Source organism: Chelon labrosus, assembly GCF_963514085.1.
Source record: "Chelon labrosus genome assembly, chromosome: 7".
Taxonomy (NCBI): Eukaryota; Metazoa; Chordata; class Actinopteri; order Mugiliformes; family Mugilidae; genus Chelon; species Chelon labrosus.
Window position 1 is genome coordinate 15,952,969 of NC_140343.1, and position 70,131 is coordinate 16,023,099.

The 70,131-nt window shown below is 43.2% G+C and overlaps 5 protein-coding genes across 7 annotated transcripts; 4 read left to right on the forward strand and 1 right to left on the reverse strand.

Annotated features, from left to right (window-relative positions):
* Positions 1-2,803: 2,803 nt before the first annotated feature.
* On the forward strand, positions 2,804-26,630 carry dot1l (DOT1-like histone H3K79 methyltransferase). Of its 2 annotated transcripts, XM_084549127.1 has the most exons (29): positions 2,804-3,342; positions 8,858-8,901; positions 9,021-9,095; positions 9,371-9,434; positions 10,952-11,180; positions 11,392-11,486; positions 12,450-12,512; positions 12,658-12,713; positions 13,159-13,238; positions 13,962-14,030; positions 14,117-14,223; positions 14,611-14,652; positions 14,751-14,846; positions 15,017-15,239; positions 15,363-15,476; positions 15,793-15,884; positions 15,989-16,090; positions 16,496-16,633; positions 16,810-16,935; positions 17,192-17,625; positions 17,721-17,817; positions 17,912-18,061; positions 18,288-18,330; positions 18,462-19,075; positions 19,392-19,597; positions 19,747-19,820; positions 19,902-20,582; positions 21,300-22,099; positions 22,231-26,630. In XM_084549127.1, the coding sequence occupies exons 1-28, from the start codon at positions 3,262-3,264 to the stop codon at positions 21,938-21,940; spliced, it is 4,836 nt and encodes a 1,611-aa protein (XP_084405253.1). In that variant the 5' UTR covers positions 2,804-3,261; the 3' UTR covers positions 21,941-22,099; positions 22,231-26,630. The 2 variants fall into 2 exon arrangements, with proteins under 2 accessions (XP_084405253.1, XP_084405254.1); XM_084549128.1 differs by lacking the exon at positions 21,300-22,099 and having other exon boundaries at positions 2,808-3,342.
* Positions 26,631-29,164: 2,534 nt separating this feature from the next.
* On the forward strand, positions 29,165-33,692 carry amh (anti-Mullerian hormone). Its single transcript, XM_084547789.1, has 7 exons — positions 29,165-29,291; positions 29,415-29,666; positions 29,746-29,915; positions 30,079-30,190; positions 30,264-30,363; positions 30,447-30,874; positions 32,097-33,692. Exons 1-7 carry the CDS (start codon positions 29,171-29,173, stop codon positions 32,501-32,503), a joined length of 1,590 nt encoding a protein of 529 aa, XP_084403915.1. The 5' UTR covers positions 29,165-29,170; the 3' UTR covers positions 32,504-33,692.
* A 2,474-nt stretch (positions 33,693-36,166) lies between these two features.
* oaz1a (ornithine decarboxylase antizyme 1a) lies at positions 36,167-41,984 on the forward strand. The gene is given in 6 exon segments (XM_084548392.1): positions 36,167-36,361; positions 40,301-40,367; positions 40,369-40,455; positions 40,569-40,744; positions 41,026-41,111; positions 41,381-41,984. Coding segments are annotated over 6 exon segments (666 nt in total). The 5' UTR covers positions 36,167-36,242; the 3' UTR covers positions 41,512-41,984.
* Positions 41,985-42,288: 304 nt separating this feature from the next.
* Positions 42,289-45,842, reverse strand: LOC311490526 (inactive tyrosine-protein kinase PEAK1). Of its 2 annotated transcripts, XM_084548059.1 has the most exons (4): positions 45,674-45,842; positions 45,302-45,435; positions 44,347-44,906; positions 42,289-44,037 (listed from the first exon to the last, which is right to left on the reverse strand). In XM_084548059.1, the coding sequence occupies exons 1-4, from the start codon at positions 45,736-45,738 to the stop codon at positions 42,982-42,984; spliced, it is 1,815 nt and encodes a 604-aa protein (XP_084404185.1). In that variant the 5' UTR covers positions 45,739-45,842; the 3' UTR covers positions 42,289-42,981. The 2 variants fall into 2 exon arrangements, with proteins under 2 accessions (XP_084404185.1, XP_084404184.1); XM_084548058.1 differs by lacking the exon at positions 45,674-45,842 and having other exon boundaries at positions 45,302-45,556.
* A 6,398-nt stretch (positions 45,843-52,240) lies between these two features.
* org (oogenesis-related gene) lies at positions 52,241-54,029 on the forward strand. The gene is made up of 6 exons (XM_084548676.1): positions 52,241-52,315; positions 52,396-52,467; positions 52,560-52,779; positions 53,340-53,494; positions 53,709-53,813; positions 53,905-54,029. Exons 1-6 carry the CDS (start codon positions 52,256-52,258, stop codon positions 53,950-53,952), a joined length of 660 nt encoding a protein of 219 aa, XP_084404802.1. The 5' UTR covers positions 52,241-52,255; the 3' UTR covers positions 53,953-54,029.
* The last annotated feature ends 16,102 nt before the right edge of the window (positions 54,030-70,131 follow it).

Below are 70,131 nucleotides of genomic sequence, written 5' to 3' on the forward strand. Positions count from 1 at the left end.
CAAAGGCCCCCACTAACAAGATTATTTTGCTAGACACCACAGGACACCCTCAGAAAACCCAAGGGAGACACAAGGGAGACCTACACAATATTAGTCATAATGTTATGCCTGATTGGTGTATATATTCCACACAGAGTAAGACTGTTGTATGAAGCATTTACATTCTTATTACTAATATTCATATTTTCCTGTTCAACAGATTATCAGCTGTTTACACCTCTCAATCCTGAGTGGGCCAGTCTGTTCCAGTTGAAGCCCTTTTGCTCTGATTGGTCAATGAATCAGATTATTAGAAGGACCAGTGTCCATATAGATGCAGCTGGCACCTGGGCTATCCCTCCATGTCAGTAGTACAGTATAAAACTGTCAGTCTTCATATTTTTTTTGGACATATTAACGTTTAATTGCAGCCATGACAGTAATCCTGAACAAGAATGTCTCCACAGCAGGGATGTACCACTTTTTGAGACTGCTTCTTTAACTGGCTAAAAGCTCTTTGACATTTTAGTCCGTGACACTCGCCATGTCTTGTCCTTTGAAATGGATCCTGTGTCTCTGTTTGAGGCAGTGGATGATTTGTGAATGGAAGCTCACTCTTTCAGCCTCATATCGACTGGCATGACCTTCAGCATCTCTTCTAACAGGCGGAAAGATTCTCTTCCCTCGGTGCAGATCCGGTTACAGATCCCACATCCTCATTGGGTTTAAACTGATCAGTGAGCAAAACACAAAGGTCTATTTATAGATGGATACAGTTAATTTTATATGAGAGCTTTTGACTGTTTAGGGTGAATTTAGTGAAGTGGATACAATAAACACTTTCATAGTTTAGATACCAAAGCCTGTCAGTAGGTGCTTAGTCTCTGAACCATAAAGATCAGTAAAATTGGGACTGACGTTTGAACTTTGCCGTTTATGGTTGACCTATAATCTCACACAGTTCACTATCATGACTGAACGCTAAACAATGTTGGCTCTGTTACCAAGATGACCGACAACCAGCTTCTGTATGAACCATTTAGTTTCTTGTCCTTGCAACTAAAAGTTTTCCCATAGCCAAACTTGATTCATTTAAACGAATATTAATAACAAAAAGACTTACAGCAGACTGAATTTGCATGTCTTTTTTTGGTGCATCAGATCGCTTTACAACAAACCTCTTGCTGCATTGGAAGACAGAATAGACAGGAAAACAGATTATGGAAATTACATAGTGACTTGACTGCATGGTGACCCACCCCTTCCCTCAACCACACAGTCTGTTATAAAGCATCGCAGGCGTTCAAAGATCCATCTAAGTAATGGCTACATACTGTAATTAGCCTGTGCTGCACCATATGTTTTGAATGAGACCCATGTCATACAGAACACTATTCTACTCGTGCATGTAAGTAGATTTAAATGTGCGTGACATGAAGAGTACATATTAAGTAATTAAACTGATTGTTTCCAGTTTAAAGTTGGTTAAAGTCTCATTTTAAGCCCATTTGTATATTTACTTGTCTGCATACAAATACAAATCACAAACACACATCAGAGACCAAAAGTGAATTGCAGTCTAGGACATGTTAAATTGGCTTCATACATCTTTTGTACTGATCTGCGGGTCTTTAACAAATGTGTATATACAGTAAATAAGTGCACTGGGGGGTAAATACAAACAGCCCAAAGTTTGGAAACCACTGTAAACCATTTTCAAAGGACCCCAGTGAGGCACAGAAATAAAGAAAAGGATAGTTATGCTCTTATGGCTGAATGAAGATGCAAAGAAAACTTCTAAGAATAAGAATAAGAAAAACCTTTATTCGTCCCACAATGGGGAAATTGCAGTTTGCAACAGCACGCACAAATGACACAGATATAGTAAATAATAGATATATTGCACATATTAGAAATGTTTAGGAAGCACGGACGAGTTGCAATGAATGCGTTTCAGGGACTGTTGTGGAACATCCGCAACACTGTGATTGGATGGACTTTCAAAGGTGTGTTAATAACGCTATTGTACATGTATCCGTTTAAACACTGACAATGTTAAATATTAAATATTGTACATCAGGGGTGTCGAACTAATTTTCGTTCGGGGGCCACATACAGCCCAATTTGATCTCAAGCGGGCCGGACCCGTAAGATAACAGAATAATACCTTATAAGTAACAACAACTCCAGATTTTGTCCATTTGTTTTAGTGCAAAGATGAACACGTAAATTAGGAGAATTTGAGAAAATAAGTGCAATTTGTTCACATTGCTGTCTGCTGTTTAGATAGATAGATAGATAGATAGACAACTTTATTTTTATTTTTATCTATCTATCTATCTGTCTATCTATCTAAACAGCAGACAGCAATGTGAACAAATTGCACTTATTTTATTTTTAAATTTAGTCCTGGGTCTCAGTGTTGTGTGCTGTCCACTAAAACAGTAGACAAATAAAGGGATAGCAGTTATTTTCATTAAAATATTTCACGTAATTTTTCGCACTTTTCGCAAATTCATGCTGCGGGCCAGATCAGACTCTCTGGCGGGCCACTTTCGGGCCGCGGGCCGTATGTTTGACACTTGTGTTGTACGTGATCAAAAATGAAACACATACCCAGCTGTGAATGAAAGCTGCTAAAGAAGTCAGCAGTCCCACAATGAACAGTTGTATTATGTCAAAAGATGTTTCTTTGTGTAAATATCGCATTTAATAAAAACTGGTTAGACTTTTTTTTTTTTTATAAACTTTTAACTTTTATAATAAAACGTATAAATATATTCTGTCACGATCCAGCTGTCAAAAGTTCAGCATACACGTCTGTGCGTTTACCTGGAAAATACCCGTGACGTTAACTATTCCCTCAGGCGGTGTGGGACGGGTGCATCGCTCGTGCGCTCTATGCCGCTGCCCCACGCGCAGTGATCACACTCGCGCCGGTGACGTCTGCGTCCCCTCCGCTGCCAGTGGCCTCCTGCCATATTTATTCATGCCGGGCAAGATGGCGGCGATACGGTCGAGGTGTTATTACCAGTGGACGTGAAAAGGCATTTTATTCAAAATACAAGAGCCGAGTCAAACGCGTTTAGACACTTGGCCGCACCGTGTGTGAATTTGCCGCGCAGCGAGCGTCGACGTCTTTTTTATTTCACGCGTTTCACGGTGTTTTTCCTCACAAAATGTTCAGGTTGTAACTCGCCCGCTAACCGACCAGCTGGCTAACAGAGAGCAGTTACTAGCTAGCTCGCTATCTATCACAGCCGAGCCTCCGTGAAGTGTAGGATGGGAGAAAAGCTGGAGCTCAAGCTCAAATCGCCGGTCGGAGCAGAACCTGCTGGCTACCCGTGGCCGCTACCGGTATACGTAAGTGTTACACCTCAAACCCCAGCGCTTACAGTTTTATGTTTCGTCTTTTTGTTTTTGTCTTTGTTAGCTGCATTAGCTCCATGCTAACGCTGGCTAGCAGAAAGAGCCATAGCACGCTCGTCCGGGGAATCAGGTCATACTGGTCTAGATATGTGACAGTTAGGCGTGAAGCATCGGCCAGAGACGATGACTGATCAGATAGTTGGATTGTTTTGTTTTTCTCCTGTAAATATTTACCACAAAAACAGGCGCAAACACGCTCTACGGTACGTTTTATCAAAGCAGTGCATCCAGATAGTGAAACTGGCAGTGGCACCCAGTAGTCTGTGGCTGTTTTGAAACTGGATCAACTTGATTAGACCACTCTTGACATCCATGGCAGTCTCTTGGTGACTTAATGCCAGTGTTTGGATCCTTCCTGTTCATGCTTAACCACAAGGGGTGGTATTCCTTCTTTGCATGCTCATCTAAAACCTAAATTTCTCTGCTTAGATCTGCATTATCATACCTAAACCTTCACAAAGTGGCATATAGGTTGTGTGCAAGATGTACAGCCAGCATGCTGTGTCCGTGTGTGTGTGTGTGTGTGTGTGTATACTCTCTGCATGTGAACGGCAGCACTGCATTCCTCGAGTGCTTTCTGTATTATGTTATCTTATAACATCCTTATAAGTGAGAGCAGCTGAGTTGTGTTTGTTAGTTTAAAGTCTGTACGGTACTGTTGCCCCCCCCCTAATCTGTCTGTTAGTGTTAGTGCAGCGGTGGTCACGTGTGCAAGAGCGAGAGAGGGGTCTTTTCTCTCTCAGAGTTATTTCCATGAAGCTGTCAGCACGTCAGCAGCTCATCAGTTGACTCATTGAATAGAAGCGGAAAGGGAAGCGGTTGCAAGTTCTGTGAGCGTAAAGTTAGTTCAAAGCGTGTTTCTCATTTATAGTAATTGCGGTGAGAGTCACTGTTGACTGAAGAAAGCCGAACTTCTCAGAATGTCTGAGTGGGGTCTTTTCTGCACTTTTCCTCTCCACCTACACTGTCCCGTCTGTCGATCTGGCCTGGTTTTATTTCAGTTTCATCATGTGGCCTGCGTGTCCCATCGTCACTGTGTGATTTGAATGAGTTTCAAGTCACTGAGTCAGAGGTGCTAGTTGACGCAATCAGCCACTCCTCTCCTCTCTGGCTAACAGAGATGACCCTCCCTTGTGCACCAGGACAGTCTGATAACACTTACAGTTCCTCCCTCTCAGCAACTGCCTTGCCCGTTTCCTTATGTCGTGGTCGGCGAGGATGAACACGGGAAGTGGCATGTCAAGAATTTTATTTATTGTTGACCTTCGTGATAGCTATTTATACTGGGACTAGCTGGCGTGTATTGAATTAGAAACAGCTGATGCATGTGGAGTTCTGCAATATGGAGCTTATTCATGCGGCGCTCTCCTCCTGTTTTCAAAGAGGAAAGACTTCCTCTGTCTCCCCCCCTCCCCGCCTCCCCGCCTCCTCCCTTGTCCATATGGTCAGCTCTGCAGGAAGAAAAATATAAGAGGCTGCCCCCGTCCAGCAGTGCTGTATTTATAGAGTTCAAACACATGTGCCAGTATCTGTGCTTTTTTGTTTTTTTCTCCGGTCACGTTTAACCAGCAGGCTTTTGCCTTGTTGAACTTCTTGCTGGTAACAAGAGATCCCACTCCATGTAGATTCATCTTCACTCCCACAGAGCATTAAGATTGCTTATCACACCCACAGAGCATGAGCACAGTGGTGTCTGTGTTTTGACACACACAACATAGCTGTTCTACAGACTGTTGCAGTATAAGGCATGCTGTTAGAGCCAAGCCCATATGCTCTCTTTTGTTTTATTGATCTGAGTTTTTTTTCTTCTTCTTCTTCGTCTCTCCCTAAATCCTCACATCTGTGGATCTGTAAGTGCTTCCATATGAAGAGCACCTCTGCTGTGGTGCAGCTCTTTGTCCATCTGGTTCTGGGTGCAGCGCTCCATGCAACATTTGAAAGACGCACCGCTGTTTAAATACTGCTGAATGTATTTGATGTAGGGATTACTAGGGATTCCTCAAGCCAAAAAAACTGAAGGTCATATTTGCTGTAATTTGCGTATGTTTCTAGTCTGTAAAACAGAGAGGCTAGCTGGTACCTTTGTCTTGTTTTAGATACCCACGCCTGTTAGTCAGTTAGCTCGTGCATCAGCTGTATTTCATGGTGAGTGTAATACACCGCTGCTTTAGTCGTGGGCTGGTTAGGTTCATGTAGTGGAGCAGTATGTGGCGTAAAAACTGCCACACCCACAATGCATCATGCTCATGTGAGGAGAGATTGACCGAAGAGGTGGTGAAGAGAGGAGGAGTTGTACGTGCGTCAGTTGGACCCACTGTGGGGGGAGAGAGAGAGAGAGAGAGGAGGGTCCTCTGTTCTTTTTTGTCTGTCTCGCTTACAGACAGTGTTTATTTTTAGCAGCAGCCCTGTGCTGGTGTTGCTGTGTGCCGTCTTTGTGTGAGCAGGTGACCTCCCCCTGTTGCATCTCATTCGCTCGCTCACACGCTCTCTTTCATACACTCTCACACGTTGTAGAGCTTCTCTATTTAGTGGTTCACAGTGTGTTAAATTTGTCATGTGTGTTCATGAACTATAGCTCATGCTGCTTATTAGCCACACGGCTAGCAGCAGTTAGCTCGATGTATGCTGCTCTAACGGCAGCGCTGTGCAGACAGAAATAGAAGGAGATTTCCTGTTTAACTATGAATATTCGAGTGTGTGCGCATGCATGTTTTAGCTTTGGCGGAAGTTTGCGTAGTAGTGGCGGGCAGTATTGAGCGGGAAGCAGGGAGCTCCAAGCTGTGAGCTGTTAGCTGCGGCGGCTGTGCCAGGCCTCAAATAGCAGGCGTCCCCGTCTCTCTCAGTGCCCCCCCACCCCTCCCTCGCTTTCCCCAGTTATTCGTTTTTTCTCACTTTCGCTTTCTTTGCTTTCTCCCTCCTTTTACATTCTGATTTATTCACAGTTTTTCCACTTTCCCTCTTTTTCTTTCTCTCCACCAGAGGCTCTCCGTAGCAATGCGCTGGAGCTGGAGACAGAAAGTGGGTCAGTGGGTCAGCTCAGGCAACAGGCTTAGACTGGCTGCGCTCTGGGTGAAACTTGAGTCCCGTTTCTCCCCCAGAGCTGCTCCGCACACTCCAGCTAGGAATACTAACTATAGATGACATTCCCTGCATGCAACAAATATGACACTAAACAACAGTGCTTCTCTGAGACATGATTTAAAAGTCTAATTAAGCAGACATCTTGTCTACACAGAGGGCATGGTGTGAGCAGCTCCAGTCCTCCATTTGTTTACACAGCATTGAGCTGTAGCTCATCCCGTCTTTTGATGGCACCCAGTACACATATTACAACACTTTGCGTTCTCTGGAGCTGAATTGATTAAAATTGGTGCCTATCAGACGTACACACGAGAGAGAGAGAGACCAATGAAGCAATAGCTGAAACGCTTTCTATGCAGACACATATTGAATCATTTTAACTGATGTCCTGAAATAAGGTTATAATTATTCCAGATTAAAATAAGATTTATGTCAAACCTACAAGATCCTGTTGATTATTTCGAAATGTATTGCTGCTACAAGACTGTAAACAGACTACGTGGTTAATAAGCAACTAATGCTGATGTAAGATTTGTCTCGTAAAAACAGATTCAACACCAACAAATTTTTAATTCATATCCAGCTCCTCATTTGTAAAAGGGCATGGAGGATTCGGATTAAAACATGACAGGCTCATCAAAGACAAAAAACTCATACTCCCCCCAAAAATGGGATCAATAAAACTGCCCACACGCCTGTCTGCAAGTTTTCCTTATAGATCAACAGTGTGTTGAGGCATAGGAGTTGCTTTGTTTTACGCATCTTTATAGACAGATGCATAGCTACTAATATTGCACACTCAATGTCTACTAAACAAACATCATATTTATCATCAGTGGATGATGAGTGCAGGAGTTGGAAAAGGGTGTCTTGTGATTTTGAGAAGTGCACGGCAGCCCCGCGATGCCCACCGTGTCTCCATCGGCCCCAGGAAGCGTTGAAAGCTAATTAAAATCACAGAAGAATAAATATTCATTATGTTATTTTCTCTCGTTATTAATGTGGTAACGCTCGCTCCTCCAGTTCTTTGCAGAGTTTTGATGTAGTTCATGTGTTTGAGACGCAAATAAATCCTACTACAAAGGACAGGAAAGCCTGACATGGCAGACTCTGCCACCTGATGCATCTGACATTGCAGCCGTGCTGTGGGGAGCTCCGCAAATATTAATTATGAATCACGGATAGCAAACATATTTTGAGTAGGCAAGCATCTTTTCAAATACTCAGGTATTCATGGAATAATTATTATTTTACGAGCATGAGCACAGTTAATACGATTAACCTGAAGGTTTATCTCAATATGGATAGATGTTGTTGCTTTGCTGAGTGGTCAGTTAACCCTGTTTCAAAAATGTTTATTTCATTTAAATGTATCTTGTCACCACACAGCTACTTTAACGAAGAGATTGAAAACTGTGAACGTAGTTTATCAAGTATACTAGTAAAAAGAAATGCGTTCTAATATAATATGACCTTCATGGCTGTTATAGTGTTCAGTTTATGTTGAAATAGTGGTAATTCAACTGCGTGGTCATTTTGAACAGTACAACACAATACAATTCAATAGTACAACAAACCACAGCCTCCAAAATGAAAACACAGTTGAATCAACATCTCTCAGTTGTGTGCAACAATGCTCAGCGCCATAACCTTCATGAGGATAAGATTTAGTGGACTGTTATATTAGAATGCATTTCTTTTCATTAGTGTACCTAATGAACTGGCAAACTGTGTGCGCTTTAATAATGGACCGCCAAGGTTAAGTGTTTATTTATTTAGAGTGTATAGTGTTGTGTCGCAAAGTAATCTAAACAGCATTCAGCCTCACTGGCGCTCACAGTTGTGTCTGAAGTGGCTGTTATCTGATGTAATTGAAACAGGAGAATGAGTCGGGAGTTGTGGTCACTGCACTGTGTAAGCACAAAGCTGTAATTAAGTCTGTGTGTCCTTATGTTTAGTTTATTTCCAAATGTCCACAGCATTAATTACTTGAACCACATAGTTAGCGTCGTCTGTCAGGGAATAGTTATTATATAATATTTATTATGACGTCCTTTAATATGATTGTTACTGTAGTGCTGAAGTTAAAGGGAGTGGTATAATTAAATTATATGTATTTCAAAAAACATCTCTTGAAATTAAAAGCAGATGCAGACAAAACTAGTATTATTCGTGTATGTTTCTACATGGATTGTAGTTTTGTCTCGTTTAAACCAGTGTCGTCTTATAAAACAGCAAAAGAGTTCCCACTGTCATGAAGTCTGTAACGTCCAGGTTTCATCGAGACTGTTTTGATAAACCTTGAATTTGCTATACTGTCGTTACACTTAATGGTTCACGATGTTTTGTCTCCTTTCTGTCTACTAAGGATAAACATCATGATGCTGCTCATGAAATCATCGAGACCATTCGGTAAGTTACCTTCCCCAACTCTGATGCGGCCTGTGAATATGTCCCCAATCACGTCACTGTTATGATTTAGTGATGATCTAATGGTTATGTGTGTGTGTTTTTTTTTTTTTTTTTACTAGGTGGGTGTGTGAGGAAATTCCAGACCTCAAACTGGCAATGGAAAACTATGTACTCATTGACTATGACACCAAGAGGTGAGTGTGCAATCGTGTCACTGTAAAATCTGTCACTGATATTGAAGGAAGACAGCTGACAAGTGGTCACATCATCATCTTTAAAATAAAAGTTTAAGAGACATGTTCAGCACTTTCATCCAGCTAGAGTAACTACTGATCTAGCAGCATGTTTATGCGCCTACATTCAAACATCTAAAGTGATTTAGCCAGGTTTTCTCAGAACAACTATGTCGCTGAGCTCTTATATCGCCGGTAAGGGTGAACTTTGTTTTTGTGTCTGCTTTTTCTCACAGCTTTGAGAGTATGCAGAGACTATGTGACAAGTACAACAGGGCCATAGACAGCATTCACCAGCTGGTGAGTACATACAGTGTGTGAAGTGAAAGTGAAAGTTTTAGTCACAAACGTTAAGTGAAAAACACTGCGTCAAGTGTGTAAGTGTTGACTAATTTCCAGTACATATGTCTGTTGTTTATTTTGATGTTGACATATCAGTCTTCTCTAGACGGTTTTAGTTTTTGCTTCCTACTTTTAAATGAACAATACTTCTTAAACCCAATTAAAATGATTCTTATTAGAGAGTCCAACTCTGTTTACACAGATGCTAAATTAAAACATAAGATTTTATTTTTTGTAGAATTTATATGCATCAAAACATCTGTTGAAAATGTAACGGAAGAAGTTTTTCCTACAACTTCATAGATATCACTGTCATTCAGCTGAAAAAGATGATCAAGACAGACCAGCGTTTTCAACCTCATTGCCCAAATGCAGCCCGGCTTCATCCATCTTCAATTACTTGGAAAAAAAAAAGCGCTGATACTCTTCATGTCACATACATGATGTTTACCTTATGTGTGGCAAAAATGATAGTGACCAACTAGGGCTGGGCGATAAAACGATAACGATATCTATCGTGATAGACACGTGATCGATATCAATAGAAAATACGTTCGATAGAATGTTTAAAAATTTCACTTGAACTCCGTTAGAGAAGAATAGGAAGAAAACCCCGAGCCAGAACTGCAAGTCATTCTGGGGGATGTAGGCAGAGGAAGGGCTTTAGCCTCTCGACCTATCACGGCCCAGCTTAGCCAGGTTGGTGGCATCAACAACAAAAAAGAACGGCGTGGAGTGAAAGGAGAATATGATTGCGACAGCGCGAAGGGAAAGGTCACGTCACCGGTTTGGCAATATTTTGATTATTTTAAGTCGGACAAGAGTCAGACCAATGTTGTCTGCAAACTTGGTGGCGAGTGAGCATATTAATTGGCTCTTGTCTCTCTTGATTAGTAGTGTAAGAGTGGGTTAAGTTTCGTTTCTCTGCCGGCCGAGTGAGTGGCTGCTGACTCTCGGTTAAGCAGGGATCCACAAGCAGCAGTTATGAGTCGGTTAAGTTTCGTTTCTCTGCGTATTGAGTGCCGTAGTTTGCTCGTGGTCTGATCAAGAGGTACACGGCAGCAGTGCCATGAGACAAAACATCAAAGCGATATAAAGAAATAACGGATGCAGTGGCGTATCATTTAGCGAAGGACATGCTCCTGGGTAAAATAGGTTAAAAAAACAAATTAATAATTATCAATATCGACTGATATGAAACACTTATATCGTGATACATTTTTCAGCCGTATCGCCCAGCCCTATGACCAACCAAACAGAAACAATCGGATACGCCACCCGTATCTGTTTGGCCCAGATCAGACTGTGGTTGTTACATGGAGCATTTTAATCTGATCGGGCTGCTCCTATCGTTGGTGTAATACTAGAGTCCACATGAACGTTGCCAATGATTTATAGAGAATACTGTTATGTCTTGCTCAGTAGTGTGTCTTTGAATTGATGTAAATATAATAATTGATGGAAATCCCTTGCAGTGGAAGGGGACCACTCAGCCCATGAAGCTAAACAAGCGTCCTTCCAATGGGCTGCTGAGACATATCCTACAGCAGGTGTACAACCACTCAGTGACTGACCCAGAGAAGCTGAACAACTACGAACCCTTCTCCCCTGAGGTTTACGGAGAAACCTCCTTCGACCTGGTAGCTCAGATCATCGATGAAATGGAAATGATGGAAGAGGACACCTTTGTTGACCTTGGCAGCGGTTAGTTACCTGTGATTTTGGGACGTTTCACAAAGAATTAACCACCACTCGTCTCTGACCTTTAAAACATATGGATTAATATAGTAGTGGAATAGCCAACACAATAATTATAAAGAAGTAACACTGTTTTGGTTTGATGAGATATAAAGTTAAGAGTTGGTTGGTGGTATAAACATGTTTAAGACATGAGTGGCTTGTTTCTTATTTGCAGGGGTAGGGCAGGTGGTGCTGCAGGTCGCAGCAGCAACCAACTGTAAACACTACTACGGTGTGGAGAAGGCAGACATTCCAGCTACCTATGCAGAGGTAAGTAAATTGTATCTCACAGGGGCAGAGGGAGCAGGACTGAAAGCTCTGTGCTTTCTACGTCAGCGAGAGTCCCTGTGATGTAAATTTTGTAACTGGCCCAAGTCCGCAAGGGCCTGTGCAGAAACATTTATGGATGTCTGCGATTTTAGGCTGCACATGGGTATTCATATGGACTGCAAGTGTGCCAGTGTGTCAGGAACACAGCTTGTTGTGAAGAGAGGCTACGTGCGGAGATGGCTTGCGAGTAATTAATCCAAACTCTCAGATAATGCTGTGCTGTGTCTGCCCACTGTGCAGTAAGCCTCACAGTAATACGATAATAATGTGTCAACACAGCAGACCAATGCATACCCTAAACTGTTGTATGGATAAAATCGCACGCATGTAGGTTGTCTGCATCTAAAAACCGTCCAGCACGTGAACACATGAACTCGTGTGCACTAAAGCTCCTTCCTAGTTGGTTCTCTGGAGGAAAAAAAAAATGTCCTTTTGCTGATTCTGCTGCCCTATGGCGAGACACCAGCAGCATGTCAAACTGAGGAGGAGGAGAGGAAGCATTTCAGGCTGTCACTGTGACCCAGATTGTATTTTTTTTATATACTTTTTAAGTTTGTTTTCCTGCTTTTTGTATGCGTAACTGCAGAGATTATGTGTGGAGATTTGAACGCCTCTAACATGTGGGTGAGCCACATTGAGTACAGTGCTCTGTGGAAACAGGTGGTTTAGCTGCTCCATTTTGTGCAGAACTTAGTTTTTCTTTACTTCGGTTAATCTAAAGAAATGCAAGTCCAACTCAAAAGCTCTGTGTTGGCTATGACGTAAAAGACATAGTCAGAAACACGGGTTTTTCTGTGAACGCTGAAAACAGTATCCTTCTCAAACCAACTCTGGTACACGCATACCCTGTGTTGATTATGTATTTCTACTACTACAATTTAAGATTCATATGTTTTCTTTCAGACCATGGATAAAGAGTTTAAAAAATGGATGAAATGGTATGGGAAGAAACATGGGGAGTACACAGTAAGTTGGCTCCTCCTGTGACATTTATTGGGAGTAATACTTTTTATTCCACACACAAAAAAAAATAAATAAAAAAATGTTTTGTGTTTTGCTGACCCACATGTATCCAGGACTTTTTATACTGTAACTATACTATTTTCTTCAGCTGGAGAGAGGTGATTTTCTGTCTGAAGAATGGAAAGAAAGGATCGCCAACACAAGGTGGTGTACCAGACCTGGTAACACACACACAATTTCCGTTTATTGAAAGTAAGACCAAGCTGAATTCATACAAAGTGGGACCAGAAAAGTAGGAGATCCATGCGCGCGACTGAAGGAAGTTTCAGCCCTGTTACAAATATGACCGCTGAGGAAACTTTTTATTTTTAGCTGTTATTCCCACAGTCCTCTGTGAGACGAGGTCATTCAAATATTTGATTTATTTGATTATTATTCAAGATATTATTTAAGAAAGCGACAGATTCTTGAAACGTTAGACGGACACGGTGATGTTTGTGGTCGATCAGGACGAGTCCGAAGGGTTATCCAAATGTAGAGAATCATACATCACACATCTCTCCTCACAACGTTGCTGAAACATGAATGAGGAATATATATTTTACTATGAATAATAGTACTGAAATATCTTTCTTTGTCTGTCTTCCAGTATTATTTTTGTGAATAACTTTGCCTTTGGTCCAGAGGTCGATCACCAGCTGAAGGAGCGCTTTGCTAACATGAAGGAAGGTTAGTACAGTTCACCCACAGGTTCTGTTATATCTTCTGCCCCTTTGTTCTTGAAGGGCTGCAGTATTATTTACTTTTACCTCAACCTTCAGTTCAGAAATACACGCACAGCTGCAGAATATTTAAGGCTGTGTTGTCTAGAGAATAATAAACATAATAATCACATTTGAAATCCAGATGAAACATGGAATAATGCATTTATCTGTATTTATCTTTTGTTAGCAATAATATTTGCCGGCCCTTGACAGCCTTTTATCATAAACGCTGTGGATGCACAAATTTACAAATATGGTGTTAATTTATTTTAAATATCTCGCATCAGTTTATGATCTACAACAAGTGAGACATTTTATGAGGAAACTAATCAAGGCATGACAAATAATAATAATAATAATAATAGCAGGTGTTAATTGACTTTTCCTGTGACAACAGACCTTTGAAGTGTCTATAAAACATCAGTGCCTTGTGTTGGCAGTGCTGGGAGTGATGCTCTGGCTCACTGTTCTTATTATAAAGTAATAATACATGATGTTGTCACTTTGTCAACACCTCGCTTTGCTAATTCACTTGACTCTCTGTTTTAAATGCGAAGCCTGACTTTATTTTTGACGCTTCTATGGATTACTGTATCTGACAGTGGAAGTTAATGTGGTTGCGTTTTGTTGTCAGATGTTGGAGCTGTCATGTGTGTCCACTCATTTGTCGTTTCACTTTTCTTTCCAGGGGGAAAAATTGTCTCCTCCAAACCTTTTGCACCTTTGAATTTTAGAATCAACAGTCGAAACTTGAGTGGTAAGCTGCAGCATCAGTGGAAAAGCAGATTTAAATGTTTACCGCTTCCTGTGACTCCTTTGACATTTCTCCTCTTTGTCCTGCAGACATTGGCACAATAATGCGTGTGGTGGAGCTTTCTCCACTGAGGGGCTCTGTGTCCTGGACTGGGAAGCCAGTTTCCTACTACCTTCATACCATAGACCGCACCATAGTAAGAACGTATGCTTTTCTTCGTCACTGTTGCTGCAGCCATTGATGAGAAAGAGAACACAAGTGCAGACGGTTAAAATGAAACACTGAATGACTCCCGAAGCAGTACAAACTAAATATACATTAGGGACCAAGTGTAGTCTAAACTCAAGAGATAGGATGCCAGAATAACAGCAGGCATCATCCTAATGAGTTGTCAGCCCCAAGTGTAAGCAATCTGAGGACACGGAGGTTTTCACAGGCTGCCCATTATATAACCGTGATACATGCATCATTCCAGTAATTGGTTGAAGTCATCCCTGGTAAACAGCAGTAGTCCCAGTGAGAAAGCTGGCACGCTTTGGAAAGCAAACTAACATCCACATTTTCTTTCTTTCTTGTCTTTCAGCTTGAAAACTATTTTGCTAGTCTCAAAAATCCTAAACTCAGGGTAAGACACATTCGTCCTCTTCCTTCCTTGACGTCTCACTATATATTTGCTATATTTTCTGTATTAAACAATTAAATTGATTCGTTTTATGATAACAGGAGGAGCAAGAGGCAGCTAGACGACGTCAGCAGAAGGATACAAAGGACAGTAAAAGCAATAGCACCACACCCACAAAACCTAAAGAACAAACCAAGGTAGGACATGGACAAATTTACAAGTTAAATGTCAGCTTTAAGTGCCTTACTGTTGCTGTATTACTCCTCTCTTCTCTTACATACACTTTAATTAAAGCGTCATCCTCAAAGTTGTCGCCCCCGTGTTCTTTATATGAATTTATCTGTTTGTTTGTCCGTGTGTATTGCAGCAGGACTCCTGCGGTGAGGAGGAGCGTCCCAGCTTGATGACAGTGGTCAAGCCGTCTGCCAAACCCAGAAGAGCCCGACTCTTGTCCAAAGGTCGCAAGCTGAACAATAAGAAACGTGGTCGACCCAAGAAAGCCACCCCAGCTGCTGAGAAGAAAAACAAGAAGAATCAGAGCGCGTTGGATTTGCTCCACGCCAAGACCCTTTCTGCAGCTCCCCCTCAGGGTCAGAGGACTAAACCACACACAACATGTTGTCTACTTTTCTTCTCCTAAATGGGACCATACCACCGGCCATGACAAACAAACTGTTATTTGACTTTAATGATAAATGTTCTTGTGTGTACAGATGCATACCGGCCACCTCAGAGTCCCTTCTACCAGCTACCTCCCAAGGTCCAGCACTATCCATCTAGTCAACTGCTGCTGAGCCCAACTCCTCCTGGTCTGCAACAACTGCTAGGTGAGCCAGTGGGGACACACTAAATTGTTGCCTAGTTACAAAACCAGATGTTATATACAAAATACAATCGACTGATCTAATCAAGACTGATAGTTATAGAGTAAAGTTTAAGGGTCAGTATGGGTTTTCTGTCATCTGTGTGACAAGACTTTATGTAAGAAGTCAACTTTAAGTGCCTTGCCCATATTTTTATAGCTTTTGAGACTTTGTCTGCATAAAGTTTAAGTGTGTATCTCTCCAAGAAACTAACAAAAAAAATTTACCCCCTGTTATGTCCTCTTTCTCTGTCTTTGTCCCCAACCTACGCTTTTTACAGACAACATCAAAGTTCAATACCTCCAGTTTATGGCCTACATGAAGACTCCTCAGTACCGCTCCAACTTGCAACAACTTTTAGAGCAGGAGAAGGTTAGTGGCGGCGTCGGCAACTTACAGATTTAGCTGTATAACAGTGCATGCGTGTTTCTAGTTGCATTTGAGCATTTAACTACTCTCTCTCTCCCTCTCACCAGCAAAAACACAGAGACCTGTCAGGGCAAGCGGAGCAGCTCCATTCGGTCTGTCAGTCTCACAAGGACAAGATCAAAGGTCTCTTTCAGACCAAACTGGATGAGGTAGGATGTGATGCTTTATTGCCTCAGACAGCCAACGTTGTTACTAGGTGCATAAAAGTGACTCCTATTTGATTATATTTGATTGATATGAATAGCTTGTAGATAACATGGCCTACAAAGATGATTCCCAGCTTATGTATGTAAGAGGGGTTGCTGAAAATTACAGTTCTGCTGCCCACTTGCACCTTGCATCCATATGAGGTGTGATCAGACATATGCTGAAAATTAGGTCAGGTTACAGTGGTCATAGCTTGAATACACTTCTACATCTTTGCAGCAGGCTGAGAATAGCTAGGTGTTAGGAAAGAGTATTTTCACTTAACATTTACTGATCTTTAAGCATTATCTTTGTAGCTAATGTCAAACTGTGTGTGTGGGTGTGTGTGTGTGTGTGTGTGTGTGCAGCTCGGAGTAAAAGCCCTGACTGTGGAGGACCTCCTTCAGGCCAAGAAAGAGATATCAGCACACAATCGGCAGCTGAAAGAGCAGACAAAGCAACTCGAAAGAGATATGGTCTTACTTAGAGACCACAGCCTGCTACTGGTGAGACCTTACTGTTGTTTTTACCTCCAACGTGTCATTACGGCATCAGCCCCAGTGACTCACACCTGCTATAATTTTTTGAAGTCATGAAGGTTTGAGTCACAGGTAGGCAGTATTAAGTGACTGTTCTGAGAAGATGACAACGAGGGTGTATGCTGTGTGTGTGTGTTTTCCAGCTGAAGTCTCGATGTGAGGAGCTGAAACTTGATTGGGGCTCTTTGTGTCTGGAGAGTTTGTTGAAGGAGAAGCAGGCTCTACGCAGACAGATCTCTGAGAAACAGAGGCACTGCTTGGAGTTGCAGGTACACAGTTAACTTCTTCTTTGTAAGATCCCTTTTCAAGTTGCTGGATTTCTCTCCAGCTCCTCTGTAAAACTCCCTCCGCTATGCTCTGGCCTCTTCTTTAATCCTGACACACCCATTTTATTTGTCCCATAGGTTTTACAGAAAGCAAATTCACAAGTCATGTGTAGTTTTCAGGAAGAGTGGATGAACTATTGTCATTGCTGTTGCATGCCTGTTTTCTTGTGTAATGCTTCCCCCTGGTGTCTGTTTTTAGATCAGCATCGTGGAGCTTGAGAAGAGCCAAAGGCAACAGGAGCTGCTTCAACTTAAATCCTACAGCCCCTGTGATGGCTCTCCATATAGAAAGAGCCTGGAGTCGCGTCCTTCCGCAGACATGGACTCCTCTAAGCTTGGCCTGTCTTCAGTCCCAGCTCTCAATGGCATCAGCCCGGAGCTTTCCATCAACGGCACCAGCTCGCCTTGTTTTGACCGGGCTAACACAAAGAACGAGCTTCTTTCCCGCTACCTGCCCATCTCTCCGGACCATGAGATCGTGCCTGCCAACACCGATGTGCGACAGAGGCAACAGTTCTCCTCCCACGCCCTTCCTGACTACACACGCTTTTCCCCCGCCAAGATTGCCTTGCGGAGGCACCTTAACCAGGATCCCTCTGCTCACTTGCGAGGGCCAGGGCTGACCACACACAGGTTGGTTGAGACTATTTCCAAATCTCCTACTTGTTTCCTAAGAAGTCATCAACTAAGATAACGTTTGACTTAAAACCTTGTTTTTCTTTTCTAAGGGAACTGGGTGGTATCAACTCTCCACTTGGAGTCAAACAGAACTGTCCATCTCCCAATGCATCTGATGCTCAGAATAATGCCAAAACCTTCGAAAGGGTAAATTTCTTTCATTTGTCTGTGTATTTTTTTTACCATTCCTACAGTATTTGGCTACTTCACTGTTGTAATCTTCCATTGTTTTCTGATACAGGGCGGCAAAGAGAGGAGTCCAGCTGTTCAGGGTGACAACAGCATTACAAGCCTTCCGATTAGTATCCCTCTGAGCACTGTTCACCCAAGTAAATTGCCCGTCAGCATCCCACTGGCCAGCGTGGTGCTACCCAGTCGTGCTGAAAGACTGGTGAGTATTCTCGTGACAGTTACCGGAGACAGTAACTACATTAAAGTACCTCTACATTAAGACCCTGTCCTACATGTAAAAAAAACAATCACGTGTGAAGTGAAATACAAAGTTTAAGAAGACACCTTTGGTCATGTCATGCTGAAAATGATAGAATTTGTTTTCTAAAATCTGAGATACTTGGAGATTTTACTTTGTGAAATAACCTCTGCATTCATGATTTCAGAGAAGTACTCCAAGTCCTGTGTCTCAGACAGGTCAGACCAATGGTAAGGATGAACCTTCAACCATTGTTCACATGTGACATTTACTGTTACCACCATGAAACAATCTCATTAAATCTGGTTTATATTTGCTGCTGTTCCTGTGTGTCCGTTGTCATGAACTGGTCTACGTGAAGGATATTCATCCAGCTCAGGACTGATGAATGGAGGTCCTCATCCTGAGGACCACAATGGTGCTTCTTCATCACCTCCGCACAGCAACACTCCTGTGGCCGGACCAATGGGCAGAGGAGGTCCCACCCAGAGCCCCCCACTCGGTACTGGTGGGGTGCTCCAGTATGCCGACGGACCCCCAAGGATTCTTCCAGAAGATGGACCAGACCGCCAGGGAGGAGAATCGGACACAGAACATCAGGACAGCGAACTGCGGAGGAGAATCTTCTTCTCTTCTTCCTCCTCGTCATCCTCGTCTTCCTCTTCGTCAGGCAGCGGAGGCAGCATGACCGGAGGATCACGCCTCCACCATCACACCGGCAACTCAGCCAAGCAGGGATACCACAGTAACCATGGAAACCACCACCACCAATCCCCCAGCTCACAGCACACTCACACGCCTACACACACGTCATCTTCACACAGCCTTGGCTCGCAAGAGGGACGCAAGCGGGGTAGAAGGAAACGCAGCTCTACAGGTTCTGTTACGGCCAGCGGCTCCCCAAAGAGGAGGTCATTCCCTGGGATCAACTCCAACAACCACTCCTCAGGCTCCCCACTCAACATTAACTCCATGGTGAGTCAGCAAAACATTTGAGAACACGAACAAGGACTCTTATGGTACTATTACAGTTTCTTAAGCTGCCAAAATATGTTGTAAATCCAAGATACATTCTAATGATTTGACTTTGCTGAATAGAAATACTATCTGTAACTGTCAGTGTCATAAGCCGGAAGTAAGACGCACGCTTCAGCTAATTTGACACACACATACAGCACTGCATCTTTTGTCTGTGAATGACAACTTTCTGAGAACTAAACTAACATTTATATTGACCAGCGACATCTGGGTTTAACCTGCAGCTATTTAGTTTACCTATTTTTGTTTTTAGGTAAACAACATCAACCAGCCTCTGGAGATCTCAGCCATCTCCTCGCCAGAACAATCAAGCCGCAGCCCCAGTGGGCCTGACTTGGACCAGCCTCCCATCTTGAAGAGAGAGCGCCCCCTGGAGCTCAATGGCTCAGGTCGATACTCCACAGCCCCCAGCTCTGATGATGAGGACTCAGGATATCCTGCTGACAGCTCCAGCTCTCGGTAATATGAAGCTCATTACGCTGAGTTAAGAATAAGCTGTCTCATATTTGAAGGATTTAAAGTATCAACCCTTTACCATGTTTTATAGGAGTCACATGCATTTTGTTGCTGTGTTTGTTTTGGTTGTTTATTGTTGTTCTTTCTTGTAGAATTGAAAGAAAAATAGCCACTATATCCTTGGAGAGCAGAGATGGAACTGGTAGACTAGGTGATGGTGAACGAGGTAAGAAAAGAAAATTGTAATGAAAACTTGCACTTCTCCTACATAATTATAACTGCTCTTGTTCTTCTCCTCCTCCACTAGGCAGAAAATCTGGTAACAGCAGTGGCAACAGCACGGGCAGCGAGGCCTCCTCATCTTCATCCTTGTCTTCTACCAGCAAGTGGAAAGCTACCTTTTCACCCATTTCTGATCCCAAGCAACCCAACTCCGACATGAGACAGGGCGGCTCTCCATTCAGCATGGGAGGGTCGAGTCGGGGCACAGACTCCGATTCTGACCACAAACAGCAGGTTAGGAAAGGCAGTGATGGGGAGTCGTCCACCTACATGACTCCCAACCCTTTCCTCAGTCAGGAGGCTGGGTCTCGGGGTGCAGGCAGCGGTGCTGGTGGTGTCCAGGGCGGCGGTGGTTCAGACCAACGCCAGGGTCACCAGAAGCAGAAGACGTCTCGTGACTGGGAGCTGAAGAACAACAACAGCCTGGCCAGTCAGAATCTCTTCATTTCTGCCGCCGCCAGCAGCGGAGGAGGCATTATGAACGGAAAGGTGGGAGGCAGTCCTGTAGCAGTTTCCTCAACCACAGGGACATCTGTGGGACAATACCTGGGGTCTCAGTTCCCGCTTGGAGGGACCTCAGTCTTGCAGTCCTTGTTCGGGGCCCAGACGGGCGGACCCACGGTGACTGGTGCCACTCGGCTGGTCAACGGACACTCTGCCCTTGGAGGCTTCTCCAGTGCTGGGCTGGCAGGGGGAGCGGCTGGAGGTGAGCATGATGATCATATAAAGTGTTATCTCAGGACCAGTGAGCAGTCATAGTGAGGTCTTAGTCTTATTCTGGGGTCGTCTTCATCAAGGATAGTATGGGAGAATGTGCCAGGTAAGTGGAGGTCCAACGCTGCTGTCTGCTCGTTCGCCTGATTGACAGTCTGACTGACTGTCTCTTCTGCCTCGCTTTGATTTGGACTGGCTGCTTGAGTGAAACACCCTTGGAAAATGTTACTTTTTTAATAGAACGAACAATTTAACAAATAGAGAAATTAGAAAAATCTGAAAAATTATATTTTGCACTGAAATCTGTGCTTGAACAAGAACTGGAAACATGATTTATAAGGATTTTGTGATTCTTGTTCGTCATTTTCCCTGGGTGTATTCGTTGGAGTTGTATGTCAGAGTCATTTCACTTTTAAGCAAAAAAAAAAAAAATCCAGAAATCAAATGTTTAATAATAGAAATTCTTGTTTTACTGTAGTGTTAATTGGCCTCTTGGTTTTGTTTCAGTACAGTTACAGTGGACTGACTCTGTTTGCTTTATGTGTGCTTGTCTCAGACTTGCTTGGCGCTATGCACAACCTGGCTCAGCCCTTGCTTCTCTCTTTGTCCCCCCTCCTCCTCCCCCCCGCTCACTTTGCCACTGTTATCTGCTCTCTCTTCCCCTGTCTCCACTCTCTCGCCCCTTCCATTTCTGCTGTATGATTTGCAGGTATATTTCACCACGTGGTTGCCTCAGTGTCTTCCCATCAGTTTGGGGCGACGCTGCCCACCTCTGGAGGCCTCGGCTCTCGGCTCAGTCTCTCCTCCTCTTCCACTTCCTCCTCTCAAACCCAGCAGCACACCACTCCCCAACCAGCCTCCACGCGCCTGGCCTCCGTGTCCTCACCTCTCCCCATCTCCCTGTCCCAGGCCCAGCACGGCCGCACCCAGTCGGTCCTGCATAGCCCCTCTCCTCCCACGCTTTCCCTGCCTCCGCCACCGCCCCTGCACAGCGCCCCCTCCTCGTCAGCGCCCACGCACTCTGATGCCACGCCATCTTCTCGGTCAGACTCCCTCCTCTCCTCGCGTCTGTCCCACTCCTCCCTTCATCACCAGAGAGCGCAGTCATCCCTCTCTCTATCTATCTCCTCGTCTACCGCTTCTGTGTCTACCGCCGCTGCTTCCGCGTCCCTCTCATCCTCCTCCTCTCTGTCCACCTCCTCATCTCGTCCATACGCAGTGCACTACTCCCCTCGGCTGCCCCCTCCGCCACCAGCGAGCAGTTCAGGTGGTGGTGGGAGCATGTGGAGGACTCAGGGCATGCATGGCACCTACACTAGCTCCCAGCTCCCTGGCTCCCGACCTAGATAGGGTTTGGGTGTGAGGGGGAAAGTCGGTGGAGGGGGCGGTCAGAGGGTGGATAGAGGGAGAGAATGATAGAGAGAGAGACAGAGAGAGAGAGACTGATAGGGAGTGAGAGGGGCAGGGGTTTTCCTGTGCTTCTGCTGGCTGTTGTTGTGACTGAACAAGGTAAGACAATTCTTGGGCTTTAGTCAGGGACTATACTGCTTTGACTTGTTTTTTATTTATTTGTTGCTGTGTTAAATCTCTGCGCTGTAAAATCACTGACTGTGTCCGTTTCTTGTCTTTGAATGTTTCAGGTAATTGATGAGAACTACCTCAACACTGAATAAACTATGCAAATGTCCAGGTGTGGACCAAGGCACTCTCCTCATTCACTGGTGCTTCAAACCATCTGCACTACACAACCGCTTCCAAGACCGGCTCCTGTACTGGGATCTTTGACTCACACACCCACCCACATACACGCACACATACACGCACACACTCACTCACACACTAACCACCACTATGGTCACCTTGAGCAGAATTCATAAGTACTGGTCATGTTTATGTAAGGTGTTATTAAAGTGCTGGTTTAAAGATTTTACCATTTGGCTGTTGTCCAGCTCTGAATGAATTTGTGACGGCTGGTTAAACTTTCGGGTGCTCTATAATGTAATAATAAAGTGTGTCGTCTCTTTGTTTTAGTCACAGACGTTACCGTTTGACAGACTGAAGCACACAGGCGGCCTTTTCTGAATTTCGTCTCACTTCCCTCGCACAAAAACACACAGACAGACACACACACACACACAGAGCCAGTTCGTTGAACTCTGCTCAGATGTCATGCAGCTTCGCCTCTCTGCATGCATGCTTTCATATCTACGTTTTCTTTCCTCTGTGAAATTCAGTATTTTTGTTGCAACATTGTTTGACTCTGAAACGAGATGAGGTGACTTCAAGGCTAACTTCACACTGGACGGAAAGATGCAGTTTCTCATGTAGCAGAAGATGTACAAGCTGTGGCCAGTGAACTGACACCCCTGTTGTGTTCGAGATTCGCTAAGAAAATGAAAAACATCCCGCTGTCCAAAGACATGCTCGTTAGGTTAATTGGTCATTTTAAATTGGCCGTAATTGTGCATGTGCGTCTGAATGGTTGTCTGTCAGTCTGTGTTAGCCCCTGCACCCCGCCTCTTGCCCGTTGTTATGCTCCAGCCTAAAAACTTGGACAAGTTACTGTTACATTAACTCAAACGTAAGTCACATTCGATCTTATTTAGCTTCTTTTAGCTCAACATTTCCTCTTCTTTGCTACTAACCGGAGCAGAAACAATCAAGTTCTCATTTTGACCTAATTCTTAAAGCGTGCTCTGTCTATTTCTGCTACTATCATATATTTAACACATCAGCGAAAAGCTATTTACTTCAAAAATAAAATGAGATTTGTGGTATTTTGAGACTGTGATTGGACATGTTTCACTAATCAGTGACGGATGAAATGGATGGAAGAACGAGTAAGGCGACCTAGTATCATCACAAGGGGTGCCAGTAATGCTGAGCTGGGTACATTTTCATTGTTTAAGAAAAAAATAAATAAAAAAGACGCATTTACTGAGATGGTGCTCTGTGTAGACATCGTTGACATCGTTGCCACGCTCTAAGTAGAGACCCCTTGTTGTCAAAGAGCTGTGGCTGCACTGTTAAAGTCAAGCTGAATCCAGGTGTAAAATAATTCCAGTAAAACGACAGATATTTCAGCTCGTTTCTATATTTATTTACATTTTGTTCTTCAGTTTAGGTAAATCACACTACTATTATTAGGGCCGCAGCTGAAATAACGTGACAGCAACATGTTTAAAACTCTCCTTAAGCTAAATGAATTCTTATTTATCTTGATGGATGCATTTACCTACCGCCTACACACACGTACTCACACACACACACACACACACACATGCATGCAAGTCCTCCACACACTGGGAAAACGATTAACCACAACCACAACAAACTACTGGACTCTCTTCACACCTTCTTGTTTGCTTTTTAATTATTTTTTTTTTTGTAAACAATGTTTGTACTGTGAATGTGATTCATTCTCTGACTGTATAGTTGTGGATAATTTAGATGATTATATTTATGCTGTCGGTCTCCCCATTTGCCTTGGTATTTGTATTTCACCTTTTATTATTATTTTTATTTTTATTTTTTTTTTTAAATCCTGAATTGTGTGGACGTTGTTAGGATGCAATAGTGTGTGTACTTGACTCACAGTCTGAAAACAGTGGTGCTAAATTTGGACTGTGCCTAATCTTATTTATTCTGTAATGAAAACATCCAAACGGAAGAGAAAAAAAAAAAAAAAAAAAAAAATATCAAGCCGGATACTTGGTGCTGTACACAGGGACATTTGTAAGGCCTTCTTTTTGGCATTTCCTTTCCGATATTTAATATGCTAATGTCTCATTCTTTGAATGCCTAGTGTACAACTGTAGACACCACCTTTGGATGAACATGCTCCCCAACAGCTGCATCAGAGTAAACGGGACTGTTGATGTCTCGCACGCGGCAGTTTTAAACTTACATCGGCTCACTTTGCTCTCAAAAGTGAGCTGCTTATGTGTTAGTGAACAAGACACACTGTTTTTGTACATAACTTTTAATTGTACGTCTCCATCTTAAGCAGAAAGGTATATAAAATAAGTATCTATATACAGTCTATATATATATATATATATATGAGTATATCTATATGAGTGAAGAGGGATATTTTGGTGCTGGCATAGTGACCCTTAATTTCAACCTGTTAAACAGGAGGCTTGAAGCCAAGCAGAGCAAAGCATTGCCACCACAGGACCTTAAATAGACGGCGACACGGCAGCACCCGAACACACACACACACACACACACACACACGCCAGAGCTAGAAACTCTGCGGCCGTGTGTGTGTGCGTAACACACAGAGAGGTGCTGTGGCTCAGACACAGCTCAGTTCCCGCACTAGAACTGTTATCACTTTTATCCGATCTTTGGTTTTATTTAGTTTTATCTGTTTGTTTGTTTTTTTTTTTAACCGACCAGGATTCTGCAGGAAGAAAAAAAAAAAACAACAAAAAAAAAAAAAAAAAACGGTGCTTCTGTTTCTAAACAATCAGATTTTACAGACTAAATCGTTACTGGTGCATAAAGAACTACGTGTCAGTGTCTTTACGCGTACACTGTCTTGTCTTCGGATGTCTCGCAGACGGGGCCGCACCCCGTCATGTGAGCGGCGCGTTGTGTAATTGCTGGAGACGTGCTGATGTGAAACACTTGTCTTGGTGCGTGTGAGTGAGCGCTTCCTTTTTCTTGTGATAGTGGGAATACACTCGGTCTGTGTTCTTTCTCTCCACTTGGCAGTACATATCTAAGGGAAGATTAGACTAATAATCAAAGCTTTATAGTGAAAACTCCTGTCCTGTGCGCTCTCTGTAAACATAAATGTGTTTCTCACGAGTGTCAGAGTGAGAAGAATTTTAGAGCCTAATTAGAGACTAGTCCATTCGTTACCAGCACTGAGAGGTATTTTGTAATTACTGTTGATGCTGTTTTGATTTTCTTATTCTTGGTGTTTGATACAATTGCGGTTACGTGTTATGCTTTTAATTGTGTCCTCAGATTCCTGTCAGTTTGTAATACTACTAGTCAAGACAGACAGCACGGTGCTCTCCTTCACTTAAAACAAGGAATTTGCAGCTATTGATGAATACTACTCTTCTCCTGTTGTGCTGCAGGGTTTTATGGTTTGACGATCTTCAACACGAGCTCGCCTGGTGGCTTTCCTCATGGTCCAGTCTAACTGTTGGAACGTTTCTCTGATCTGGAGGGGCCGCGTGGTGTATGTGCCAGTGAGAGGGGTTTCGCGGAGATACTCATCATAGGCGTACACCTGTTTTGTAGCTGCTCGTGTGAGCAGCCGGAGTCCTTTAGTGTGTGAAATTATGAATTCAAAGCTTCTATGCAGTTCTCCAGAACACTGCACCCTGGTACATTATCGGTAGATAATCTGTGAGGCTGTTTACTAATTCCTGCCAAAGGTCTTAACTCAGGAACTTCCCAAGATTGCTTGAAATGCTAACAATTTTCTACAAACTACTGCATGTCACGTTTATTATGTACCATCTTGTGGCATGATGAAGTCCCTTTCCAACCCAACTCAGGACCAGGACCACCCCTCAGTGAACATATTTCAAGTTAAAAAAAACAAAAACAAATCTCCTCGGGTTCGCTCCTACTGGCACATACACCAAGCCGCCTCTGTGAAATTGAGCTTTATAAGTCAGTCTGATCTTGAGAAGCTGTGAAATGGCTACGACTTTCAGCAACTTCCTCATCTCACAAATGCCTCCGTCAAGATTTGTGTCTCTAAGAAGGAGGTCCGGTGTCCTTTATTGCGCTCCCTCTCGTAACACAAGGGGGGGGGGCTGACACTAAAGGGCACGTGTGACCTGCGGTATGTGTACAGTGATGTATGATTGATGAAGCCAGGGCAGGTTTGAGGTGCAATAATGGCAAACCTACTTTCCAAAAGGCCCTGGGTTTTCAAGGAAAAAAAAAAAAAAATGTTACTGTTTGTTGTTGGTGCTTTTATCCTAAGATGTTATAATGAAACAAATTGAATTAATGTTTTTTTCTGCGTTTGATTATTAATAAAATGTTTCCTATAATATTGAATTCATTTTGTTGTGTATAGTGCAGTTTATGTTGGATCGTACTCTGTTTCTGCGCAAAATTTGCGCGTTCAAAACGGCAGAATGCCTCCGCAGCATTGAGAAACAACGGCTGCGTTTGTCCTCTTTCACAAAAACGCAGCTACAATTCGTAGAAGTGCGACCCCTTTTTGTGCCAAAATTCTTTAAATATCTTGGTGAAACCCTCCCAGCACGTCTGCATACTGAAGCGTTCCACCTCGACTTTATTTATGAGAATAAATATAGAGGGACGTCCAGAGATGATGGATGTGCAGTATATATTCAACAAGATGCCGATTCCCAAGAAATGGACAACAGAATATTTGTGGCCTGCAAGACATAAACATCAACAGTTGTGCCGTGCAAGAATGAGCCTTGGCTTTATCTCTCCAAATACACGGCCCGGAGACCTTGACTGTCTGCAAAACAAGTCTGCAGCTGATCTCTTTCTGAGAACGAGATGTGGTTCGATGTTTTGAACCTGCGCACGTCTGTCAGAATAAACCTCTGAATTAAGTGCAGATCGTGACCTTGTTTGTGGAGGTTTCACCCAGATACTGCTTCACACAGTTCACACAGACTCTTTGCAAGGTGATTATTTTTGATGTGGCTCAAATTAACGCGGTCAAATGGCCTAATAAACTTAAGCCATTACAGTGTCCTTCAAGAGAATGATAACAATCCCGGTGGAGTCATCTTTTTGAATCCTTTTACTAAATAAGGTAATAATGTGATACTTTCTTTAAAATTATATCCGTTAGACAGACACACCTCTGACACCTGTTCATTAATGATGAAGGCAGCATCCTATTAGCTCCTCTAAGCGTACCAACCTGGAACAGTTAGCCTAGCACATTAACTTCTTTTTTTTTGTGATTGTTCAACCATATAAAATGTACCAGACATTTTCAAAACTGGATGAAGTCGCTAACTTCCTGGAGTCTGTGCCTGTTGTCCACCTACCTTGTACACTGATCAGGCATAACATTATGACCACTGACAGGAGAGGTAAATGACATTAACAGTCTTATGACGATCCAGTGTTCTGCTGGGCAATGTTTGGACCTGGCATTCATGTGGATGTTACTTAGACATGTACCACCCACCTAGACCAGACCAGGCACCCCCACCCCATAGCAATGACACTCCTTGAAGGCAGCAGCCATCCCCAGCAGGATGCAGACTGACACAGGCACACACACAAAAACAGTTTAGGAACAACTAAAACAAAAAAAAACATGAAAAACAGCACAAGGTGTTGACCTGGCCTCCAAACCCACTAGATCCCAAACTGATCAAGTATCTGTGGGATGATCCACAGAGGCCCCTCTCCTCAACCCACAGGATCTAAAGGCCCCCACTAACAGCATCCTGTTGCCAGACACCACAGGACACCCTCAGAAGGACCATGTCCATTCTCTGATGAGTCACAACTGTTTTGGAGGCACAAGGGAGACCTACACAATATTAGGAAGGTGTCATCACCTCCACCTGTCATTCCCTTGGTTTTGAATGAGTGAAAAGCACATCATTCCTGTCTCTGAGGATGAAAACCCTCCTAAGAAACCTTCATCTGAGGCAACAGGTGAATGATTTCTAATAATATCTACAGGGGAGTTTTGGGGCAGAGGCCTTGGAATGGGTTGGAGGATGTATTTACTGTTACTGGGTTGTGGGAATATGTATACATGTGATTGAGGTTGGAATATTAGGATTATAATACTAAGTAAAAACTAGAAAAATACATGTGATACACAAAATATTGTCCCATTATTGATAATGACGTGCAAAGTCAAAAACTATTTTTTAAATCTTAATCTGTGTTCACTGAAAATCTTTTTCAAACTCCTTTATTCCTGCACACATGCCAACTAAGAAGCTTACAAGAACAGCTTAAGTGCTGAGGTTTCTATTACCAACCTACTGTAAGCTTTGGTTAGTGAGCAGTGCTGATGTTTGAGGCATGTCTGACCTCTCTTTGGTGCTGCCTGTGAAGATGCATGAGAAGAATTTCAACAAACTGCCGTATGTAAGAGTGGTGTGGTGAAATTTAACCATGAACTTCACATGAAGTAAAGTTCATGACCGCCACACCACCCACTGTTCACCATGCAACTGTTTGGTACCCTGGGTGGAGGAAAACATTAAGTAAACAACGGGTTTAGTAAGTTAGTAAGGTTGCAAGATCAGCCAGAGCATTAAAACCACTGACGGGAGCAGTCAGTAACATTGACTATCTTGTGACGATACAATGTTCTAAAAGGGCTTAGGAACAACTCAAAAAACATGTTTTTCCATCTACAGTGAATTTAAATGATGAGTTTAAACACTTTTCTGTGAAGCAAAAACCTCTCAAAACATCCAGTCCACTGACAAAATGTTCAAGGACAGAAAATATTCCTGGTTTGGCAACCTGCCCTGCAGTGAGCGAGGAGGGAAGGTGGGAGGATGCAACTCCCATCCTCTGGAGCTTGACCCATTCAAAGCAAGTGATTGAGAAAAGGACCACACAGACAGACAGTGGATCATGTTGGACGTGGTCGCGTTGTGCAGCGGAGCGTTGCTGCTCTGTTGGACCAGGCTGTGCGTTGCTCAGCAGGTCTCACACAGAGAGCAGCTGATCCCAGCCCACGGCCCCACACTAACAGGTCAGACTCTGCACAGTTTTGTACCTTTGTATTTAATTATATTTAATATTTTTAATTTTGAGCATGTTTGCATGCGGTTCCTGCCTCCAGCTTGTTCTTCAAGTATTTGTTTTTCCAATTCAGGGCACACCTTCCCATCAACAAAGACCTCCTCAGCTTCCACAGTCCCTCAAAATGCACCGTGCTTTGTGGATGACATTTTCACAGCGCTGCGTGAAGGAGTGGGGGACGGCGGGGAACTCACAAACAGCACTTTGGCTTTGTTTGGAATCTGCCCCGCATCTGATAATTCATCAGGCTCAGTTTTACTAGAGCTCGCTACGGAAATAAGAAGAAACCAGAGAAAGGGACCGGAAGTTTTGCTTCCAGCTGCAGGTGACGGCTCCTTTCTGAACGCAAAGTCGTTTGTTTGATTATTATTTAATCTCATGGCATGTCTTGTTTTCTCCATTAGTGCTTACGACAGAGGAAGACGGGCAAGGAGTGCTCACGTTAGTATTTGACCTCCCACCGTCTCCCTTGTTCAAGCTCAACCCCGTGCTGCTCCTGGCGTTTGAAAGCCCCCCGTCAGGAGGAGACCTGGACGTGGCTTTCACTAGTCAGTCTCTGCAGCCTAACTCTCAGGTAAATAAAGACCTGCAGTGATTATTGTATGAATAACATTATTAAATCTGCAGTGGAAATGGTTTAGATATACAAATGGTGTTTCACTCTTGCACATTTTTGCCACCTACAGTAAATGCAGTTGCACGCAGACCTTTAATTTCCCTGTTACTGTCTTTTCTAGTCTGTGTGCTTTTCAGGGGAAACACAGTACCTACTACTAACTGGAAAATCATCAGAGGGCAATGCTGACCAGAAGTGGAGGATTTCTGCTGAAACGAAATCCCCAGACATGAGTGAGATATGCCTCTGCTGTTTTCATTTTCTTGTTTATTTTTACGCCCTCATTTCTCACGTTTCCTTTTGCAGGGCAAAACCTAAAAGACGTCCTCATTGGCGGAAAATCAGGAAGTGACATGCGCATGATACCGCTTCTGCTTTTCTCTGGAGAAACAGGAACTGATATAAGGTTGTCTTAGATTTCATGTTCCCTGTTGAAATTTAATATTTTTCAGAATGGGGCCCAGTGACATTTTTTGCTTTCTTTCACAGACACATAGACTTTTCAAGCTCACCCCCGGCCTCCTCGCAAACCCCCTTCCTCTGCGAGCTGAAGCGGTTCCTGAGGGCCGCCCTGCCTCAGGAACAGCCCGAGTCCCCTCTGCTCCAGCTGGACTCCTTACAGTCCCTGCCTCCCCTGTCGCTCGGCCTGTCCTCCAGCGAGACGTTTCTGGCGGGGATGATCAACTCCTCGGCCCCGATCATCTTCTCGTTCGCCGGCTGGGGCTCCGTGTACCCGGTTAATCACGGAGAGTTGTCCCTGTCCTCTGCACTGTTAGAGGAGCTCAGGCAGAGGTTGGAGCAGTATGTACGGCAGATAATGGAGATAATAAGGGAGGAGGATTTGCCTCACAGAGCCACGGAGACGCTGGAGAGACTCAAAGAGCTCAGTTTGTTGCAGAGGAAGGACCAGGTAGCAGGTGATGTGGGCAAGAAAACAGTCTCATAAAGAGTAGTTTTTGTCAGATGCACCCCAATAGGAGGCTAATAAGAGATGCAAATTTCAGCAGACCTCACAGTGTTCAGTATTATTCTGTAGATTATCTATTCAACACCATCATTTTGGATGCAGTCACACTGCAGCATAAACCTACAGCCTGGAAGACAAAGCAAACTTCCCCCACCCACACATTTTTTGTGGTGGAAAGTTGGTCTGGAACCTCTCTCTGTCGGGCCAATCAAATCGTTCCAGTGGGCCTCATGCAGTGACAGATAAGATAGTAAAACATACTCATACACAATATGGAAAGAATATGGAAATAGGGATTCAAATTGTTGACAACTAAATGGCTGATTGGTTGTAGGACTATCCAACTGCATGCAGTGAGACTGAAAATGCTGAAATAAATTCCTGGGGGAAAAAAATGATTTATTGCAGGCCAGAGGCCAAAGGCAACTGAACTTGTAGAGTTTTTTTAGAAGACCACTCATCTGAGTAGCTTCTTCAGTTCGAGGGGACTGGTGGGACGTTTGAGGTTTAAATAGGAAACTTCTTCTGAAACTTGCTTGTTGTGTAAACAACCAGAAACAGGCGCAGTTAATTTCCATTAACAGTCTGGTATTTACCTGTCGTTGAAGGGGGGACTGTTTTGTCCCCCTGGTGGTTTCCGGCCTGCACCAGGGGGACAAAACAGTCCCCCCCCCCCACAACAACAGGTAAGTACCAAACCGTTAATGGAAATTAACTGCGCCTGTTTCTGGTTGTTTACTGACGAGAAAAGTGCCTAAGAATATGTGCTGATAGGGGAAATTGTGACTCTTGGTGAGCCTGTTTAACTCCACTTGGTCCAGAGATGTTATTTAGCTATTTAATTGCAGATATTTGAAGTTGCATGGTTTAAGTTAGCATTTGCTCAATCATTATGTTGAGCTACCTGACTCACCCATTTATCCAATACCTTTAGTTAATTCATTCAAATTTTAACATTTATCCAGTATGCTTAGCAATCCAATTCAACAAAATTATATCCTCTTCTTTAAAAAGAAGAAAGTAGCATCCCTTGTTGAGAACTACAACAAAAGCAGTGTGGACATATTTGCATTTTCCTCCTGACGTAAAATTGCACATCTTGCTATAAAGACCACGTGCGATAGAACCAATATTCAACTGATCCTTCTTGTTTTCTCTTCTGCATCCAGCAGGGGAGACACAGTACCGTGCATTTCTTCTGCTGAAGGCCTTGCAGACCGTATCCCACAGGTACAACGTGCAGAGAGGACTGAGGGCCACCAGGGCGGGCCCCGACAACCCGGCGAGAAACAGCGTGTGTGGGCTCAGGAGCCTCACCGTGTCCTTCGAAAAGCTCCTCCTGAGTCCGCACACTGCCAACATTTACAACTGCCACGGCTCTTGCACTTTCCCGCTGGCCAACGCTAACAACCACGCCGTCCTGCTCAACTTCCACATCGAGAGCCACACCGTGGACGAGCGGGCGCCGTGCTGTGTGCCCGTGGCCTACGACGCCCTGGAGGTTGTGGATTTTAATGAGCACGGAACCTACCTCTCTATTAAACCAGATGTGATAGCAAAGGAGTGTGGGTGCCGCTAGTGCCGTGTTCTTCCTTACAGTGTATTCGTGACATATTTTTAAATATTTTTTTTGGCCATAACAGATTAAGGAAGTGTCATTTAATTGTTGCTTCATTATCATGTATTTGGTGCATGCAGTATTTATACACTGGCAGTGAATGTCTGTTAATTCACTGAGGTCTCTTGAGACTAAATACATTCACAGAAGTAGCTCGTCAAACAGAAATATTATTATCTAACTCAGTATTTAAATATTTAATCAGATATTAATACAATACCTATACAATATAACTACCTTTCTGAGACATTGTGAATAAAAGCCTTGGTTTGATCAAATCATTATCACTGAGAATATTAACCTAAAGGCTGCCAATGATAAGCTGATCGTTACTGCTGATGACAACATTTTAAAGTGTGTTGGTATGTGGCATTTCAAAGTGGTTGTTACTAAAATGAAGACTTTGTCAAGTGATGATTAAATACAGAATAAACTTTTCCCATTCTTTATTCAGAAACTTGTCGTTGTAACATCTGTTTGTCGACCATTCGTCTTTACTTCAGCTGCTGTATCGTATATATTATTCTTTAGCTTTGGGTTTCAGGATGATTTTGCTGCCTAGCGGCTTTTTTCTTCTCCTTATCACTCCGACCTCTTCAGATCCCCACCACCACATGACATTGACATTGTCCCATATGGAAATCTGGAGGCAGACAGCGGAAAACAACACAGTTTGATTCACACAGTAACGGAAAAAATGAACCACTATAAATAAGTCTACTTTAATTACATATTTTCCCAATCTCCTTTTTTGCACATAAAAAGAAATCAACCCTTCAATGGAGTGACAATCGTATATTATTGCATAGGTTTATTCATATCCAGAACTTACTAACTATACATGCAGCAAGCTACAATTGAATAAAGCCACTTGTAGAGAGTTATGATCGTCTTCCTAACATGTTGAATGAACCCATCAATGTTGACGTCTACAGGATTAGACTCTTTCATACGTTCCATACATTAGTGAACCTGTTGTTATTATTGCACAACTTGACTTGAATTTTGCCAAGGATGATAAGGTAGACGGACTTAATCCAGCTTTAAAAGCGTTTGTTATTGTTGGTTGTTTGCGAGTTCATTCACAAACAACTGCCCCTGATTTTAAGTGTCCATATAAGCTCAAAGTTGATGCCAGGGCTCATGGTGCACATGCTGTGTTATTACAAGAGGACTGAAATGGTATCAGTCAAGAAGCTCAGCAAGCCCCAGATGGATAACAGCACCACTGAAAAGAAAACACTTGCACCACTGTGTGCTCTGCAGCATTTTGGGCTTCATGTTGGCTCCACTACCCCAGTAATGGCTTCAGCTAATAGCTTTCTCTGAATCTCCCTGAGCGTGATGAGTAGAGGGTTTAGCTGTGCACTGTCAACTCAGTGCTGCCACTGATGCAGCAAATGAGGTCAGTTGAATCCACTAGGGCAAATTATCTGTGTCTGCCGGCAAGTATTACGAAAGACAGACAATACCTGAGTTAGTGAACCATCCTGCAGACTTCCAATGAAAGACCTGATTCCACTTTCCTCAACAAATGAATCCACAGCCTCTAGAAAACAAAATAATATAAGACTGTGAATGCCTATTGATTTAAAAAGAGGTATTAGCTGTGATGCTAAAGTAATAAAACAATACAATAACTGTTTGAATAACTGTCATCATAAGATCATTTGACATATATTCTTCCTTGCTGCTGTTTTTAAAGTGACTGAACATGATTCCCAGCACTCACCATGCAGTTCATTAACTCCTGAGCTCACAAGCAGCACAACTAGCGCCACCACCAAACAGCGGTTCATAGTGACGCCCTTCCATGGATTTGGGACATCACTCAAATTTTCCATGGACAGAATCCGTTCATAAGACACTACGAACGAAGACACACAAATAAGACACGTGCATTCACAGTCGTTTTCACAAAATGTGTTCACTCAGATGGTTGTTTGGGACGAATGTACAGTATGTCTTACTTATAATGTTTTCAGATGGTCCAACTCTGGCTTCTAAAGTGCTATAGGTGGAGGTGTGAGGTAAAATTGGATCCAAAATGAAGCTGTAAAACGAAGAGTTAAGTTTTAGTTAGTACCCGCGACTGTACTGCCGTTCACACAGTCTTTCAAACTATACTGAGACACACTGGTTAACAAGACGGCTTAAAATAGGCACACGCAGCTCTTGAAAGAGACAAATATGACTGCAGAGTTCAATGTACAGAAAAAAATAAACCAACCTGATTTGTTCCTTTGGTTGTGGGTCACTGTAGACGTGCAAATCAAAAGAGTTGTGTTGTTAGTGATTTCTGGTCAATGAGCACCAGAGACAGTGTTACACGCACCGTGCTGCTTGGCTTCTTGATTGACAGGCACAGATGAGAGGTGTGGAAAAAAAAAGAAAAGGACTTTCATAGTGTGCCCCATTCTGTTGATGTTCACCAGCAGTAAGCCTATAGGTGGACAAGAATGACCAATATCAGCCTACACCAGTCTAGAAAAGCTAGAGTGGGTAAGATAATTATACTTTCAAGAGGAGACAGACTAAATAAAGACCTGTTATAAGTGTAACTAGTCAGTTAGAAAGGCATCGGAGCAATGGGGACCAGAGAGACTTAAGAGCATACTGACAGTATAGCTGTTGCAGGCACATGGAGAGTTTTTGACACACATATTCGAGTGACGTGGGAGTTACAAATCAAATTCTCTACAGTACTCTGGTACTGTAACATAGACTGACTGACGTGTTCACTTAGTCTAAGTCCTACTTCCCTTCAAGAATAACTCACAGGGAAATAATGTGTATTTGCGATATATATATATGTATACAAGCCCTGCGATTGACTGGCGACCTGTCCAGGGTGTACCCCGCCTCTCGCCCCATGACAGCTGGGATAGGCTTGTGAAGTTTGGGGGCCACATACAGCCCAATTTGATTTCAGAATAACAACCTATAAGTCACGGCAACTCCAGACTTTTTTCCCATTTGTTTTAGTGCAAAGAAAAACAAGTAAATTAGGAGGATGTTTACAAAAAATGACATGTTAAAATAACTTCAATTTGGGCACATTGCTGTCTGCTGCTTAGCCGTGAAGTCCCATTGTTGTGTTCAGTCCACATCTCTTTCTAAAACAGTGGACAAATTGGGAATAGCAGCTATTTTCATTGAAAAATTGGAGCCTTCTATGTAATTTTCGCACTTTGCAAATTCATGCTGCGGGCCGGATTACACCCTCTGGCGGGCTGCTTTTGGCCCGCGGGCCGTATATTTGACACCTGTGCTTTAAATGAACTGAAATAAAAAAGAAAATGTTGACTTTAGAAGAAATAAAACAGAGTGAAACAATGTTGTGTACTGGTTATTCAAGAAAGGTGTGTAGTTTTAGTCTTAATATAGACAAAAAGGCAAAACAAATCATTCTTAAATAATAAAAAGTACATTGGAAGGAGCAAATTAATCTTGGAAACTCAGCCGCAAATAAAAAGGAAATTAGGAAAAAACAGAATTTTATTGACCGTGGTCAGGATCCACAGGCTTTAATCTTTAAATGGTTCAATCAAAGGGTTCATTAAGTGCGTCATGTTTGACAGTGAGCGTCACGGTGGACGGGACACTCCCCTGCTGCCAAACACCGCAGCTGCCAGCTCTGAGCCCAACATAAGGCGAAGAGGAGAGGACAGAGGCAGCAGCTGGTGTGGACGCTGGCCGGATGGTTAAATCTAACCTACAGACGATTTTGAATAGTCATTGTTTTGTTAGAGAAAAAGAGAGAAACTTATCCGAGATGCCTGTTATTGAGCAGTCCAGTAATAAACCTGAAATTGGAAGGTACGTCGTTGTCAGCTGGGGATTTAGCAAGCTAAGCTAAGTTTAGTAGCCGCGGCCTAGCTAGGGTGTACGGTGTATTTACCCAGAGTGGCTAGCGCAGTTCTTCATGTTTCTTGTTTACATAACAGCAGTGTTTATCCCCGTTTGTAAAGCGCCCCTTAACCGCCCCGATTTTATTAGTTGAAGTTTCATTAATGATTTCACGTAATTACAAAGTCGCCTGACTTTTTTAACAGTGTGCCCGATTTGTAAAGGTTTCTTGATCATCGTTATCCAGCAAATAGACAAAACTCACAGTCAACGCTGCTGTTAATATTCATAACCTAGCTAAGTAGCTAAGCTAATGCTAATACGTTAGCAATACGTAAGCTAATGCTAACGTATTGCTAAACGGTTAGACGCCGCATAAATACCTTAGCTAAATGCCAAGCTAGCTAAGTGCTAACTAGCGTATGTTAACTTAGATGTTTTTTTAAATTAAAATAGAAAAATAAAATAGAAAGGCCTAATAACGGTGGATTAATTTGTCATTTCAATTCCACAAAAATATCAGAGCTAATAATTTTACCTAACGGCTAATGCTATAACGTTAGCTCATATCGCGTATATTTTCATCGTTGACTTTTTAACAGTTTTATTTTTTCGTTGGGTTTATTATTAGAAGTTAGTTATAGTCTTGTGAGAATATAAAGGTGCTAAAATATATACATGAGGTTACGTAAAGTTAGCTTGTTGCTAACGTAAGCGTAGCAGAGATGATGGCTGGATGATTCATTTGGCTTGTTGTTTTTTTTTTGTTTTTTTTTTACCCCATGTTTGGCCCTCGGGCTCAGGTGTTACCGATAAGACATCGTGTGACTTATCGAAAAGGATTTCATAAGCTGAATTGGTTTTTGGGCTGGGTGATGCGGTCACATAGTTAATCAACGTTAAAAAAAAAAAAAAAAAAACAACCGCTGTGTTGTGCTTTAATCTAACTTAGTTTTATATTAACCACTGCGGGGGCATTTGAGACGGCTTCAGTTCCCGTTAAAATGCTGATTGATTAGAAATTAGCCCTATGTAGGCATAAACTCCCTGAAATAATGGCTCATATAATCCCAGCGCAGCGATTAGCCTGGAGGTGGTGTTATATCAGTCGTGTCCTGACACGATTTCTGTCGACGGTTATTCGTGCCGTTATAGTGTTGTTGTGAAGCACACGTTGGAAATTTCCACTGCGCTACAAAAGGGGGGTGGTGTGGGAACTGTGAGCCCACTGACTGATGACATACACTACACAGAGGGTAATCATTCAAATGGTGGATTCAGTTGTGTTATTTTTCTTGGGATTTAATGTCTAGATACACCGAGATGACACGGAGGTTGTTGAAAACATGTCAGAGGATTATATCATTCTGGTTTTGTTTTTTTTCGTTAGGGTTTTAAGATGCCAGCAGGTGCCTTCTTAAACCGATACAGATCAGGCTGGTGTAACAGCACGTTGTCCATATGAAGTGAACATTTTACCCCCTTTTAAAATACCTTTGTGCTTCACATGACCATTTAGATACAAGGGTGTGCGTACTCGTGTGACCAGAGCAGCTGTTTTTAAAGGCATGAATGCGCCTTGCTGCTGCCTATTGTTCATTTTCAAAGAATTACTGAAGCTGAATGAAAACCCTGATCTCTAATACAGGGAGAAGACGTTGGTTTTTCCTAATCTGATAATTGGATTTTCCGAGTAACGGCGTTAGTTAGTTTAGATCTCGGAGACCTTTGCGAAAACCAGGCGATACGCTTGGATATTGACACGGCTGGTGATGAGAATGACACCGTTTCTCATTTGGCCTTCACACATCTGCTCCACATATAGCACAGCAGTGGCATTTGCGCAAGAGAGCATCTGTGTGTGTGTGTGTCGGAGAGCGTTCCCTTTCGCTGTGGTGCTGCTGCTTAATGGGTTTCCTTCCCAGAAGGAGCTGTGCGAACGGCGCCCGCTCTCAACACTGTGAATGTATGCAGTCACACGCACAGGCCTCGGCGAGCCAGGCGGAGTCGTTGAGAGTACTTTGACAGAGCTCCGAGTTAAAATGGCTGAGGGCTGGTGTTCGTCTGTGCGTGGTAACCTGGAGTGACGCGGTTAGTGAAGGGGATAAAGCAGGCTAATGGTTAAACAAATGGAGTCTGTTCCTCTGGCAGCTTTCCTCTGAGAGTAATGCAACAAGCTTAAAGTGACCCCAGCGAAACCAGGACACACAAATACACTATATTACCAAAAGTATTCGCTCACCCATTCAAATGATCAGAATCAGGTGTTCTAATCACTTGGCCTGGCCCCAGGTGTATAAATTCAAGCACTCAGGCATGCAGACTGTGAAACAAGACATTTGTGAAAGAATGGGCCGCTCTCAGGAGCTCAGTGAATTCCAGCGTGGAACTGTCATAGGATGCCACTTGTGCAACAAGTCCAGTCGTGAAATTTCCTCGCTCCTAAATATTCCACAGTCAACTGTCAGCTCTATTATAACAAAATGGAAGCGTTTTGGGAAAAACAGCAACTCAGCGACGAAGTGGTAGGCCACGTAAAGTGACGGAGAGGGGTCAGCGGATGCTGAAGCGCATAGTGCAAAGAGGTCGCCGACTTTCTGCACAGTCAATTGCTACAGAGCTACAAACTTCATGTGACCTTCAGATTAGCCCAAGTACAGTACGCAGAGAGCTTCATGGAATGGGTTTCCATGGCCGAGCAGCTGCAGCCAAGCCACACATCACCAAGTGCAATGCAAGGCGTCGGATGCAATGGTGTAAAGCACGCCGCCACTGGCCTCTAGAGCAGTGGAGACGCGTTCTCTGGAGTGATGAATCACGCTTTTCCATCTGGCAATCTGATGGACGAGTCTGGGTTTGGAGGTTGCCAGGAGAACGGTACATTTCAGATTGCATTGTGCCAACTGTGAAATTTGGTGGAGGAGGAATTATGGTATGGGGTTGTTTTTCAGGAGCTGGGCTTGGCCCCTTAGTTCCAGTGAAAGGAACATTGAATGCTTCAGGATACCAAAACATTTTGGACAATTCCATGCTCCCAACCTTGTGGGAACAGTTTGGAGCGGGCCCCTTCCTCTTCCAACATGACTGTGCACCAGTGCACAAAGCAAGGTCCATAAAGACGTGGATGACAGAGTCTGGTGTGGATGAACTTGACTGGCCTGCACAGAGTCCTGACCTGAACCCGATAGAACACCTTTGGGATGAATTAGAGCGGAGACTGAGAGCCAGGCCTTCTTGACCAACATCAGTGTGTGACCTCACCAATGCGCTTTTGGAAGAATGGTCAAAAATTCCTATAAACACTCTCCTCAACCTTGTGGACAGTCTTCCCAGAAGAGTTGAAGCTGTAATAGCTGCAAAAGGTGGACCGACATCATATTGAATTCTATGAGTTAGGAATGGGATGGCACTTCAGTTCATAGAATGAGTAAAGGCAGGTGAGCGAATACTTTTGGTAATATAGTGTATGTTGATTGTGAAATGTAATGCCTTCCTGCATGAACAAATACTTTTTCTTCAGAAAATAGAAATGAGGACATAGACTTTAGAGTCAGTATTTCTCTCGCGAGTTAGGAAATTGTAGTTCATTTCACTGAGTCATCTGTGATGCAGTATTTTAACATAAATCACTCCTGCTTCCTCTCTAAAGTCAAATCATCAGACAACACATAAAAACGTATATGTCTAAGGTTGGGCACAGTTACTGATTGAACCCTGTTACTTAGACTTGTGAGACTCACTCGGCTCTAGCAAATGTTTTACTGTCATTTCAGAGATGAATCACTCGGCAGTGTCATGTGTGCCGCCCCGGTTGTTTATATTGGGTCTTTGGTTTGTGTTTGGTAGCAGAACCTCTGGTCAGTACACTCGCCTCACGATGGCTCCGTCTGCGTTTGTTTCACTTTCCAGTATCTCCAGTCCCAGGAGGTGCTCCCGCTGTTGCAGTAACCCGTGTCCGGGGCCTCTGTGGTGCTCCTGATGCCCCTCTCCCACCCCTGAAGATCCCAGGTGGGCGAGGGAATGATCAGCGGGATCGCAATCTTTCAGCTAAGCTATTCTATTCTGTAAGTAATATTTTTTTCCAGCAGTTTCCAGCAAAGCGTTTTTTTTTTGTTTTGTTTTTTCATCCAGACTGAACATGTTTCTTTCCTCACGCTTTTCCTCTCTGTCCTCCCAGGATGCTCAGTTGCTGGTTCTTGAGGAGCCTCCTCCAGCCAACGGCAGAGTGCGTTTCTTGCTCTTTGAGCCCCGCCGCTCTGAAGGCAAGCACTGTGTCTGGAGAGCGGCGCTGAAAGGGGGGAACCTTTACGTTGAAATCCCTCCTGGAGCTTTGCCCGAGGGCAGCAAAGACAGGTCAGCAATCATATCAAATAAATATATCACATACTTTTGTGAAATGACAGTAAACATGGACTCTTGTGTTACTAGCCAGTAGATTGGTTGTTGTACCAAAAGAACGTCTGTAAATGTAATAATTGTTTGAGCCTGATAGACATCAAGTCTTTATGTGAGATCTGCATTTATGTTGTGATACATTTTCGTAGAAACGTTATGACATTGTCATATTTTTCTTTACTTATTAACAACCTTGTGGTGAATCATTAACACGTTTTACCTGCTGTGTTTTTCTACAGTTTTGCTCTTCTGCTGGAATTTGCTGAAGAGCAGCTGCAAGCTGATCACATATTCATCTGCTTTCATAAGAGCCGTGATGATAGAGGTGAGACTGTTCATCTGAGTTTCTTAAATTGTTAATATAGGTACTTTGAACTTTAACAATGTGTTGTTAAGCATTTGTGAAGTGTACGTTAAAAAAAAAAGGAAAAATTCCACTTTTTTCAAGAAGTTGTCGAACTGTAATGTATGTATGTAACTTGTAATTTTTTCTACACTGCCTTTTAAGATTTTTATGCAACATTTCTATATTCATATTACCAAATCATTAGTAAATTTTTCCTTACCGTCTCTCCATGTGTCGTCTCTCCTCAGCATCCCTACTGCGTACATTCAGTTTCCTGGGCTTTGAGATTGTGAGACCGGGTCATCCCCTCGTCCCCTCCCGCCCTGACGCTTTCTTCATGGCTTACAGCATCGAGCGAGACTCCTCCGATGACGACTAATATGACGCTGAGCAGTTACAAGTGTTTGTTGTTCTCATTTCTATCCAAACCCACACGTCTTTTATCATTTCTGGAAATCAGTATATTATCAAAGTTCAGTACAGTTGAGGCTCCTCTTCCGTTTTACCTTTACCTACCATGTGCTGTGTTTCGATGATATTTGCACTAGGGTAAGATGTTAATGTACCAGGAATGTAAACCAAGCGCCCGTGCAACATCTGGGCTGTGCATCCTCACCACTGTATTACTCTAAATGATGTGTAGTGTTGACTTTCCTGTTCACCGTTTCCACAGTATATTTATGATAAATTCAAAGTAGAAATGTTTTCATAGTGATCATCAGTTGATTCCCCTGTTAATAATGTTTTTTTTTTTTTTTTAATGTGTGCATGATTTTAATTAGTTTTGATTCACTTGATAGAAATATGCATGTTGTAACTGTACTAAATAAAAGTGCTCACCTTAAAAAGTGGCATCTGTGGTCTACAGACAATGTGTTATTTGAACGTATCTAGGTTTCCTGTAACATACCTTCATTATGCATGCCAATCATGCCCAATAATTCTGTCTTTGTAGTCTTGACATGAAGAATTAGGACACTGAGTCCATTCAGACAATCTCCTCCATGCATTTCTCAGTGTCGCAATCATTTCTACGCAGAAATAGCTGCGTGCAGAATGTTTTACACCTCTGCATACGGCTATGCTGTGGGTGTGATCTTATAATGTGAAAATACTTGTGACACAGTTCCGGGGATTTCATTGACTTGCTCTTGTAGGTCATGATTTATTAATATTCAGGTCATCTGTCCATCACAGAGCTAACATGCAGGCAAATGACCGTTTACACTTTCATGCGCGCCTGTTGCCAATTTAGAAATCACCATTTAACTTAACAAGCATGTCTTTGGGCTGTAAGGGGAAGCACGCAAACTCCACTCAGAAAGGCCTGCTGCTGAATCAAAACAATAACCATCTTGCTCTAAAGGCGACAGTGCTAGACTTGAGTGTTAAATAATATAATAATATATATAATCTTCTGTAGCTATTATTACTCAATTTGTGATTAAACGACACAGTTAAAAAAAATCAAATGTCACAAGATCAGTTGGTTAAAAATGTCTCCCCCTCTTTCATGATGCAACCTGTTAATACCTACAGAAAGAAAAAAGCAAGAAGCTGATTGAGAACATCTTTTTTAGGGGTTTTATTGACCAGGTAAGCATTCGATTAGACCGGTTCTGCATTTTGAAGAGCAGTATTTGGACAACTGTTAAAGAAGAATGGATAGAAATTGATTTTGTTTCATAGCTGCTACTTTGGACCGTTGTTTCCCCATTGTGGGACAAATAAAGGTTTTTCTTATTCTTACAATGCTGACTGACAGTTAACGACTTACTGTGCTGACTGATAACTGTGCGAGAGTAATCAAAGGAGCGATTTCATTTACAACAGATGATAACAAGAAATCTTAGTTAGTGCTCAGAGCGCGCCACAGCGGACCGGTCACACTGACGACTGTTTCAGAGTCTGTAAATGACAGATATTGCAGGCACATGCAGTCCTCCCAGTCCAGAGCAGACTGATCCTGGACCAGGCCCCTCTCTGCCAACTTCATCACCAGCAGGGCTCGCTTGATGGTCAGCCAGTTGTGTACAGCCGTGGTTGTGGAGCCCCTGGGGTTGAAGAGAGGGACACGTGGGCCCCAGAGGAGCACCTGAAGCATGGCCGACACGTCTGTCATATGGGACTCGCTCTCCCCTTGGAGCAGGGAGGACAGATGAAGAAGGCCCCTTTGGTAGGAGGATACATATGGAACTGAATCCAGAGATGGTGAGCTCTCTTGTGGGTGAAGGCAGAACTGAATTAAGGCAGCAATCTGACATTTAATGGACGCAAGGGTTGGAGGTGCAGAACGAGCAGAAGACGATGGCACTAACACTACATGAGGAGAACTTTGGGTCCTCCATAACATCTGGATCCCCTCCATTTCTTCTTTCTGTCTGCTGGTCTTGGAACCCCTCAGCGCCTCCTGTTTCATCTTGTCTTCGCCCGCTTCCGTCTCCCTGCTGGACCACACTAGAAGGATCTCCTGGGGTCTGAGCTCAGCCGCAGAGGCACTGTTTTTGTACAGGTGGTGTGAGCCCATCAATATCTGCAGCAACAGACTGCACACCTGTCTGTCATAGTCCAAACGCTCCGCGCCCTGCAGCGGGCGATTCTCCCGAACAAAGTCCTCTAGAGTGGCGTGCGGCAGGTCTCTCTCGATGCTCACGGCGTGCCCCCTCAGGAGGAAAGACTGCACGTCGGGCACGCTGGCGTTCTCAGGATCTGCGGCGTACTCGGTGCTGCTTCCACCTGGTGGTGTAGCTGGGGTGCAGTCTGGCTGAGAGGCAGAAGAGGCCGTGCTGGTGTTGTTTTGCAGGATGTTGCTGGGTTGAAAATAGGCAATAATATCTTGCACATTCACGTGAGGTGGTTGGTTTTTGATAGTAGCTGGGGAGGTTTCATCAGCCTGTTTGTGTACCTGCAGAGAAATAAAAAAAATAAAAACACGTTATTTTTAACACAATATACAAGATACATTTGGTTGCAGCTGTGACACCTGATGACAGTTTAAAGGAAGTGTTTGTGGAACAGCAACTCAGTGTAACAGTTTCTGATGTTGATAAAGATCGTTTTTGTATTAGTGGTTTCTGCAAACGTGCTTTTCTCAGCATGCTTAAAGGGGGAAAGAAGCTGCAAGTGGCATTAGTGGGACGCTACAAAACATACAGAACAACATACAGAGCCTGTTGTGAACCCTTTGGAGAGAATAAAAGAGACTTCGCATTACCCTTAAGCCTAGCACCCTCCCGGGGAACTTGAGGCTGTGCGCACTGTAGTAAATCATGTCTCCAATCTGCTTTGGCTTGCTGCCCTCACACAGCAGGAAATCCTGAGGCTGGTATGAGCTGACGTCCCTCTCTGTGGCCTCCCCCTGCAGCAGGCTCCTGGACTCCACACTCTGAGCCATAGTTCTAAGGAAGAGTAGGTGGCGATGCTGAATCCCCTGAGAAACAACCCTCTGGTCGACGAAGCTGCTGAAGAGGTAGGGCAGATGCTCGTCTGGGGTGTCAAAGGACAGCTGGGAGAAGGACAGTAAGGGGACGGGGCTCCTTCTGTCTGGCTTAGTCTCTTCTGGCTCCTCATGCAAACAGGCGTCAGGTATGGGGGCCATCATGTACAGGGGGTTGTCAAAGTTCTGGGGGTGTCTTTGATGGGAAAAGATTGGAGACAGAGGAGAGAAGGAAGGTGCAGTGGTGCCAGGGAGGGAGAAGGTGCGGGCTAACCTCTTCTTTGGAACCGGTGGCGGGGTGCCGTCAGAGAAAAACCTCATCTGGTGTCTGGCGGGATCTGAGAAACACAGTTAGGGGGGGATGTAGGTCAGACTTGAACAAAGAGTAAGAACAGTTCAAACACAGTTTAGCCACATTTCCAGAAGCAGTTTGTTACACTTAAAGCTCCTGCAAGTCATTGTGCATTGCTCTTTAACCACCACACGCACTTTACTGAAAGTAAAAGTTTCAGAGGGTGACTTCCTCTCTTTAGTTCTCATGAACTGAAAGGCGAAGTGAGAAGAATGAACCACACATTGTAGTATGTTGTGTTTTTTCCCCCCCAAACACATCTGTGTACGTCAGCAGGTGATTCAGTGAATTAACCGTTGAGATTTAAGGGAATTTAACGCACGCAACTTCTGTTTAACTGCTCCAGATGCCTAAACTTGCTGCATCATGCTGTGGGCTTACCGTAGCGCTGGTGTATGGGGCACTGTGCTGCATGACAGTCAGTGGGTTCACTGAAGACTTCATTGAAGGCATAGCTCGGATGCTGGAGTCCGGCAGGGCTGAACGGAACACAGTCTGAATCCACACTGGAACGTCTGAAGGAATATACAGAGTTACAACTCATGAATATATGCAGAGTGAACTGGCTGCCTGCTGCTAGCCTGTATTGTAAAGTTTGTGTCTGCAGAAAGTTTACAAAAGCCTGGTGCATTTCCCATATCCCTTCTACATGCACTGCAGAACACTTGATGGACAAGCTGTGCAATATTTATTTTTAGAAACTGTAAAGCAATCTTAAAAGATCTATAAGAGACAGACCAGATATTTACTTACCTGTGCTGTTTGACAGGCAGTGCTGGAGGTTGTTCCTCTGCCGTGATGCTAGGACCAGACGCCATCAGGGAATCTGCAAAGTTACGACGCGTAACCTGCTCCTCCACCTCCTCTCTCTCTCTCACACTTCACTCCTGTCAACGAGTTCCGTGCATATGAAGCTCAGGATGCTAACTCTTAAACACTTCCCCTCTGTCAGCGTTACTCCCCTCCGTCTTATCTGTGTAGATGCATATTTTACCGTGAGCTTCTTCTTCTCTACGCTGCTCTCCGTTTATCTGCTGCTCTAATTGTTTTTTTTTAAGCCTGAGCTTGAGGTTGGCACCGGAAAAGTTGTGTCTGTTCTGAGGGCACAACTGCTCTCTGAGCTAACCTCAACGTGACAGAATGGGGAAGAGCAGTTACAGCAGAGCCCCATCAGTTTGCTCTCTCTTTTTCTTTCTTTTTCTTTCTTTCTGTCTTTCTTTCCCACAGCTGCAGTCGATCCACATTCGCTATGTGTAGCCTCAGCATGTAGTTTTGGGTGATGCAGTGTTAGCCTTTATACATGTAATGCCTTCTAGAAGGCCCGGGGCTTGCATGTGGGAGCTGTTGCGTTTACCAGCTTTAAAGGAAAGGCAGAAATACTGAAGCTGATAAAGGCAGGTGTAAGACCCAGTAACTGTTTACTGAAGTTGAGCTGTGACCATCGGGGAACGACTGCCAAGCACTTCCACAAACCTTTTTCTACTAAATGTCTGTAATGAGACTGGACTCTATTAGAGTTTTTAATATTTTGGAGATACCAAAAAAAGGATGAAGTTGCAGCTTTATTGATCCCCTGCAGGGGCGGTTCACAGCTGGCAGAGTAGCAAAACAAGTTAACATCAAGGAAGAGAATCTCTACAAGCCCATGCATCAAAGAGAGTACAAAATAAGACAAAACTAGAACAGAAACAGCAAAAAAAGAAATAGCTGCATGAGTCAATATCTGTTGCCTTTTTATGCAATATGATACATATACGGGCGGCACAGTGGAACAGTGGCGTGGTGGTTAGAACCGACGATTCACAGCAAGAAGGTTCCAGTTTCGACTGGGGCCTTCCTGTGTGGAGTTTGCATGTTCTCCCTGTGTCTGCGTGGGTTCTCTCCGGGTACTCCAGCTTCCTCCCACTGTCCAAAGACATGCTAGTTAGGTTAACTGGGGATTCTCAATTGGCCGTAGGTGTGAATGTGAATGGTTGTCTGTCTCTCTCTGTGTTAGCCCTGCGATAGACTGGCGACCTGTCCAGGGTGTACCCCGCCTCTCGCCCGATGACAGCTGGGATAGGCTCCAGCCCCCCTCCCCGCGCCCCTTCACAGCACAAGCGGTTACAGAAGATGAATGAATGAATGAGTACACTATGTGTAATATCTGTTACACCACATTACCAGTCACTGGGTAATGTGGGGTTGTGGAGTCTTAAAAACTGTTGGTAAGAAAGAGACCACTAAACACTTTGAGGCACGTGCCTCGGCATAACCAAGATGAGACGGGTTGTCTCTCATCCTTTTCTTAGCATCCACACTGTCCAGTTATGTCCCCACCTCCCCAACTCCTCTGCTTGCCCAGCTTGTTGTTACCACATCCACAACCCACCACACCACACTATAGATATCTGTAGTGTGCAGGGTAAAGGACCTGGGCCTCCGCAGAAAGAACAGCCCGCTCTGTCCTATCCTGTAGAGGGCCTCAGTGCTGTCTTTATAGTCCTGTCTGTTGTTCAGGTGCAGCCCCAGGAACTTTGAGCCCCCCTCCCCCCTTCTTATCTCCCCCCTTCTTATGCAATGCCAAAAGTGGGGCAGGCACAGATGTTTGTGTTCTATCCCCACAGCCCAAACTAGCGAAATCTATCATAGAGTAAATAGAAGGAGGCCCCTAATAAAGGGGGTTGTGGAATATTCTCCATGCACTGTCAGGCTTTCATATGTTTAAGGGGGTTTATGGTTGTCATTGCAATATGGGCCAAAAGGTTGGTGCTCCAAAAAATCGCTTGGTTTTCCCTGCCCTTATGGTGACAGGCCTTTTCCTGTGCTGGTCCAAAACCAGCTCTCTGGATTCTTGTCACATCAGAAGCTCTCCACTAGTTTTCTGTCCTCTGAGTTGAAGCGGTATATCAGAGTAGTGGAATTAAACCAAGTCTGACACCCTGAAGCATAGAGCACAAGAGTGTAAATAATAGATTAAAGTCATACTGATGTGTGATGACACCTTTCTGGTGTCAGTGACATACATACACCGACTGGTCTATGATATTCTAATGTGCTATTTCAGCCATTATCCGTGTTGTCGTGCTACCTAGAGTTTCTTCTTGTTCTGCTGAAGTAGCCCTCTCAGAGTGACTCACACATCCTCTGCGTTAAAGGCCCGTTACTCAGTTATATTTATGCAGGACGAGAGGCATCTCAATAGAAGATCCCTGCGGACAGTCTCCACGTCACCAAGGTGATGAAGCAGCTCTTCCTTCGGTAAAGCCGGCACCACAAACTTCTTCTGAATTTTCACTTCCACGTAGAACAGAAACAGAGAAGAATGCGCACATGAAAGGAGCAGAGTCACCTTCCCTATACGATGCACATACCATGTTCTCTTTTACACAGAAAATGCAGTTAATGGTAATTCTCTGGCACGTCAGGAGTTTTTGTTAATTCTGCCTACTGAAGAAGTCCCGCAGCTCTTATTTGATATATTGTAGGTTCACCAATGAATGCTTTATCCCACAAAGCTTTTGTAGCTGTCTTTGCTTCACAATAGTGGTGTATGACTGTACAGAACCAGAGGTGTTAAATTCAATAAACCTTTTAAGAGCAAACATTTCCGGGTGTCAAACACAGATATAAATAAATTCGATTGCACTTTATTCATTAATGATAATCAAAAATAGTCTCCTGAAGAGCACAGAGTGTGTTTCAGCACTGGGACAAACACTAAGGTGATCATAACAAAGGAAAGACTCCCTTTTAGTAGGAAGACAACCTGACTCCATCAGCTGGAGACCCACTGAGTAGAGACAGAAAAAGAGATGAAGGGAGGAGAGCAGCAGGAGGAAGCAGATTAATTCTTACTTGGATCTGGATGAAGCATGTTTGTAGTGTATATGATAAAATAAAGAGAACAAATGATGGATAAAGCCAGCAATCAAAGTATTAATTATTAAGAGCGCAGTGGGTATACAGTTACTGTTATAAGAATAAACAAGTGCTCTGAGCCACAGTTCTATATCAGTGATGATAGTTAATCATTTATCATCACAAATACTCATATTTCCATGTGTTTTTCCTGCTACGATGAGTCATAGTGCAGTAAAAAGTAGGTTTTAAAAATACATCATCCAAGCATAAACGCTTAACATTAAATGACATATCACCATGAACATATACGGACAGATACGTCCTGTGTTTAAACAGCCTTTTACTGAATCTGCTTCCTGTTTTGAAGGATTTTTCTGCCAACAGCACTGTAAAATGCTATCAGATAAATGTAGTGGAGTAAAATGTTGATAAAGCTCAAGTTCTGTCAGATGTTTCTTCCTTTTAAAAGGGAGTTGTTCTTCTTATCTGTGGCCAAGGGCCCACGCAAAGGGATATTAATGGGAACTAGTGAGTTTCTGGTCCGACTGAAGTAATGACTTTGGTACTACATAAATAATATTAAAGTGAGTTTAAGCTAATAGGGAGCACGGCAGAAGAGGCTTTAGAACCGCTGATGCAAATTCACAAACAAGAAATATATGTTTGGTCCACTTAGCTAAAACAAATGCACTCTAATACAAATGTTCTGCAATAAATCTTTAGGTTATAATTGTGTTTTTTTTTTTGTTTTTTTTTAAACGGTATAGAGAGGTGTTGCTTCAACTTTGCTGCCTGTATAGATATACTGAGTGGTGTTTCTGAATAGCTGAGTACAGTATAACAGAAACAACTCTCAGAATAACACAGCACGACTGAATTTAGAGATGAGCTGCGGTACATCGAAAATAAAATTCTGCTCTCTTTCTCTCCGTGCGTTCTCAAAAACCCACAAACCCCTTCTTTTGCTTACACAACCTTTTCCTCGATTAGGCTACTCTGGCCTTTTAAAGAAAGATTTAATTAAAGCAGAGATTATTTGCCTTGAAGCGTTAATGACAAATCCCTGACGTCACGCATGTAAACAAATGCTAAGTGATTGTAAATTTAGATCACCTTCTTGTGTTCGAGGGCTCTCGCTTGTATGTTCCTCCTGCTCAGACCTCTGCGTCACAGCGACATTAACCCACTAAATATTGGTGTCTGCGTGTGTGTGTGTGGGGGGGGGGTTCAGTATGCCGGCCTCAAGGACTCATTCGACGACCATCATTAAGGGCTTCTCCTATGAACCTCTTCATATGCTAAAGAAGTGTTTCTGATTTCTCTGCCCGAGGGACGCATCCAGCGCCGCAGGACACACCATACAGGCTAACTGTGGAAATTATAAATTCAGTGAGGGAGTGAATAGGAGCAGACGGCCCGAGAGGGGTTGACATTTAAGATCATGAATATGGTGGAAGAATTCATTAACCTTAAACACATGGATGACGTGTGACCCTTACGAGAATCTTAGAGGTGAACTCGCCTGATCCCCATCAGTTTGATTTTGTAGTAAAACTAATTTGAGTGCAGAAACCAAGAAGCAGATACTTTAATATCAAATACAGTTGTAAAAGACTCATTAAATATTGCAGCAGTGACAACAACTGGCACATTTTTTATGGGGTTTCACAGTTTAATCACACTGAATTCATTCATAGAAATACAGTGCAACAAGTAAATGCGACATTTAAACCTGTGATCTCAGTTCTCTCTTTTCTTTGACATTGTTTTTTTCTAGTGTCGGGAGATAAAGTGTTTCCTTATAATCTCGTAGAAGCGACGTTTGAGCTTTCCATCAGGGTGCTTTGGTGAGGGTGAAGCATTGATGGAGGAGGCAGAGGGAGTTTGTAACTCCTTCCTTATTAATCTTCCCTTTGTCTGAGAGTCAGTGGAATCTTTGGATAGTCTCTTCTTGGTTCCAGACAGGTGGGAGGAGTTGCCTTGGATGTCCTCAGTGTTCGTCCTTGGAGCTTTGCTGTGAGTCTCGTCATTTTTGTTTAAGCGCCGTAGCCCAGCTTGACAGAGCAGTGCCTCCTCGCTGGCCATCTGGGGACTCTGGCTTAGGGTGATAAAGCCGTATGGGGTGGTGACTTTGGTGAGGTGCGGCAGCGAGAGGGCAGCTTTGCTCGCAGGGTCCAGGCAATGTTCGGCCTCCTTGTAGGAGCAAGGGTAGTGCAGCTCCCTCTGAAGGAGGGATCTCCTCTTCGTTAAAGGGTCTGAGACGCACCGCTCAGCTTTGCGTTCTGACAAGACCAAACTGAGGCTGGAGAACGATGCAGATGATGAGATGGCGGGGAAGCCCGGAGAAACCGATGACTCCTGCTCTGTCCCAGGACTCCCAAGTCCTCCTCCTGACTTAGCATCATTCTCCTCTGTCTCTTTGTCCAGTGACCTCAAGCTGGTCTGCACAGAAAGACTTGGTATTGTGAACTGAGGGATGCTGCCAGGTGTCAGGATGTTTGGAAATAAGTTCTCCCGGCTCGTCTGGGAGTCTGATGAACACCCAAAGGACTTTGCGCTGCTGGTAGCCCACAAGAGTGCACGGATCCCTGCACTGCTGTGCCTGCGCTCTGTGGAGAAATGATCTGAAGCTCTGGTTCCACTGCAGATAGCGCCGATGCTGAATGTTCTTGTGACTGGACTCTTATCCATTTTTAATGTCTTCTACTCTCTTCACGCGGTTTGTTGTAGTTTGGAAAGAGCAGCGGGGACAAACAGCTTTTATACATCTCTACTTCACGTTCATGCATCATCTCATACGTAAATGTGACGAAAGCCAGTGGCGGAAACAGTTTCCAATTAGGGAGCTTCTCAAGTATGGAAGAATAATTATGGGCCTCTCTCTTAAACCTCTTCATATACAAAGGAGCAGACTGAGCAGCAGCATCTCTCTGCCTATTTTTTTGGAAGAATACCATTCATGTTTCAGTGATTAGATGCTTTTAAAAAAAGCTTTTTATGTGCAGTGGGATGACACAAATAGCATATTTTCCTTCCTAACTGATCTACTTACTGTGATCAGTAGATAAAATATCTGAGAGTAAGACATATGGTGAACAATGCCAGTTATACTGCCCTTACAATGTGTATTTTATCCAACCAACAATCCGAATTTAAAAGGCATGAATCATAGTTTGTAAAAGGCAACTGCTTACTAAAACATATAGAGAAACTACTACTACTAAAGCGCTAATTGTACTGTAGGCCTGTGCAGTAAAACAAGTTATTTGAACCATGCAGGGTGAGAGTTGAATGTGTTCCCTAACAGCAGCAGCGTTTAGTAAAAGGTTAATTGGAGGGATCTGCTCATTGGTCCGTGCTGATTGCACCAGGTGCACGTGTCTGCTTTGATTGGCTACACAGTGGTACCTTCAGGGTACATCTCACCCTGCGGACCCTCCTCAAACTGTTAGCCTTTCAGCCATTTTTTTTAAGGTTTTGGCCCGCAGCAGGATGTCTTCAGGTGAAGTCAGCAGAGACGTCGCGGAGCGGGAGCAGAGCGAAAACACTGAGGTAACGGTAGAGTAACACACTACGTTGTGTGGCAATTATTCAAACTGTGCTTTTCACCGGCTGTGTCTCCTCGCCTGCAGGACAGAGTAGTGAGGAGAGACGGTGTGCTTCGCTCAGTGCTGCGCGGCCTATTCTGGCCCTTTGGCATCGTGGTACGTAAATCCTCAAATGTCGAGTTAACTTCCTATCTCCATTTTTTTTTTTTTTTTTTTTTTTTAAACTAACGAGACTCTGGCTTAAACAGGTGCGCGCATACCGGGGGGTTTGGTGGGTGCTGGGCTTCCGGCAGCCGCACGAGACGGTCCTCGTTAGCCCCGGGGTTTCCAGCCCTGCACGCCACAGCCTCACGGGCCGCAAGCGCCTGCATCGGGTCACCCGGCTGCTGCTGTCCATCCTGCCCCGCTGGGTGCAGGGCGCCCTGGGCTACCCAGTGTCGAGCAGCATTGGGCGAACCCTGTCTCCAGGTGTGTATTAAAGTTTAAAAGGAGTTTCATTACACTGTGGGAAGTGGTTGCTGAAGGCTCAAGGGTGGGCACACTGCAGCGCTTGAAGCCTGAAGTTTAAAACCTTATGTATGATAGGAGTTTATACTGACTATAACATTTTAGAAATGGCAGTTCTAGCAAAAATGGAACTTTTCCAACTCCAGAGACTACTTTTTTTTTTTCTTTCATTTGACTATAAATATACATGCTTTCTTGGTGCTCAAGTCTCGGAGCCACCATGCAGGGAAATGGTATATTTAAGTCGGCCCTCTACAGTCGTAGTTTGTACGTAGTAAGGCTTTGTGTCATCTACATCTGATGGCAAAGTATTTATGCTTGACTAACTGCAGCAGTTAAAGGATCATTAACTTTTTTTCCCAAGGCTTAAAACAGGATTTAAACTTTGACAGTATCAAAGAAACTCCTAGCTTAAGATGCTCATTTGTGTGATCAATGCAGTTTAGTGAACAGTGGATGTTAGGTGTTGATAGCCGTGGAGGATCACAGTGCTCCTGCCTTGTGAACTCATTTCCCTACAGAAATCCGAGTCTCCCCTACTAAACCTTGTGGGAAGGGCAGCAAACGAAAGCAGGATGACTTGGATGAGGATGAAGAGGAGGAGCATCAGACTTGGGTGGAGGCGCTCTCACAGGAGCTCGCTGAGGAAGGACCTGAGGAGGATCCCGACTATGAGGTTGGTGCGGTTTCACTTTAATGCCTTTCAGGATGTGCCCAACGTCACTGGTGGGATTTCTTTGGCCTGAGGTTGTGGAAGAGATGAGCCTTTCTCATTTGCATTGGTCTTAAGCGCACTAAAGGCGTGTATTGACTCGACATGTTGAGCGCCGTCCTAACGCCTTTCTGCTTCAGTGGAAACATCAGTTATGTCAATGCCGAATATTTCTCAGCCTAGTACCATAGACACGGAGAGCGAAGAGTACCGTTCGCACAACAACACAGAAAGCGACATTGAGGTTCCTGGGAAGGGCATTGTCATTGAGGATGTGAACACGGTGAGAAACTATGACTGCACGGTTTATAAGTGAAAATGGCTTTGAAATCATGTTGCCCTGAGCAATGCATTAACACTTTGTATTTTTCTAGGGTTTTGATCTGTCCACGCCGGCTGAGGTCTCCTGCCTTGCTGACTAATGTGTCATATTGACAGCATGTTATGTTTTCAGTGTTTTGTATGTTTATATATTCAATAAAATGTCCTTTTGCCTTGATGTGAGTGACTTCCCACTAGATGGCAGCAATGCCGTTTCTATTCATTTTAAAGAGCAGATGTAAACTTGTAGTATAATGGTTTAAGTATTTTTCAAGTTTCTTAAAAAAATTGGCAATAGAATATTGTGCATTTTATCAAACCTGGCCTTTGCTATAACGCTATAGATCCAAGTTGATACGGCTTTAAGGTTAAATGTCATCAAGGTTTGGTTTTTGGCAATCCAGTAAGGAAGTCTGAACCTTACAGCTCCAACATATTTAAGCAAATTGTAAACCATGACAACTGCAGTCTTAAGTCTGGTTGAACCATTTTAGTATTTTCTGAGAATGTCCTGTTGTACTTCCCTGAATATTTGGAGCATGTAATCCCCCAGAATAAAAATGTATAGTGTTGCCGTTTCCTACTCCTCTGTACATGATGGGTTGGCTTAGGCCATCTAAAAACCTAATTTCAGGCTGCATAAGCCCTAATGGGTCTTAAAGCGTGTGGCTCCTAAAATCCATAATGTGAGCTTACTACGCGAGTGGCGTTAAGTATGATGCTTAGGATTTATCGGTGTTGACGTTTCTAATGTACACAAATCCCTGAGCTGGAAAACCCTTCAAATGACCTAGACATGTCACATCTTGGTCTGCTGTGCATAAAATGGGCTTGATTTAAGAATGCATAGTTGTCCCAGAGGGAAACCTTACATGTGTGTGTATATGCAAAAAAAAATACTCCATTTACCAGTTTGTATGAAATACTTAAGTATAAAAGACTTGCATGGGAAAATTGTACTAAAGTTTTAGCAGAAAGTGACTAATGACCCAATAATACTGAACCATTAGTGGGTACACAGTGTGTTACTGTTGCTGCTGCTGCTGCAGGAGGAGCTTTGAGCTACTTCATATTCAGCTGAGTGTAATGGGTTGTGAATTAAGTTGTTTTTGTTGTTCCTCTCTAATGTTGTGCAATGCTGGATCATATCTACTGAAATAAAACATGAGTAGTTCAGGGAGATGAATCACTTTGGTGCAGCTGTAAACAATTTCTAAACATCGGCACACACTACCTTTTAGCCAAATGTGTTTTAAATGACTTATTCGTTATGTAAAGCTCCCTAAATGTAGGGGTTGAAAGCACAGGGTTTTTGTACCTCAAGTACAGTACTGTTGTGCCAAAAATATGAGGCCCTTATATGTATGTCATGGTTCACCAGATGACTCATTGCTTTGTGCAGCTCTTGTGTTCAATAAATCCTTCCTTCTTGGCTGTAGGATGGAGTTCATCCCCCGTGAGTGTTGTGTTCGTCTGTACTCATGCACCACAATAAGACAAAACCGCAAAGAAAGACTTTTATTCACCAGATGATGAAACAGTTTGATTTTTTGCAGTAAAATTTCAAACTTTTTTTGTAAAACATTTATCTCCTATGCGTTGTATTCTTCAGAAAGAAAGTGGGTGTTTACCACTCAGTTTGTAATTGCTGCTGTAAAAACATATAAATGACTCACTCTTCATGTGTGGCATGCACATTGAAAGACCGTTGACTTCAAATTATAAAGGTGTGACAGTGGACAAACCAGAGCTATTTTTGACTGTAAGCATGTGACTTTCAGTTGTCTGACTATCCAAGCAGAAAACGACCATCATCACAGCGCTCACGTCTCACCGCCTCTCTGCTGCAGGTGAAGGGGAAGGCTGCAACCATGTGGCTCTCGTATGACTGGCGTGAGAAGAGTGCTGTTGAGTGTAATTTTCTGCAGCCCACATTCAGAGTCCTACCTCTTTCATCCATCTGCACATATTCAGCCTCTTGGTTTCCTGCTGAGTGTGAGGTGTATTTATAGGAATAGGTGGCAGGCTTCTGTGAAGAGCCTCCCGAACCTGCTTGAAAATAACTAGTGAACCGGTCCTCGTCCTTGCTCGACAACCGTCACCCGTCCTCCCACGCTCTAGATTAGCTGCTACTACTTGCTCCTTTACCGCTGTCACCGATGGTGGAGCAGAACAAATCACGTTAGAGAGAGCTCGTGTTGGTGTTTTGCTGCCCCTTGTCCGGCTTTGAGTGGTTCATCCAGTTTACATACAAGATGAATGTAAATGAGGCTGGAGGAAGCACTTAACACTTAACAAACACTGAGCTGTTATTATGCGGGAACTTTAAAGGGGAACTCCATCTCTTTATAAAGGTCAGTTTATTAGTCATGGAGGATATTCACTCTGGGAAAACTTGGGGTTTTTTCATGCCTTAGGAGAATAATAATAACTTAGCAGTCAAGTAAATGGAAAGAGCCAGTGTTGGAGAAACTTGCAAATGTAGGATACCATAACTTAAAACTTGACCCATACTAAAAAACTGAAAGTAAGGATGTTTTGTCCTCTACTGTTGTGAGTTAGTTCTCGTCTCACTGTGTCACTGCGGTAGTGTAAAGTAATAAGGTGAATGAAGTCATGGCACAGATACTTAAATTAAATTTGATGCTACTTTCTCTTTTGACTCCACCACATTTCAGACTGATTGTTATATGTTTTACTCTACATCAGACATAATGATATAATAAAAAATATACATTATATTATACTGGATCATACAGCGATCAGGCGTAACATTAAAACCACCGATCGGGGAAGTAAATAACATTGACCATCTTGTGACAATTCAGTGTTCTGCTGGGAAACTTTTGGACCTGGCATTCATGTGAATGTTACTTAGACGTGTACCACCCACCTAGACCTGACCAGGCACCCCCACCCCGTAGCTATGACACTCCTTGATGGCAGCAGCCATCCCCAGCAGGATGCAGCCTGACACAGACACACACACAAATACGGTTTAGGAACAACTAAAAAAAACATGAAAAACAGCACAAGGTGTTGACCTGGCCTCCACATTCACTAGATCCCAAACTGATTAAATATCTGTGGGATGATCCACAGAGGCCCCTCCCCTCAAACCATATGACTCAAAGGCCCCAACTAACAACATCCTGTTTCCAGACACCACAGGACACCCTCAGAATTTCCACGTCCATCCTCTGATGAGTCACAACTGTTTTGGAGGCACAAGGGAGACCTACACAATATTAGGAAAGTGGTCATAATGTTATGCCTGATCTGTGAAAGCTTCCTGACAGTATATACAATTAGTCTGAATCATCTACATTAGTCAGCTGCAATATGTAGCTGTATGTTGCTAGCAGAGCTAACACAGTCCACAAGTATTGCTTTAACATTTAGATTTCAAGTACATTTTGCTTAAATAAACATTTACCCTTCATTGCATCTGGTTCATTTTGCAGCTGTTGTCAAGCTTATACTCACATCACATTATAGTGTTTTTGTAAATTTACTCTGCAAATAGTTTTCTACCTTGTAGAATCCAGAGCTTTGTTGCTGTACGTGGCCACGACATTAAACAAGTCATTTCCTATAAAGATTTAGGCATGATATTTACTGACACACGCCCTTGTCTGCAAGAATCCTTCACCGCCTCCATTTTCTTTGGAGACTCCGGTGTCTGCAGGAATATTACGTTAATGTTTTATGGAGCTCCGACTGAGTCCATTGCACATTATGATATTACCAGCTGGTTCGGGAGCGGTCGTGCCTAAAGCTCAAATATTTAATCTGGTTAAAACAGCAGAGAAGATTACGCCCACACTATTCGCTCCGCAAGACAATTTTGAGCGGTCTGTACTTGAGCGGGCCGACGTGATTTTATCTGACCTCACACATCTGGTGAATTCTGCGTCTGTGCTGATGAACTTTGGAAGGACGTACGGGTTCCCCTTGTGTATTCTCAACTGTTGGTTAAACTTATTAAAACTTCAGGACAGACGGGTCAGCAGGGAAACTCTGAGATAACTGCATGATACGACTGCTTGTGGTATGAAAGCATGTAAATGGAGACGGTCGTTGCTTATAATTCCTGTATAAAGATGTGTGTGTGTTTTTAGAACTGTTTCTTTGCGAATGACCACGTCCTTTAACCAAAAAAATAATTCTCCTGTAGGAAACAATACAGCAACCTTATTGGGGCTTGTGCTGTACTGCTGCGTCTACTGCAGCTGCTGTTTAACTTGAAACTACCACAGCTTGGAGGATTGCATTGAAGATCTCTTTTGATGACAGTATGTGATTTTACAAGATGAAAATGGACCAGATGCTTTCTGTTTAAATTGCGTCTGTTGCAAATACTTCTAAATTACATAGTATGACAATGAGAGTAGTTTCACTAACGTTGTGCCAAAAACAGGAAAGTCAACACCTGTGACGTTCCCCACAAACACTGACCGTTATCAGGCTCATTAAATTTGACTGCACAGCTCCTACAATGTATTTTCGAGTTCTCCAATTAAACTCTGACTGTAAAAGAGACACCATATCCGCCATAAACGAGAAGAAATTCAGTTATTGACACCGACACCCAGCTGCCTTCAATTAATTCCTGAAAACACTTTTGTTTTGGCAGCAAACTTCGTGACTTCCCTTTTTTCTTTCCCTCAGATGTTTTTCACCTCCTGACGCTCGGGTGTCTTACTGAAGCGGTGGAGAGCACAATTAAGCGCTTGATGTTTGTGTTTGTGGGAAGGGCAGCAGCAGCAGCAGCAGCAGTGAGAGCTGGATACAGAACAGGAACTGATGGTCTCTCGGGGTTCAGTGCTGTCTTATCGTTTGAAGGTTAGCAGTGGAGGCAGCGATAGAGAGCATCGACCTCTATCTCTGCTGTTTGTAGCCAGCTGGAGACCTGCTTTTAAACCAGAAGCGCTGTCTTTGTCTTTCAACTGCAAGGTGAAAAAGCACAGCGTCTGGAAGGGACAATGAATTTCATGCACATTTCCAAGCGCGTTACGGAACAAAGAATTTTTGCTTCAAGCTGGGAATGATGTGGTGATCTTGTTCAGATGTGGTGAGTTAAGATGCAGGGTGGTTATGTTGGAGGCAGCATGTGCTTTCATGTTATGTCACAGCTCTTTTCCAGATTCAAGTGAGCAACTTTAGTGTTGATACATCACAGATGGTTGAAAAACCTCCCTGACAAACACACATAGAGACACACAGACACACAAACAGGCTGAACCTTGAGAGCCACTAGGACTTGGCGACATCGGCTTATTGTCACCTTGAATGAATGGCAGCAGCTGCCGGCTGCTCCCCAGGCCCCCAGTCCGACCTGCAGGCTATTATCTGTTGCATTACAATGCGACTGTAATGTCAGCCAACAAAAGTACACTCTCTGGCTTCTTACTTTTCCAGTGTACCGTTCTTTGCTTCCTCCGTGCGCCCCCTCTCAGCACACGCAGTCACGCAGCGTGAATCACTTTACCTCCAGCCTAATGACCAGCTGTCCCCGTAGATTTCAAGAGCATCCATCACCTTCAGAGAAGTAGAGCAGGAATAGAGGCATGAAAAATGAAGTGGACAGACGCAGCTTTCAGTTAGTCATACTCTCTGACGCTGACGACAGTGAAGTTTCAGAGTAAAAGAAAACTGGATTTTGTGTCACGGACGTTGATCTCAGCGCCGTTGAGCGAGTCGAGGACCAACTGTTGGTTGATGAGCAGCTGCTACCTCAAGGCACCGTCTGTCAAAATCAAGTTTGGAACAAGATCCAGTACATTTATTGTAAAGATAACGTGACACGGCAGCAATTTTCATTTCCTTAATGCTCCCTCCAATAGTTTTATATGATAATCTGATGTTCTGGACTATGACAGGGCAGCTTATCTTTAAAGCCCACCAGAGGTATAAGGCAGTGTTACCTCATCTTCTCATCAGGATGAGTGTATTTCATGTCTCCACATGCTCCTTGATCAATCCAACTGGATTTAAAGGCTTTGCTGCTATCTGTGTTGTGATTGTCCTTGTCTGTCTGGAGATCGGTTACACATCTTAATTCACAGCTGAGATGAGCAGCAAACTGTGCAGGGCCCTCAAAGTGTGGGATGTCAGCTCCTGCTGATGCCAGTTAGCAAATCCATTCACACATTTATGTTGCTATTCTGAGTGGCGGCCCAGAGACGAGCGAGATACGTAACAGCCGGTGTAGACTGAGAGAGATGGTGTCAGTTCAGTTTGACAGCTTGTAAATCTTAATTCACAATCAGGAGCTGCGCTGCTGATGGATTCCTTCTCTGAGTTCTCTGACCTTTGACTCGCTTTTATTCAATTTGTTTACACCAGTTGGAGAAATCTGACACTTCATGTTTGCAACAGGTTGAGAGTTGGATTAGTCAAGTGTCAAATCATCCGTCTAAGCCGTCTAAGCAAATGCATGTAGGAATGATGGAATAGTAGGAAGTGAATTTGTGCTTTAAATAAATGTTTTCAGACTGGTGTTCAAATTAATAATTGAAACAGACGGGTAACTTATTGTTGCCCTCTGCTGGAATTGTGGAATTTCATAGAGAAGTTTTTAAACTTTAGTAATATGTGTAAATAAGTGTGAATTGTGATCCCAATGAGTTTATGTCGTTGATTTTACTTACTATGTTCGTAGGTCTGTAGGTTTGTCCCAGTCTAGAGAATGAATAAAGATGAACCGATTAGATTTTGGTAGACCATATGAAATATATATATATATATATTTGCCATAACTCAACAAATTATACTTTAATTAGGACAGTGTTTCACATGAATGTCTAAAAGGATGATTAAGTCATGACATAGTATTCGAAAGGTAAAAGTTCAGCTTCCCTGTGACATCATTAACGCCATAACTCAGGAACAGAATGGGAGTATTGTGATCATTTCTGTTCACCGTAGACATCTTGACTACTCACAGCAGGGAAACCACAGGTCTGCTAATGACAGTTCCACCTCCGCACACCTCCTTTTGAGTGTTCTGGTTAACTTACTGCTGTCAAATGTGTTTGCGGTGTTCATGAGAGGAGCCTGTGTTGACGGCCCACTCTTAAGGTATTTACATCTGTGTAAATAGAAGTTTTCTGAAAGCTCTGAGATATGACTGACATTTTCAGAAATGTGGAGGTGGGTGGTAAGTTAATATATTGTAATTTAGAGTTTTCTTTGTAAGTTTATGTTATCTTTAAGGAAAATGTCAATGTTTCCAACAGGTTCTTACTTTCACTACTCTTTTGTACTGAGTTACTGTTGGACTTGGTGGCTTTTAGATGCAAACAGTTGCCTAGCAGCAGTGTCCTAATGTCTTATAGCTGATGTTACCACTTGAACGCTTGGCATTTTGTGTATCCGTATTTACAAGTCATAGGCGCAGGCTCACAAGTTCCAATTGAAAGCAGCGTCATGGCTTACTGGGACACTTAAGAGTCATCTTTAATGTGCCCACACTTTCCATACTGTGACAACTCAAAATGTCTGCTGTGACCCTGTGGAGACCGTATAGATTTTCTGTGCTGTAGGGTTAAAAATGCGTGTGAGGCACCCAAGTTGTTGTCGCCATTTTGCAGCAACGCCCATATTTGAAGCGTTCGGGTCAGGGTGATTGGATGGGGTAGGCATACAAACACACTGTCAGACATGGACTTCCTGTTCAGTGAGTGTTTTGGACAAACTTCATAGGCACCATCTATACCCTCCAAGGAAATGGTGACGAACAAAGCAATGTAGTAAATGTGTCCAACTACAATAAATATACTCAGTCAGTTTTATGCTTCATCATATAATTAAAAATTTTGTTGGCACCAGATTCAAGTCTGCGACTTCAGAAATAGATGGGATAAAAAATTGGAATGTACATTACAATGTCTAGCACTTAAAGCTAATGAATCAACCCAGATGACTCAGCAAATGTAAATGTAAAATACATGAAATTGGATTTCATACTTACCTTATTACCCCACGGTGTTCACCTCAAGTAAGATTGCACTTTTGGAAGTTTGCATCTTTAGGAAAACATGTGTTTCTCTTAATGAAAGTGATTTAATATTAAATAATGAATAGTTTTACTGATATAGTCGCTATGAACCGCAGAAGATAGCGTGTGAATATGTAGTGTAGCACTATTAAACATTGAAATATGTCCATAAATATAAACAATGAAGAATTTTCAACTCTAAAATGGATAAAACATTGTGAGTAGGAGTGAGAAACTTTTTCCAAGTGTGAACGGTATAACATTTTCTAACCTGAAGGAAAAAAAGTGTCACCACATCAAAACTGTTCTGACAGTAGGTGCAGCTCTTGAATAAAGACATTTTCCCTGTTATCTTCAGCTGCAGCACAGGTCGTGCCTTTACATGTGCTCTCAGCTTCTAAAGCAGCTTTTAAGTGTCACACTGAAGAGGGAAGACATTTAAGCTAAAACTCTGACACTCAGATGTCCCTTATTTAGCCCCAACATTGGTGTTTATTGGTTTGAAAAAAAGTGACATCCAGTGTCACTTTTTTCCCAGTGTGACTGCTATCCCTTTCAGTCAACCATAGCGGTGGCTTTTTCTGGTTTCAAGAAACAGACACAGGGGATTTATATTCCTCAAGTGACGATGAGAGGCAGCTGCTTCCTCTGACGTTGCCAACAGTGCACCCACCTGTTCTAATATTGTGTGCACACATGATTTAAACAGTTACCCTAAGATCGATTCATGATTTTGCTACAACCCCAGTGCAGATCCTTCACCAATGGAGAGATAAGTGTCTCTATTAACATAAACAGGAGTAGGTGCAGCTCAGACCTGCTGCTTCGAGCAATATACATAAATGCATGATATTACTGAAATTATTGCACAGTGGAACAAATGTTTGCTCTGTTAGAGTTTAACTCTCTAAATACGATTCATTAGCAGGCATACCACAGCGGATTATATTGTGATACCACTGTGCAAAAAACATCCATCTTCCGAATATTGCTTAAAACAAGTACAACACATTTAAAAGTTCAGTTCCTAAAGCTGCTGCAATTAATCTATTTGTGATAGCAAATATGAGGAAACACTAACAGTGTGAAAATGATTATTTAGAATAATGAACGGACGGAGAGATTTTTGTTTAGTTTCAGCTAAAGATGTTTTTAGATTTTAGATTAGTCATTCCTCCACTCTTGGAAGATTTTAGGTTAAAGCTGCAGTGCTGACATTTTGACTTCCCCTTGTGGCAGTGAGAAGAATTACAAAAGCATCACTATATACAAGCGGATCATGTACAGTATGCCTTTCTTTGTTAAAAAGCTTTCATTAATGAACAAACATCAGTTACCGTGCTTTTTCTTTTCTGGGCGAATGAGGACACATGCGTCCCAGACCACCTCCAAATGTGGGCAGAGATCGGATCTCTCAAATGTGACTTAATGCATTCTGGGGGCGTTCACACCTGTCTTTTACGTTGGCCACTTGCAATCAGATTTCCCAGATCGGATTTTAATGCAAGGTCTGAACAGGCTCATAAGGTAATTGCTACATAATGTACTCCAAACCTTTCCCTAAGTCCCTTCTCTTGTTTCAGCACTCACCAGTATTAATGTTTGTCCCCTCCGATGATTTATTTATTATTTTAAACTGTAGTTCTTCCTCTGACCTCCTAAATTCAGTTTTATTCCTCCTAATCACCAGAGATAGTGCATTCATAGAACCCAAGTTACATTTGTGACCCTTTTTTCTGTAACCCTAACCCTAACACCTACATTAGGCCATTACAGATCTGTGGCTGACCCCTGCTGGGTCCGTGGCTTGAATGAGATTCCCCGAGGTGACGCAGCGTATACAGCCCCAACTGTTAACATCTTCTAATCTACCCATGAGAAGGAACAGTGCTTCTATATATATATAAATAACACTGTTTACTCCAGTCAGGCAGCTGCTGTCTGACCATATTGAGTTTATTTTTCTGTACCACAAAGGCCCCAAAAGATGAATTGTTGAACGGAGCTGAAATAAAAATGAAACAATAGGGGTGTAATGAATGACATTCACAAAATAAGATATATTGATGAGTGTACATGCAGCATCTGTGCAGCTCATCTGTTGTTAACAATGTTTGATGATTTATCTGGCCACAAACTGGCACAATGTTCTTCATCCAGCTTGTATCTAGATGCCTGTATCTCTGCTATGTGAGATTATATTTTTTTGTACACAATCCCTTTTAAAAATAAGAGGAATAAAGAGAAATTTAGGAAAAGTTTAACTTCATTTGTTCAGATTACAGCGGAAGCTATCTGTTTCTGTTGTTCCCCTCTTCGGCTGTAGTAAGCAATCATTGCTATTAAAAGACAAAGATAAAAGCAATAGATGGACCAGCGTAGAAATGGCACCACAGACACCAGATTTAAAATTCTGTTATACTGAGAAACACGGAGAGATGTACCTGCCACTGATAGGGTTCAAGGAGTTCACTCCTTTGGGAAAGGCTTGAATGTAATGGCCGTTCATTTATATTTAAACGTCACAAGCTGCAGCTTTAATATGCTTATTCCACCAGTGCAGAAAGGAAATCTGTGTCTCTGAAATGAAAAGGTAATATCTAATGAGGTTTTGGAGACTGGCATTAAACATTTAGTGTTGAAACTGAAGCATTCGACCTAAATTATGAGATCCTGTGATAGAACCCCAGAAGGACACACCACTGCTACTTCATCCATTTCCAGATGTGAAAACAATCCCTAATCCTTCTGCCTATGATCTGAAATGAAACAGTGGCGTCCTTGTTTGTATATAATGAAGACAAGTGCGGAGACCAGCTGGTTCTTTGATGTGATGTTTGGATTGTGATATCCTTCCCTCCTTTTTGGAGGCCATTCCCACGTGTTTTATTCTTCATCACACCAGAGTGTTTTTATGCTGGCAACAGCTTGAGATTCTCCCAAATGCCCCACTTTCCTGTTCCCGCTGAACACTCTCTGTGGCAGCAAAGAGACTAATACGCTCCAATTACCGGCTGTCCAATTAACCCGTGCTTTTTGTGCTGTTCCTTGTTTTTGTGGTGAATCTGTTTGTGTTATAGGGAGTTTATATCGGTGATGCCGGTTGCAAAAGTGGGACACATAAATAAAAGGACTGTGCGGCTTTGATGGTAAAGGCTTCTGTTGGGGGAGAGGCTGAACATCCACTGCAGAGGATTTTTGCCAGAGCTTTAGATTTTCCGGCTTATAAAAACAGTATTTATTTTGCGGTTAGATAACCTGGTGTATCTTAGAGAAATTACACTTTTCGTGTGTACTGCGTCTCCGAGGTGTCGAGGTTGTTCTGGGATGTTGTTCTCTGTGGTTCACTGTCTGCTGTCATTTTGTTTGTCATTACGTTTTTCCCCGCAGCTCTCGCTGTAGCCCTGTTCTTTTGGAGGATTTGCCAGGCACAGCTGAGTGACAGTAGTGATAACGTGCAGAGTGAATGCGGAGCTTCCTCTTAGTCACACACACACACCCACCCACACACACACACACACGTACACTAAACCTGCATCTTTGATGTGGCCACTGGCACTAATGAGATTTGTCATCTTTTCAGACAGAATTACTACACTCCTTGTTCAGTGTTTGTGTGTATTTCCACAAGTACAACTCCCTGGCTGCAGCCCGACTAACAGTAGTTTGTTGGATGGCTTCTCATGAGTAGCTTCAAATGTTAATTCTATAATGCAACGCAGAATTTTGACAAAAGACGGCCTTGGTTCAAGATGTAGACCTTCACGTACATGCTTGTGTGTTTTTATTGATTCAAGTGCGATATTGATGTACCGCACCCTGAGTCCTCCTTAGGCTCTTGATGGTGTCAGTGATATCGGTGAGCGGTGCTGTAACAGGAAATTAAACCAGGAGGTAACACGTTACAGCCTCAACTCCAAGGCTGAGACAACCCAAAGATCCACAGGCTACAGAAAATACCATTTCCACGCAGGCTTCTGTTTTTTTTTTTTTATGTGTGTGTGACATATTTCTTTGGGAACTGTGCTGTCTGGAGACCCTAGCATTTAATAGGTTTTCATTTCTCCTCACCTTGGCTGTCCGGCTACTAGTTATTGGTGGCATTGAGTTTATTCCTCAGATCCTTCAAAAGGTTTTTTTTATTTTTTTTTTTCCTCCTCCCAGCTCCATGATTGATTTAACTGTGATGGGCCATGAAGGGCAATAGCCCATTTGGCCCCTTCATTGCTTGTGCACCCGCGCTGATGGAGCTTTAGAGAAGACAGTCAGCTCTGCCACTGTGTTTATTATTTATATATTTTGTAGTGGAAATGAGGACAGAAGCGAGGGGTGACACACAAAGAGACTACACAGTGAGCAGACACTTGTTAGGGGTGAGTGTGTGCTTTTCAAGTCTGGCCTGTAGAGAGAGAGAGAGAGAGAGATGCGGTGATAAGGTAGCTCTGCAGCATTACTAGCAGTCACAGAACCTGGTAACTGTAGATGCAGCTTTGCTCCAGCCTCCTTACATAACAAAAAAAAAAAAAAAAAAAAAAGCATAAAGAGACTAGCCAGAGGCATGCGACCATGTCTGATGAACTGCCGGGCATGGAGCGTTCCTCTGATACCTGGAGGCATTAAAGCAGAGGCCATTTGACAGGTCTAAAAATAAGCCTGAGGTGAGAACAATGAGGTGGCAGAGAGAGTGAGGGGGAACAATGGGAACAGCTTTTGTTTGTCCTGTCCCCCATCTTTCTGAAATTTATGCGAGATTAGACCAACCCAACTCCCGTTGACTCATCACGCTGACTTTAGCTTGTCGCCTCCTTAGATGCACGTTGTACCTTTAGTGCTTACGTAACTTTTGATTATAAGAGTGGGTTTCCAGTTTATTTTCACTCTGTAACAGCACTCAACACCAGAGCAGCGGTCAGAAGGAAATATCAGCCTGTCGCAGATATTTCCTTCTCCCTGCGGTTGACCATTAGTCCTGTAATGTTCATGCTGTAAGCAGATGAGAAAGGCTCACAGATTCCATTATGTGTTTATGAGTATTTCTCCTGTCATACAGGAACATGCTGCATATATATTTACAGCAACATCAGCTGCAGGAAGAGCATGATCTCTCTGCTCTCTTAAAGGCATTGTAAAAATCCAATTTCCGAAATGTACACTTACTGATAACAGTTCTTTTTTCACCTCAGCATAGCCCAAGCTTGGAAAATGTCTCCTTTTATGCACATCTAATTGGTTTTTATTGTATCTACCATGGCCCATTCGCTTGTATCATCTGCAGTGGATTCTTTTTGTCTGAGCTTTTAAAACCGGCTGGATGTAAAAGAGAAACATAACCCCAGAGCTTTCTAATCCACCCACTATCCTCTGCTCTGCTTCAATCTGCATACGATGTGGGAGGCTATTGTGTGAACTCGCTGATCTGATTCTACATTATATATGGGCGCACACGCGCACACACACACACACACACACACACACACACACACACCACTTACTGTAATCAAAGCCGCAAATGAAGTGTGCGAGTACAGATCCCAGCATGTTTCATATGTTTTTGCACGACTGGTACTGTGTTTTTGCTCTCTGCCGTTCAGTGTTTTCCGGGTAGTTTTGCATTTCTAGCCTAACAAACAGGAAATGAAAAGCTTTAGTTGTTATTGCATTTGTCAAGCAAATATCGCCAGAGGTTAAAGACACTTTGGGGATGTTGAAGCATGATAATTTATTTTGGGTACGATATTTGTTTTGCTTTTAATTTTATACAGCTTTCTTATCTTAATAAGCGTAAATGGACACCATAGCAATCTCAGAGAAGACTATGGGAGCATTTGTTGCCTCCAGCTACATGCAAGCAGTATGTTAATGTCCAATTTTGAATTTATGTGTCACGCTTGACTTCAACGCTGAGAGGAAAAGCCAAAAAATGTGACAAAGTTTTCTTACCAAATTCAATTCGACCTGCTCCCCCTTGCTAAGCATTCTGATGATTTCTAACTCACTGCTCAATGTCACTATGACCAAGCTCCCATAATCCCCTCTGACACTTTCCACAGGATGCATATTTTGCTACCCAGTTGAAGTTATTTTCGTCTTGGCTAAGAAAGTGCAGAAAGTGACATCATGTCTGCAGCTGATTCTCTGAAAGAGAAAACGCAGATGCACAAGCTTGGAAAGATGCAGAGGTCTCCTCATGATAATCCACATTTAGCTCATGAGCTTTCACCATGATGCATTTGCAGTTTTTTTCTATAGCGGATCTATATATTTTTGTTGGCTTATCCTTCTGCCTGCTGGCATTAAGCAATTTAAAGTCTCTCACTCTTTGGGGCTCTTTTTGTAGTAAAGGTGGAAATGAGCTGCAGCCGAGTGGGACTCAGTAATCCTGCCCTCTATGCCTCCCAGCCACGAACTCCTTATTTACTCCTGACAGCTTCAAATTGAAACTGTGATCACATTTTCCACACCGTTCCTCAGCCACGCTCACTTTTAGATTTGGCCAGCTTTACTCGGGGGAAGGGATTTATTTTTTTTTTTTTCTTAAGTTGCTTCTCTCTTTGCCTTTCCCTCCTGACATCTCTCTTTTCTTCTGGCTTTCTCAATGCCTTCAGGGATGTATCAGTAGCTGACCCTGACATTGTTTTATTTTCTCTCCTCCAGCCTCCCCGTCTCACTTGGGTGGACTGGACAGTCCATTTGTTAAGACTGAAGACAAAAAAAGACAGAGTGGACTTGAGATTGGATTAAAGGAACAGATGAGAGAGGAGGTGGATTAATCAAGGCCAGTGTGTTTCTCTGGGTGACAGCTACAGACAGTTCTGTCATTACCGTCTGATAAGATGAGAGCAAAGCTGGCTGTTTGTCTGAACTCTGTCTGAAGAAACTCTTGTTTGTACACTTTAGGTGCAGCCTTAACCAAGAAGAACTCCAGATTTATACTACTGTATTTGGCAAAAATCCACATCCCTCCTCAGATTGACCTTTTAAATTTAATGCGGTTAGTTTTACGGGCATGGCTGCGCATAATTTAACTTTGTGAAAGCAGATGTTATCAGACTCCAGTTCTGACAGTAAGGGTGGGCAATACATTAAACCTATAGACCAGAACAGATGGCTCCATCTCAATTCTGAATACACAGCCACATACTCTCAAAAGACACAAGTAGTTACATCCAAAAATGACAATGGAAAAATAATCAATACCTCCCTTCCTCTTGTTTACTCTCTGTGAAATTCACAACAGATTGCCTCAATACTTAGTCCAAACACAAACGACCTTACACTCACACACCTCCAAATGTCGCCTGTGTGAATACACATCCTTGTACTTGGGGTGATAAGGAAGCCCACCCATAGCCTGCAGCCAGAGAGCATATACACTGGGTGTCCGTAACGGTCCGGCAATTTGTTCAAGTCCTGGCTTTGTGCCCGGACTCGGTCTGCCATGATGTTGTGGGCAGCAGATCGAGAGCTTGGCTTGACTTCACATCGCTCATTTGTGGCACACAGGCCAGCGAGCAAGTGTGAGCACAGGTTTCCACGATCGGGCCCAAGACTCTTCTCCTGCACATGTACTGAACGTGTCCATGTGTCCCTGTGAAGGTGTCCTTGAGAAAGATCCTGAATATGCAGCGGGTCTTTAGTCTGCTGCCTGTTCCTGGGGCGTTTAGATTTGGTTAAGCTTATGAGAACACCTGAGAAAACATGTTATTGTTGAAACATGTGGGATTAATGTGATCCTTCTTTCACACACACACTAAAAAAAAATAGATCAGGCACGACATCCATGTGGAAAATAAGAATCTATAACCAGCGCTTAATTTGCATTTAATGCTTCTCCTGCCAAGTTGTGCCTTTAATTTTAAGTTGCTGTAGGCAGAGGGAAGCAGACTGTTTGTGTTGATTTGAGCTGAATGTCAAGCTCATTGCTTTAATAACGACTCAGGCATGTGTTGCCGCGGGCAAGATAATCATTGTTTCATGCTTTCGCTGCAAAATGAGCATGTCAAATGAAAAAACAGCGAATCATGATGGCGGCGACACCTCGTTTAACCCTATCAAGCATTTTGTCGTCACTTCCTCCGTGTGTACGCATCACATCATGCGCTCCAAATAGCTCTGAGTGAGAGATTGAAGTGAACGCTCGACCTCATCTGATTTAATACCGTCCAAGATTTCATGTGGCTTGGAAGTAAATGTTCAGCTGTCGCTGAGACGTGTTCACACAAGTTAGCGTGACAGCGTTTCCTTTGCAGCAGTCAGAGCCATTTTTAATAAACATAAA

What these genes read in the sequence shown, in the direction of transcription:
- dot1l (XM_084549127.1), top strand. Translation starts at nt 3,262, where the DNA reads ATGGGAGAAAAGCTGGAGCTCAAGCTCAAATCGCCGGTCGGAGCAGAA. An exon ending in GAAATCATCGAGACCATTCG is followed by an intron (nt 8,902 to 9,020) that starts GTAAGTTACCTT and finishes TTTTTTTACTAG; the next exon opens with GTGGGTGTGTGAGGAAATTC. An exon ending in GGCAGGGGGAGCGGCTGGAG is followed by an intron (nt 20,583 to 21,299) that starts GTGAGCATGATG and finishes TATGATTTGCAG; the next exon opens with GTATATTTCACCACGTGGTT.
- amh (XM_084547789.1), top strand. Translation starts at nt 29,171, where the DNA reads ATGTTGGACGTGGTCGCGTTGTGCAGCGGAGCGTTGCTGCTCTGTTGG. An exon ending in AGTTTTGCTTCCAGCTGCAG is followed by an intron (nt 29,667 to 29,745) that starts GTGACGGCTCCT and finishes TTTCTCCATTAG; the next exon opens with TGCTTACGACAGAGGAAGAC. An exon ending in GAGGAAGGACCAGGTAGCAG is followed by an intron (nt 30,875 to 32,096) that starts GTGATGTGGGCA and finishes TGCATCCAGCAG; the next exon opens with GGGAGACACAGTACCGTGCA.
- LOC311490526 (XM_084548058.1), bottom strand. Translation starts at nt 45,551, where the DNA reads ATGCACCAGGCTTTTGTAAACTTTCTGCAGACACAAACTTTACAATAC. An exon ending in CCCCATACACCAGCGCTACG is followed by an intron (nt 44,907 to 45,301) that starts GTAAGCCCACAG and finishes TGTGTTTCTCAG; the next exon opens with ATCCCGCCAGACACCAGATG. An exon ending in GGAGGGTGCTAGGCTTAAGG is followed by an intron (nt 44,038 to 44,346) that starts GTAATGCGAAGT and finishes ATTTCTCTGCAG; the next exon opens with GTACACAAACAGGCTGATGA.
- org (XM_084548676.1), top strand. Translation starts at nt 52,256, where the DNA reads ATGTCTTCAGGTGAAGTCAGCAGAGACGTCGCGGAGCGGGAGCAGAGC. An exon ending in TGGGCGAACCCTGTCTCCAG is followed by an intron (nt 52,780 to 53,339) that starts GTGTGTATTAAA and finishes ATTTCCCTACAG; the next exon opens with AAATCCGAGTCTCCCCTACT. An exon ending in AGGAGGATCCCGACTATGAG is followed by an intron (nt 53,495 to 53,708) that starts GTTGGTGCGGTT and finishes AATATTTCTCAG; the next exon opens with CCTAGTACCATAGACACGGA.